The sequence below is a fragment of the Ochotona princeps genome, chromosome 12, assembly GCF_030435755.1.
Source record: "Ochotona princeps isolate mOchPri1 chromosome 12, mOchPri1.hap1, whole genome shotgun sequence".
NCBI lineage: Eukaryota > Metazoa > Chordata > Mammalia > Lagomorpha > Ochotonidae > Ochotona > Ochotona princeps.
Window position 1 is genome coordinate 29983607 of NC_080843.1, and position 72089 is coordinate 30055695.

General features: G+C 35.5%; 1 long non-coding RNA gene across 3 annotated transcripts; it reads left to right on the plus strand.

Annotated features, from left to right (window-relative positions):
- Positions 1-6628: 6628 nt before the first annotated feature.
- On the plus strand, positions 6629-53335 carry LOC131481535 (uncharacterized). Of its 3 annotated transcripts, XR_009246369.1 has the most exons (6): positions 6644-6703; positions 23277-23484; positions 40351-40870; positions 43281-43504; positions 43926-44031; positions 53260-53335. It is a non-coding gene; the product is annotated as an uncharacterized LOC131481535 (long non-coding RNA). The 3 variants fall into 3 exon arrangements; XR_009246367.1 differs by lacking the exon at positions 23277-23484 and having other exon boundaries at positions 6629-6703; XR_009246368.1 differs by lacking the exons at positions 23277-23484; positions 53260-53335 and adding an exon at positions 45630-45755 and having other exon boundaries at positions 6629-6703.
- The last annotated feature ends 18754 nt before the right edge of the window (positions 53336-72089 follow it).

Below are 72089 nucleotides of genomic sequence, written 5' to 3' on the forward strand. Positions count from 1 at the left end.
TTTGGGGTAGCCCGCCTCCGGATCATTCACATGCATTCCGAGAGGCCATAGTGATCAGTGTCCGTCTGAATCTGAATGGGAAAGTGAAGGGCACACAGGATGTGAAGGAAGCATTTCAGCAAATTTTGCTTGATTTTCGTGCAATTTCATGGTTATCCTATCCTTTGGTGAGAGTATAATGACTTAAATTTATTGCATTCTGCATGCTATCTGAAGTTTTGGAAAACACTGTTATTTCAAAAATACATGAAAAACGTTGTTCTGCAGCAAATAGGAGACTCCTTTGAATGAATATCATTAGTAAGTAGCAAATTTCCCACAAAATTACACTAAATGAAATAGTGCTTAAAGTAATAGTTAATAGAAATAGAATATTAAAATATTCAATTTAAGGAACATTCAGTGTTTCATTGTTTTCTATATCTATGCATAGTTTTATCTTTGTCTATCAGTACTAATCTTTTACAATTTGATTCTAAAGTCTTACACTGTTCTGCTTTAGGCATTGTTCCACAGTTGCAAAATTTCAAATCTTGCTGAGAAACAATGTGGCAAGGTGCTTGGAACACTATTCCCTAAAATGGCATGGAATAGTGAAGTCATCCTCTGTGGTCTCTGTCATCTACAGGGCTCTATGACGTCTCTACTTCATTGGTTTCGGTGCCATGACTACTGACTCCCGTAACAACTTGAAAATACTTCTGTTGTAGTGCTCATTCTTCATCCAGCATTCTAAAAGTTTGTGATCATTGCAGAAGTATAAACTACCAGAAAACAAGACTGTTTTCTACATTTGTATCCAGAATTATTGCAACATTGTACCCCATAAATATTTGCTGGATGTTACAAATCAAACTATAATCTGTACAAAATTTGGGATTATTTGTACTTTACCTATTGTTTGGGATAAATAATCAATCCTGCATCTCACCTACCAGTCACAAACTCCTACGCTTTTGGTAACGGCTTCATTTTGTATCTGTATAAATTAAACCTCTGGCAGATTATTATGATAATAACTCATAATTTTGATAAATACATAAACCACCCCAAAATTCATACATAGTGTTTGGAAATTAAATCTCTGAATTTCTCCAAAATATGTGACTTGGAAATAGTAAAGCTTAACCTGTCATGTGGCTTTCTTCACAGATGCATCTAAGTATCTAAATATAATATTATACACACTAATGAAAATTAATAAATTTGCCAAAAAATAAGTCTGGCTAAATGTCAATGTAAAGAGAAAGCAGCAAAAACTGCACAAGTGACAGTAATTTCAAATATTGCAAAAGGTTTTTGTATGTACATGATATGTGCTTTAAAACATTTGGCAACATTTGGTATATAATTCATAACTCTCAGATCATGAAAGTTTTCATTTTATGAAATTAATGACGTGTATGTATTTTTAAAGATCCTTTGTCAACTATTCTGTTGTTAGGAACACATACTTTCTAGATGTCAGTTTCTACTGCAATATTTTAGAAGCACACTTTTCTTTTTAAAAAATATTTATTTATTTTTATTGCAAAGTCAGATATACAGAGAGGAAGAGGGACAGAGAGGAAGAGCTTTCATGCAATGAGTCATTCTTCAAGTGGCTGCAATGGCCGGAGCTGCGCCGATCTGAAGCCAGGAGCCTCTTTCAGCTCTCCCACACAGGTTCAGGGTCCCAAGGCTTTGGTCCTTCCCGGACTGCTTTCCCAGGCCACAAGCAGGGAGCTGGATGGGAAGTGGGGCCGCCAGAATTAGAACCGATGCCCATATGGGATCCCGGAATGTTCAAGGTAAGGACTTTAGTCGTTGAGCTACAGCGCTGGGCCCAAAAACCCATTTTTGCAAATACTTAGAATTCTTTCCAGAAATATTTTCTTTCAATATATTATCTACTTCACAGTTTCTATTTACTCCTCCTTTGTTAAAATTAATTTTTGAAAAATAATTTATCTATGTATTTAAAAAGCAGAGCTACAGGGAGGGGAGTGGGGAGCAGCAAAAAAAATTTCCATCTGCTGGTGGAGCGGGTTTGAGGACTATGGGCAGAAGGAAAGGTGATGAAAGCATCAGCAAGCTCCTAAATCTATGTTGCAAAATTTTTGAAATGTGTCTATTTTATACAAAGAAAAAAGAATACACAAAAAGAGAAGTCTTCCATCTGCTGATTCATTCTGAAAATCGCTGCAGTGGTTGGTACTGGACCAGGCTGAAGCCAGGTGCTTCCTTTGACTCTCCCAGATGGATGCAGGGTCCCAAGAATTTGAACCATTTTCTGCTACTTTTTGAGGCCCATAAGCAAGGAGCTGGCTCAGAATTGGAATAGCTGAAACTAGGAATGGCATCAATATGAAATGCTGGCTTCACAGCTGGCAGCTTTACCTGCTTACCCTAAATGACCAGTCCTTGTCAGAAATATTTACAAGAATAAACTTCACCTTCTAATAATGGCATAGTTATTTTTGCCTCAGAATTGCCATATCTTTGTCTTTTAATTTTTTGTAACTTTGATGATGTTTCTTGGACTGTTCAGTTTGCTTTTAAAAATATGCATATTATATGAAGGGTTTCATATATTTTTTTAAAGTCTATCTCTCTCTGAATTAGATTCTTATGACGTATTTTTTTATTTTTTCACACTTCGTTGTTTTGTTCAACTTCACCTTTGGAGTTGAGGAGAATTTTGAGTTCAGAGATGTTCCATCATGGACAGTTTATAGTACTTTAAATAGTATATATGGTTTGCAAAAATTATGAGTACCTATTGACATGGTGACTCTAAAGCCTTATTAATATTGATCTACTTAATGACCCTAAAAAGGAAGTATTATTATTGTTACCAAAATTTCATTCATGAGAGTGTGAAGATGGAATTAGGGTGGATTTTTCCTGCACTAAACTTTGGTTAAAAAAATAATACAGTCAGCAATGGAGAGACAGAGCTTATCAGACAAACATAGGGTAAAATTTTATAGCATTCTGGCGTTCACGGTCTCATACAAAGTATTCATACAATGGAAAGTAAAATGCAACAAATTAAAATGTTTCCAGGTGTGATGACAGGTGTTCAAATTTTAATCTGAGATACATAAGTGTATATATATCTGTGTGTGTCTATATATATATGTATATATATGTAAATGATTCTTTAAGAGTTGATTAGCTTACACAACCTTATTTTTATAGCACTAAGGAGATAAAAAGCTTGTACATTAAGGATTTGGGGAGGGGCATTCCTGGTAGGAGGGGGCTGCATGGGGCTCCCGTGCTGGACCACCACTCCCACTAGTCAGCGTGAGAGTTAGAATGGGGACAGACCAGGCCGGGCAGGGCTACAACACCTGTTGGCCTCGTGTGAGCTGGATCAAGTGAAAGCCAGGCTGGGTTGAATGTTTCTACTGGTGCATACACAAGCCAGAGTGGGTGTGGGTGGGTTAGGTTTTGCCATAGCATTAGCTAACAGAGTGGTATGGAGGACAAATTTTGTCAAGTTATTCTGCAGAACCACCTGGGCAGTGCAAGATCCAGGACTAGGAGTGGTCCAGTAAGGAAATAGTGGGCACCTCCCTCTTGGGTTGCCACTCCTACTGGTGAGCATGAGACTCAAGAGTAGGGGCAGGAATGGCTAAACAGAGTGGAACCCACCAGCACATGTGTGGGTTGGATAATGAGGCTTGTTGTGCTGAACTGGGCTTCAATGCCCATTGACATGTATGAGAGCTGAATGGGATGTGAGACAGACTGGACCAGTCTGGCTATACATACTGGCAAGTTTGGGAACCAAAATAGGGGTTGGACCCAGTAGGGTTTATTGCGAATCGCTCCAACTAGGCTGCAGCTCCCACTGGTTTGCGTGAGGGCTGAATGTGCAGTGGGTGGTATCAGGTTGGACTGCAACATCTATTGTTTCGTGTAGAAGACAGTACTGGAAACAGAACTGATCCAGTAATTGTAACCGCCAGCATAAGCATAAACTGACTGGGGTGACAGGCTGTGCTGGAACCTGTATCGACAAGCACACACAAGAATCAGGTCTGGAATCACCTCAGATCAAGTTTACTTGGGGATCCCTCCAACGGAACTGCTGGACTCAGAACCCCAACCATGGAGAGAATTGCAGGCTCCATGGACTGACTGTGGAATTTTTGTGTCAGAGCTGGTCTCCTCAGTGGCTTAGATGGAGCAGTGCAGAGATGCACATGGAGGATACGGCAGTTCATTGTAGCCTGTAGAGGACACCTGGTACCATCACAGAGGATGGAGGACAGAATAGATTGATTTTCTATCACAGCCAAGGGTTGGCAGTGAACATTTGGGCAAATCGAGGCTGTAAGGTGGACTGCATCAACCAATGGATTCTGGAGAGATTTCATTGTGTGTGGCATGGCGAGTTAGGCAGTAGTTCAGAACTGTAGAACTATCAAAACCTCTTGAACAGGTCCTTCATATGGACCCAGGGATGGTGTTGGGTGACTGTCCTCCATTCCATGAGAAGAGGCATTTAGGAGGATGGGTGTCATTTTGCCCTTATCTCCCTCCTTTCCCCAGATAAAGGAAGAAAATATAGAGAATGTGGAAATAATTGTGTCACCCACCTTCATGTAGCCCTTGACCTTTATCACCCTAATCAACTGTAAAAATCATCATAAGTAAATAAATAGATCTTTTTTAAAAAGAATCTTCTTTAAAATTACTGCTATTGGAGTGTAGCTAAACAATTTTTACCATTTTATTCAGTAAGTTTTAAGAAACATATTATAAATGCAAACATTTAAAATTTAATATTTTTGTTTGCAGTAGAGGAATATTCAATGTCCATTGTTTATGTTTAAACTTCTTTAAAATGGGATCAGGACATATGAATTGATCAGAATTATATTGTAATTAATAAACCCTGTATTTTCTTCACCTGAATCACATCAGTAACTTCCTTATTTACATCAAAGTAAGTCTTTATTCAAAAATACATAATTAGCATGGTTTAATTTTATCATTTTCAGTTATCTACTAAAGTAATTAGCTTTCTTTTGTCTTCTTAGAAGATTGGTAAAGGATCAATGCACAAAGCATCATTTTCTATTCCACAGCACCAGTTGCTTTGAGCATCAGTGTAAATTTATTGATTTGTCTTGTTAGTACATTATCATCAAATACTCACAGCATGGTGTTTATTAATTAGGGAGAAAAATATAAATCCATCTGCAAATAGCTTTCCTTTTATGTTTCTCATCTAAAATATGCATAGTTAATATTATATCTGCAAAAATTGCCCAGAACAAAGTTAAAAATCAAATTTTCTTCTAACACAGAGGCTTGCATATTTGTGTCAATGAGAAGGATCATGAGCTCTAAAAAAACAAATATTACAACACTGTTGCTGTAAATCAATATATTAGAAAAAGCTCAGTCTTATGGGTATTTGCTATTAAATAAAATTGACCTTACTATTCTTATGAGCAAGGCATAAGAAGCAAATGCTTTACACAATTTCCCATTCTTTAACATTCACATTATATGGATTAATTTTCTTAAAAATTTTCAGGATCCAGCTTGATGGCCCAGTGGCCAAAATCCCTTCCTTACATGCACCAGGATCATACGTGGGCACCAGTTCATAGCCTGGCTGTTCCACTCCCCATCCTGCTCCCTGCCTGGGTCCTGAAAAAGCAGTAGGGGACCTGTATCCACAGCAGAGACCTGGAAGAAGCTCCTGGCTTAGCTTCAGCTGTTGTGGCCATTTGGGGAGTGAACCAGTGGATGGAAGATCTTTCTGTCTCTCCTCTCTGTAAATCTACCTTTCCAATGAAAATAAATATATTTTTAAATTGCATCAGAGAAGTTTTAAGTATACAAAACAAAACTAATGGGGGTAATAATCCATCATGCCCAGCTTGAATTCATTTATGCAAATATCATTTATTGCTCTCAAACCTCCAAGCATCTGGAAATCAATATTCTTTCATCTGATTGTAGTTTCTTGTTTTGTTTTATTTGTTTTAATTTTATATTCCACAAAAAGGGAAAGCATTCAGTTTTTTTTTTTCTTTCTGGTTTGAGTTGCTTTATTCAAAATGGTAATACCCAATTGCAGCAACTTTGTTGCAAGTAATGTGATTAGTTATTTAAGCAGAAGTTATAAAATAAGTATGTGAAATAAGGATTAAACTGTAAATTTTGCTATTTCGTATTTGATCTACTCAATTTATGTTTTCTGAGGAAACAGAAGGAGGATTCAATTATTTAATCAACAAAGTTATGTGTGTTGCTTTGACAAGTTTTCTCATCTAATCTGTTCATCAATAATTTTTATATGTTCATTAATTCAGCAAATACTGTATTAAAATCCCCACTCTGTTAGGAACTTTGGATTCTGAGGTACAGTGGAGAATAGTACAAGATCTACACTCCAGTGAGCCTCATGTTTTACTAGAAAAGACAATTAAGTATGACTAATTAAAGGAAAAAAGTAAGTAAAGTTCTTGTAGGAAAAGGATAATTGGGTCATGTTAATTTAAAAGTGATGATATCATGGAAATAGAAATCGGGGAAGACTTTCATATGGACATGAATGTAGAACACAGACAAAAATGATGTAATAAAGGTATTTATGTAAATATCAGAAGCAACAAAATTCTAGAATTGGTTACATAATTACAGGTGTTCTGGCTGCCAGCTGCTCAGTAGGAGGAACTACACCTCATCAGCAGTAAGTGATGTCTCCTGTTTCGTGTTTGCTTCTCCTGGCTCATTTCTACTTTCTTATTTATTTATTGTATTTTCTGTGTTTATACAATCAAATTTGTTTATACAATCAAAACACATTTTCAATGTGTTTTTCTTTTTTCAGGAATTGAGGATACTGAAAATGTGTCCCTTGATTCCAGGCTACACATATATTATATATTTCCTAAAGCATGTATAGATTCCAGTATCTATTTTCAAGCATTTCGGATTTATTACTGAGATACATCTGAAGTAGTAAGCTTTGAGATAATTATATGTATCCTAAATATCTAATTAATTAAACCTCACTCATTTTCCATTTTTAAACATTTGGTTTGCAATGCCATCTTAGCATATATCAAATTCTATGTTTTAAGCTTCTCATTTTACCATTATCCATTCTTATGTAGGAAAAGGCTTTAATCATCAGATATTCCCAATTTACTTCAGGTATTCTAGACATTCATCGTCAATTTGTGTGGGAAACGCTTAGGTTTAGACGAGGATGACTCTGACTTAATAAATAAGTATTCAAAAGTTCCCATCTCTGTATTAAATAATATTCAGAAAAGATCAGTCTTTATTGTTATTAAGATCCAGATTTGTTTTTATCACAGAGATCATAGACATTTCATTGTCAGTTTTTCCTTAGATCTTGTTTTTTCAGAATTTGGTGATAATATACATAAAATAGATTGACACAATTGTACGTTATGCAAGAATTTTCATTGTTTTTCAGTAGATTTCAAGCAATAAGAATAACAAATATCTTTACTATGAATCCTTTGTTTTCACCAAATATGAACTTTAAAAAGTAATATTAATCTTGCATTAAACAGTATAAGTGTACTTTAATATAAAAAAGTTTGTATTGCTTCAAAAAGTGGCAGAAATTGTAATTCAGCTTCACAGATTGACTTTGACATTTTGTTTTGAGGAAATTAAGTTCATGTGTTAGAAATCCTAATGTTAATATTGGGAGTGTCGATTTTGTACACTATATTTTACTTCAGCTCAAAATATCAACAAGAAAAATGTGGATATGGTGACCTAGTCCCGTCATGCATATACCCTAGCTCCATCATTCATGTGCCCAACAACCAGCAGGAGATGCTACCCAGTCCAGCCCAGGTCTCCCACAGGGGTGGACACCTTGGGCTGACCCAAATTTGCCCTCCAGCATCACCCTTCTGTTTTTTTATTTTTAAAGATTTCTTTATTTTTATTGAAAGACAGATATACAGAGAGGAGGAGAGACAGAGAGGAAGATCTTCCATAAATGGTTCACTCCCCTAGCGGCCACAATGGCTGGAGCTGAGCCAATCCGAAGCTGGGAGCCTGGAGACTCTTCCTGATCTCCCACGCAGGTGCAGGGTCCCAAGGCATTGGGCCTTCCCCAACTGCTTTCCCAGGCCACAAGCAGGGAGCTGGATGGGAAGCGGGGCTGCCAGGGTTAGAACCAGTGCCCATATGGGATCCCGGGGCAAGTTGCCTCATCTATCTGTGAGAACGATGACCCTGCCCACTGAAGCCCCAGCAGTCACTCCAGCTGTTCAACGTGCTCTCAGCAGTAGTCACTCCAACACATCCCCCAACCCCTCTGAAGCCCCACACTGTGCAGTGGACCGATGTGTGCGTGGGTCGGTGTAGCATGTCACATCCCATTGTCACCTTCCTTCTCCACATAGCTTTAAAGTAAGTATAAAGATATATGTGTGTGTGCATACATACATAAAATAATTTCAACACACATATATGTTATATGTATGTAATACAACATATAACTGATATAGTTAACACAGAGCTGGCATGAACCAGACCCAGAGAGTCGGCTAGTTATTGGCTTTTCCTCTTTCCCTTATCTAGGTACAAGGCAATCTAAGCAGTTGCCTACAGCGTAGGAAGGCAACTCTCCTCTTATCATAAAGACCTCATTTGCTTGTCAGCAAAGCATGCTTTTGTCTACTTCAATGTGTCTCATATGTGCATCTGTCCATACTTGTATGTGCCAATGGACATGAGCACACATGCATATATTCACATACTTAGGCAAAACGATATCACAAATGAGTCTTATACACATATATCATTTCACAAAATCCTTAACATGAATTAGTTTGAAAACACAACATTTACGCTGAAAATGTTCAATTATTACCCTAAGTTTCTATTATTATTGATGAGCTTTGTTTGTTAATGATATGAAGATTGACATATTTTTTAAAAATGTATTTTTATTGGAAAGGCATATATACCGAGAGGAGGAGAGACAGAGAGGAAGATCTTCCATCTGATGGTTTACTCCCCAAGCAGCCACAACAGCTGGAGCTGAGCCAATCCGAAGCCAAAGCTTCTTCTGGGTCTCCCACACCGGTTCAGGGCCCAGAGCTTTGGGCCCTCCTTGAATGCTTTCCCAGGACACTGGCAGGCAGCTGGATGGAAAGTGGGGCCGCCAGAATTAGAACCGGTGCCCATATGGGATCCCGGTGTGGGCAAGGCGAAGACTTCAACCACTATGCTGTCACGCCAGGCCTGATTGAAATATATTTTATATTTGTTGATCTTTCTTACAGTTGATTGTGAACATTGGACCCATGAAATTTTAGGACATTTAGAATTTTAAGACCCCTTCACAATTAAACTTTATGATTTTATAACCTTTAATTTTATTACTTTACTGAAAATCAGCCTTAAATTTTTAAAATCTTTATTAACATAGTGGCATTATGAAATATTAAAAACTACATGGTATTTGGCATCATACTTGAGTAAAATCTCAATCACCATGTTTGAACAGTGTATAAAGGTGTTATTCACAAATCATGTTTCCTTCTGCCTAATAGGGCACACTAATGCTTCTCTAAGAAGATCTTTTTGAGTTAATTAAAATAATGTATTTAAATCTCATGATTTTTAGTAGTTATGAAATTATATTATCTTTTTCTCCTTCACTTATTGCCAATTCAATAGAATTTTTAATATTACAAGTGGAAAGATAAATTATCTCTAAAAAGATTTGTAAAAATGTGAAGGTTTTCACATCTTGAAGCATGTTTCAATGTTGGAAGAGGTCTATATTTCCAATTTCCATTCTCTTTGTGCTCTTAATTCAAATGAGTTTAAATCTCTCATGACTAATTAGTTTGATGTTTTGAAATATTTTTAAGTTCCCCTGCTTTTCCAGAGGTACAATCTTGCTTACGTCTTATAGATGTTTATTATCTAATTTCCATCCATATAAAGGTGAATATAAACAACATAGGTGTTTTCTTGATGTGGAAACCCAGCTACTGGACAAATCCTGAGTATTGTACCTGAAAGAAAGAGGCTTTGGGTTGTTACAGAAGTTGACAGATTTTAGATGACCGAAGCTAATAATTAATAGAGCTTTACACACTGAAACTGGGGCAATGAACAATATGTCCCTCTAAATATGAAAATATTAACTACACAGAAGCCTCATTTTGACTTGCAATTTCTATTGTTTACAATTACAATATAAATTTGAACTTTAAGTTATATCTTTGTTTTCAGATACAGAAAAATCATGCTAAATTTTGTGGAGACATAATTGAGGTTTCTTGTTTATCATTCATCATACTTTAATTACAATTGATATTCACACAGTATGATCTTATTTTCAAAATTTAATATTTCTATAACCAGCTAAGTAAAGTATCATATAGATTTTGATGCAGTCAAATATTTAATAGTTATAATTTTTGCATTTTTTTTTGTTTTTGAAGACTTAATGTATTTTTATTGAAAAGTCAAATTTATAGAGAGAAACAGAGACAGATAGAAGGATCTTTCTTCTGCTGGCTCACTCCCCAAGTGGTCACGATGGCCAGAGCTGAGCCAATTTGAAGCCAGGAGCCTGGAGCTTCTTTTATGTCTCCCATGCAGGTGCAGGTGCAGGGTCCCAAGGCTTTGGGGCATCCTCTTCTGATTTCCCAGGGCACAATCAGGGAGCTGGATGAGAAATAGCACAGATGGGGCACGAACCAGTGCCCATAGGGTTGGTCGTGGTTGCAAGGCGAGGATTAAACCACTAGGCTTTTGTACCCCTGCCCCGCATTTGCTTTTTAACTTAGCATCTCATTAAAGTTTTATTTTCTTGTATACTTTAAAGGTGGGGGAGGTGTATAGAGACTCTTCATCCACTGATTCACTTTCTCATATACCTGCAAAAACTGGGATTTGTCCAGGGCTTTGAGAATAGCAAAGCATTTGAATTAGGCCTCCAATGTGGGAGCATGAAGCTAACAACTTAGTCCATTATCTGCTGCTTCCAGGTGTGGAAGCAGAGCTGGGTTGATTCCAAGGCGATGTGTCTCAAGTTAGGCACTCTGATCCGGGATATGGGTGTACTGAAATGGAAAATAAAGACACAAATTCTATGTCAATATTTCAATTTACAGTTGAAATTTTATCAGTGCTATAATCACTTCAAATTTTAAGCACTTAAATTGTGAAATAGGACTACAAGTTGAAGTTAACTGTTATTATTTAACAGTTATTGCTTAAATTATTGATTTGCACATTTGTCATGTAATGCAAGATTTAGACACAGAATAGTTAGGTTTTCTGGTCAAGAAAATCATATCACATTTTAATGGCCTATATGCATTAACTTTAATATTCGTAAGAATATTCTAAAGAAATGTAGAGGGTGAAAAGTGAGAGTGCATTTTTATGGAAAAACATATTCCCTTGATTGGTTTCCGTGTGCAATTTTTTTCCTGAAAAAATTTCTAGTAATGTAGTTATCAATGCAAATAATACATGCTAAAATATTGGATGAAAGCCAGATTCATCAAATAGAACTTCCAAAAGATAACTTCCCATGGTCCATCCCAGGTGACAGTGCCTTGAACATCTTTAACTTTTCCATCAGAAGCATTTAGCATTACTACGCTACTCTGCAGCTTAAACATCACTACCATTGTCAGAACCAGGCAAACAAATTTATGATGATGTTCCTGGGAATATGGAACTAATGCAAAAGGGATTTCTCTGTAGTTCTTCATTAACATTTCATTCATTACAACAAGGGAGTTTTAAGAGTTTCCTTTTAAGCAAATTAGGTCACTGCATAAAAAACACACAGCATGGGGACAGAGTGTATTACTACATAGAACAAAAGATCTGGTTAATAAATTATGATAATGGGATTTGTTTTCTGCTAATGTTAAAAGGCACATTTAAATATTTCGGGATTTATTTAAAGAGAATCATTTCCTCGTGTATTTATCTTTTCCTTCTTTGTACATTCTTGATTTTTGCCCCCTTTCTTCCGAGTGTATGTGGAGCTCTTTAGACATTTTGAATCTTTTACGATGAGAAAAAGCATTTCTGTAGGCAGCAGCTACATATTTTAAATCTTAATTGAGAATAATCAAAAGTTTGGAGAAAATGATGCAATAAATCAAGAAGCAGTTTTTAAGAGACTTCCTTTTATGAAAATTTTGTCTAACAGTAACATAAAAATTCATTAAAGAGTACATTTAGTAAACAACAAACATTCCAGTTTTGTGCGTGTCACCACAGGTCCAGATGTAATTTTACTTTTTTATTAGTTTTAAAAGTGGTTTGAACTGCTCAAAATCCTCAGCAAGGGCATCTAAATTTCATTTCTGCAAATGGCCTTTTACGTTTTCTGCAGCATTCTGCTTTCTATAACATTGATTTATTACTTAACAAGGAAGTTTAGAAGCTTACAAGAAAGCACAGGAGAGGTGGAAATAACTCACAGAAAGCCTGATCTTAAGTTGGGTTTCCAGCAGTGACCCGAATGAATACAAGGATTCGGGAATATGTGCTTAATTGGAGGTGTACAGCTGGGAGAAAAGGAGTGAAGGAAGCGGAATGAACAGAGCAGAAGAAGTGGAGGGAGGTTGGTGTCTTCAGGCAGGACCTCTAGCAAACATTGGAACATGAACTGCCTCTCATGCAGCCTCACCAGAGGCAAGAGGAAAGTGTATTTTGCCTGAATTTGTCCATCAGCCATTGTGTGCAAACCTGGAGATGAGAGATGGTTGCTCTTCTCCCAGGAGGACCCATTGTTTCTCAGCCTCGGGGCAAATTTGCAGACAGGGCTAAATGAAGACTGCCATGAACTGCAAGGCCTCTCACCAGCTTGGTACACTGACCATCTGGCACATGGAGATCTGGACAGGACACTGGAGGTATCATCATGGCAAACGATGAAATATTAGTCCAAAATGCATGATAACATGATAGTTTTTTAGTAGTTTATAATATAGATCTGGTGTGGTCTTATCAGGTCCTATTAAGAACATTGTGAATGGCACAGATTCTTACCATGTTTCAACACAGAGATGAAGTAGCTCATTTCAACTTACACATGACATTAAATTTCTATGAGGATTCAATCATATGTCTACATTATTAGTGTCCATATTTGCCACAGTAACAACTTCCACTGATTTTAAGTATAATTTCAACAGACTCACAAATCTTGTCCATTATTACAATAAAGCCAATGTTCCTGTTTAATTACTATTGAAATGTGTTACTTCAGTGAGTAACATTTATAAATTACTACATGTTTTATGTTTACAGAAAATAACAAAAGTCACATATTTCAGAGAGAAGTTTTAAGTAATCCCTGTGTTTCAGTAGATAACTTGTTGGTAAACCATGATGGACTGTAGAGGAAATACCAGTTTTACAAGATAAGGTTGCATATAGTACAAAGTTGTCTATGGTCCAAAAAGAATATGGTAATTGTCATTTTGGAAAGTTGGGGCAAGCGAAGAAAATTGGAAAAGCTGGTCTTGCTAAAGCAATGCTAACAAAATAAGTATTTGTTAAGAAAAATGTTGAAGGTAGCAGAAGAATAAACACACCCACTGCCTACTGTTAAGGACAAAATATGGAAGTCTTTAATATATAAGACTGCACAAAAGCCATGAAAATGTTAGTTATGAAAAACAAATGTGTGGAATCCATAATATTTTACATCTCAATAAATTTATATTTCAATTCCATTTAATATGAACTGTAACAAGTGCCCTTACATATCCTGGCCTTGCTTGGTCCCAATCCTGGTTGTTGTGCACATGTTGGGAGTGAACACATGTGAAGATATTTCCCTGTGTCTGCTTCTGTGTCTCCCTTGCTCCGTCTATAAACTAAAATCAAAATAAATTAAAATTGATTATGCATTAAACTTAAGCTATATGATGAGGAAATGCTATTAATATGAACAAATGCCTTTTTGCTAGACAAAATATCCAAACTATATTTGTTTTTTAAAAAAAGATTTATTTATTTTTATTACAAAAGCAGAGAGAAGGAGAGACACAGAGAAAGATCTTCCGTCCGATGATTCACTCCCCAAGTGACCACAACGGCCGGTGCTGCACCGATCCATAGCCAGGAGCCAGGAACCTCCTCCAGGTCTCCCACGCAGGTGCAAGACCCCAAGGCTTTGGGCCGTCCTCGAGTGCTTTCCCTGGCCACAAGCAGGGAGTTGGATGGCAAGTGGAGCTGCTGGGATTAGAACCGGCACCCATATGGGATCCTGGCAACTTTAGGGCGAGGACTTTAGCCGCTAGGCCACTGCACCAGGCCCCAAACTCTATTTTTTTGTAATCCAAAGGTTTCATACAAAAGAATTAAATCAAATGCAGATCAATTTCTCCATAACCCATATGGACACCAATTTGTGTCTTAACTATTCCACTTCCCATCCAGCTCCCTGTTTATGGCTTGGAAAAGCAATGGAAGATGCCCCCAAGGGCTTGGGACCCTGCACTTTTATGGGAGATCCCAAGAGAACTTCTAGCTCCTGGCTCTGAGTCAGCTCAGCTCTGGCCATTGTGGTTAGTTGGAGAGTGAAGCAGCAGATGGAAGATATTTCTATCTCTTCTTCTCTCTGTAAATTGGCTTTTCCAATAAATAAATAAATAAATCTTAAAATGTCAATACTCTCCATGCTTATAATAATCTTCCACTGTAGAATTCCTTCATAATAAACAGATCTCATAAAACAAATAAGACTGATAAAATTAGTTTGGCAGTGATCCAAAACTCATAATCCATTGGGGTTTTGCATTTTTCAAGATTTTCTGCTTGTTTTGCACCTCCTTGCTGTTTTTTCTTTCCAAACCAATTTTAAACAGTGACTCAAATCATAGAAAATCTTTAAAATCATGCATTGATTCAAAATAGATAACAAGAATATAGAGCTACAGCCTCTATGAATTATGTTCTTTCTGTCTCTTAAATAAATCAACTTCACTTTCAGATGAACTGACTTTTTGAAAAAAAAACCTGAATTTAGTCTATTCCTGGTAACTAGAGCAAATATAACCTAGAATATTACTAAGATAACAAAAGCTAATACCGCTTGCTTTAATCTCAATTTTCTGCTCTCATGTAAATGTGCTTCTCATCTTAATTGTCTTTTGACACAGCCAAAGACAAAAAAACCAACCTCAAAGGCCAGGCTCCTATCAGTTTTATTAGAAAATGGACTTTATTGTCCGGCATATAAAGAGAGATTTGTTGAAAGGACATGGTAAAATAAAAGTTTCCAACAAAGTAAGATAAAGTCACATATACACCAAAAAATTGTACGCAGTCTTATCACAGATTGTGCTATGTGAGACAAAGTATTTTAAACATGTATTATTTTGGGGAACCTAAACCTATGTATGTTTAATACAGAACTCCAACTGTCTTAAGCATCATATTCAATTCTAAGTCTGATTATTTCTAAAAACTTTGTATTTTTTTATGACCTGTATAGTTTAAATAAGTTCAATTCTAATAAACCATCGTCAAATAAGTTTTACATATTGTACTATTAAGAGTATTTCCATTGATGACGCATAAGCCCTTCTAAGAGGTGCAATAAAATTAAGCGTTGTGAAAGTGTCTGTTTTTCAGACAACAAGCATACCTGGGTTCGAGACCCATCTGCACTCCAGATTGCATCTTTCTGCTAAATCACAACCTGGGTGGGAGCAGGTGATTGCCCAATTCATTACACTTCTTTTATGCACCCAGTAAGTCCAGTTCTGGATCCTGGATTTGGCTTGGCTCAGTACCAGCTGTCGCTGATGTGTGTATGTGTATGTGTATTTGTGTGTGTGTATGTGTGTGTGTGTGTGTGTGTGTGGTTGGGAGTGGGGAGGGAGTGAGACCAGCAGGTTCTTCATTTCTCTGGTTTTTTTTTTTTAATAATTAAAACACAATAGGAACAAATTATGAATCCAAATCACAGAGTTAGAGTATTATTTCAAGTGTCAAAATCATGCACTTAAAAAATGTTGGGTCCAAACTGAAATGAGAATCTGCACTAATAAATAAATAACTGGGAGACTGGTTTATTCATGATCTGAAACACTAAAACACTAACTCTGGCAAAGAGATGAGAAGTGGTAAGAGTGGACAATAAAGAGGAGAGTTATGTTGCGGAAGTTAAAAGGTATTGTTGATCACAGAAATCAAAACGTCGGCATATACAGCTCTACACATGATGAGATAGAGATGTTTTTTCTTTCAAATTATTTCAGACAAACCAAAGAACTACAATTAACACTGGAATTAAACTCTAAGCTTTGAACTGTTAACACTAAATAAATAATCAGAATACTAAAACTGAATATTTATATGTGCTTTTGGTACATAGGTATTCATTCATATTACACATTTCCAGTAATCAAAAAAGTATTTAAAAATCAAGGTACCATTTACATTCAAAAATGTCTGGAGACATCTGTATTTACTCATTTAATAGACTTTTCAATTGTGTTCTGCATAATGATCAATATTAATAGATTTAAGCAGAGAAAAAGAAAAATCTTATTCAAGAACAAAAGATTAAGTAATAATATGTGTTGAAGAAAATGAATCATGCTGGTCCTCATGCTTGTCCTGTAGGGACCACAGCACCTGCTGAAATGCAGGAAAACTGGATCAGGGGGAAAATTCTCTATGGGAATTATAGGTTCTCCTTTGTGGGACTGCAGCCCCCACTTGTGTGTGTGAGAGTTGGGTGTGGTGATGGGCCAAACCAGGCTAGACTGTGGAACTCACACAACACTCAGGATAGCCATGGCTGGGTGGAGGCTGGGCTGGGCCAGGTTGTAGCACCCACTGGCACATCAAAAACCAGCATTGTATGTAGATCATGCCAAACAGGGCCACAGCACCCACCAGTAAAGGGATGGGGGCTGACACAGGAGGGGGATTTCTGAAACTCCTCTGCCAGGCCATAACCACAGATGGGGAATACAGGAGCCAGGTCTGGGAGCAGGCAAGCCAGCAAAGGTTACAACACACTTGGCCTAGTTCTAAGACTGGGTTGGACTGGACCAGTCTTTAGCACCATGCTGGCATGAATGAGAGCCAGAGGAACCTCAGGGCCACTGCTTCAACTTGTGAGTACAAGAGTTGGGACCACAAGTGGGCTGGTTCAGGACAGAGCTGTAACACTTGTTAACTGTCATGTGAGCTCAGTCTAGGAGTAGGCCAAATTGGACTACGTTGGCTAGGCAAGGCCATAGCGCCAGTTGGCACGTGCTGAAATTGGGTGCAAGTTATGTCAGACTAGACGACAGTACCCCTTGGTAAATGCAAGATGCTGGACTTGGAATGAGTTTGCTAGGGGGCTGTGGCATTCACCTGCTAAGCTATAGCTCCTGATGATGAGCATGAGAGCCAGGCTGTATACAGGTCAGGATATACTTGGTAGCAATATCTGACAGTATATGCATGGGCCAAGTCTCAGGACTGCTCAGGATGAGCTAAGCCACAGCACTAATAGGTATGCATGGGAGCTGCACGCAAAATGCACAATAGGACAAGCTAGGCTGCAGCACAGGCTAGCATGTGAAAATCAGGGCTGGAGGTGGGTCTGGTGAATTGAGCTGATAAGAAGAAATTTGATTTTTTTTTAAGAGATGTGGTCTGACTTTGGAATGTACATATCTGGGACTGAATCTTGTCAATTGCTGATGCCTGCGCAGTGGACAGCATACCCATATGCACATGGGGGATGTGACCTTCAGCAGAGAATACTGAGTGCCTCATCAGAGGATAGGAAGCAGAATGGGTTGGACCAGTCTCCTGGCCAGGCTTTCTAGCAATTATCTGGGCATGGGGATAAAACTAATGTGGGCCTTGTCAGTCAATAAACCCTGCAAAATTTTTCTCAAATCCAGTTCAGTATCTAACAATATCTCAGAAACATCAACACCGCTCAGAGAACATGCTTGGAACCTTCTTCCTCACATCAGGATTTCCAAAGAGTCAGCAAATGACAGTTCCCAGTCTCTGGGTGCTAACGTAGTTTGACAATGAGTGGTGGCCCCTTTTAAGTCCCTTCCTCTACGCTTCACACAGACAGTGAAGAAAAAGAGAAGTATGGAAACATTTATCTAAACATCGGTCCCATACCTTGACCCTCCCCACCCTGATCAGAGACCCACATGGGTATGCATCCATCTAAACTATGCAATCAACACTGAATTTTTAAAATAAATTTTAAAAAGGAAATGAGGCAGCCAAGACATGAACTGGTGGTACCAATAATGTAGGTAATGACCTAACTCTATTTACCACAATTTAAGTTCTTTTTAACTGTGTCTCTTAATGAACAGAAGCTCAAATTTTGAAGATTTCTTTATTTTTATTGGAAATCAGGTTTACATAGAGGAGAGACAGAGAGATCTTACATTTGCTGGTTCACTCCAATTTAGGCCACAATGGCTGGAGCTGAGTCTGTCTGAAGCCAAGAGCTAGGTACCTCTTCTAGGCTTTGCATGCGGGTGCAGGATCCCAAGACTTTGAAGAGTCCTTGACTACTTTCTCGGGCCACAAGGAGAGAGCAGGAAGGGAAGTGCAGTAGCCAGGATATGAACCAGCACCCATAGGGTATCCTGATGCTTGCAAGGCCACGACTTTAGCCAGTAGGCTACTGCACAGGCTCAGAAGCTCATAATTTTAATAAAACCAAATTCAAAAATTTAACGAGAGAAAGAAAGAAAAAAATCAGATAGAGACTTTTTTTTTCAGTTTTCAAAGGGTGCACGTCTCATGATGGCCACAACAGTCAAGGTTTGGCCAGTCGGAATCCAAGAACTGGGAGCTTCATCTGGGTATTTCATGTGGGGGGCAGGGGCCCAAAACATGTGTGCCAACACTTGCCTTTCATAGATCAATAACTGAGAGCTAAATCAAAAGTGGAGCAGCTGGAATACTAACTGGCCTCCATATGAGATGCTGGAATCACAGGATGAGGCTTCATTATGCAATAATGTCAGCTCAAAGAAGAGAATTTTAACAACCATCAATTATAAGTTTCTATAAAAATAAAACAATTAATACTTTGGTGAAGTTTCCATTAAATTACAATGTGTTATTTGTATTTTGCTATGGACTTCAGTATAATACATCTTAGTTGATCAAGGCCACATATTTCTTAATGTTTCTCCTAATAGCTACAAAATCTGACCATTTATTTACAAGTTTTACAGACAAATTAGAAGAATGATACATATCATGTGTCATTTCTTATTCTTGCTTTTGTAAATATTGATATGTATGCACTTTGTGCAATTGTAGTCCCAAATCCACAAAATGTATGTGTGATGAAATGATAAAAGTGCTCAGCAATGAATATATGAAGATTTGCAGAAACAACATGCAGTTCCAATTTTTGAAAGAGAATATTTGCAAATTTCTAAGCGGTTTTGAATTTTCTTCACAAAATCTTGGCAGCCTAAGAAATTGAAATTGAACCTGATCAGATAAACCATAAGGCTTCTTAAACATGTAGATGATATAATTTTGTTTTCTATACATACTTTGTTATTTCATGGCTTTTTTTGAGAGCCATCTTTTTAATGTTATCAAGGAGGTAATTGCTGCTATTAACAACATAACATCTAGCTGGACAGAAATATCTAAGCATACAGAATATGTGATATTATAAGGATGGTGAAAGGAAGAGTGATATAAATTTGATGAATTCTGCACTAAATTTATTATTGGCATATGTTATATATGTTGGCTTAGTGTATATTTAACATTTTATTATTTACAAACAGTATTTCATTTAAACTGTAATGTATTTTAAATTGCATTTGTATTTTGTATTGATTGATTTACTTATAAAAAGCATGCAGGGAAACATTTGTATTCTAAATTAAAGTTTGTTCATTTTTGCATATTAAACTTTATAATTGCTATGTAGGCTATGTTATTTCTTCAGAACTATGTGAATGGTGGTTTTTCTGAGAATGTTTTTATTATGTAAATGTATATTCAAATTAGTCTTCATAAAACAGAATGGAAACATCAGCTTAAACTGTAAAATAATTATATTTATCCTTAAAAGACCCATTTATTTGACAGGCAGGGTGAGAAACAGAGGGTGTTGGGAAGAGACAGATTCTCCATCCACTGCCTCACTCCCCAAATGCTTAGAACAGCCAGTGTTGTTCCCGGCCAAATCCAGGAGTCTGGAATTCCATCAGGGTCTCCATCTAGGATGGCAGGGGCCCAAGCACATGGTACTATTCTGCTGCTTTTTCAAGTTCAATTTAACTGACAGTTAAATTCCAAGAAATACTCTAGTATAAAATGTCAGCATTTCAATGAATTCTTTATATGCTGCACCACAACCTTGCTTTGTTTAGTATGCATTTCCATGGCACTCCGAATAAATGCTATTTTATGTATCACAACTACTAGCTCATGGAATAGCAGATAAGGAGATACCCACATACAACTTCTTTATCTACCTCAGGAGTTATTTATAACTATTGCCTGTTCTTGATGAATTTGTAAAATAAGAAATCTAAAACTTTAAGTGATCACTCTAGGATGTGCAATTCTATACACTGAAAGTTTATGTCTCTTTTTTTATTACATTGTCAAAATTATTGGTTTTATCAATTTCGCTTAATTAAAAACATGCTACTCTTTTTTTATTTTCCCTCCCTAAAAATTTCATTTGCAATATAAAAATAAATGGAAATAGCTGTTCATCAAGACATAATTCTAATTTAGAATAGTCCTGTGGAATTATTTGTATCCACTTGAAGAAAATTGATATAAATTTAAACCGTTAGTATAACCTTGATTCCAAGGCATAGCTGAAGATTAAGAGAAGAAAAGCTTGGTGAAAGAATTTTATTAATCTAGCTTTTTAAATGGATGAATAATATGTTACAACCTCTGTGACATATGGTGGGGTTTGCAGTAAGTTTGGCATAATGGTTTCACTTAATAAACACCTGATTAGCATTGTTTAACAGGTTTGGAGTGCATGAAAACAGTCAAAGAGCAATATTCTGTCTAGTTAATTCCTCATTAGCAGACTCACAGTCACTGCATTTGACAGATTGTATACCAGTCTTGACACAAGGTGACCCCTTGCGAGGACCTGTTCATCACCTTCAATCTGTCATAAATGAAGTCAGTATAAATGTCAGAGTGAATGGGAGATCACCAGAGGCTTCATCTGATGCCTTGAAGGTTATTGTTTTCCCAATATGGTTATTATAAGCACATGAGACTTTATGTAGTCACAAATAAAATGATGGTGACAAAGTAAGATAAACTTTATCTAACAAAATATTTTGATTAGTATGAGGTTATAATGAAGACTGTGGTCCTACAAAAAATGAATCCTGGCACTTCTACAATGTTTGTTTCTCTTTCCTGTCATCTAGCACTCTTTTTAAACAATGTCTAATCCAAAATGGACAAAGTTTAGAACTTTTCAATGATTTGTAAATAAAATTTATCAACAGAATTTCTCTTTGTTTACTATATAAATGCAAGCAACCTTCAGTTAGCTTGTCAAATAAATGAAGGAAAATTAAACTTTAGAAAAAGTTAAAAAACTAAGTTGGGTTAAAACTATATGTATAAGAAAATATCAACGAACACTTTCTTTAAAAAAAGTGGATCGATGACATTGCAACAATGAATATTTGCAAATACGACTTTTCAATGGGAATATTGTCCAAGTTTTAAGGAAGTTCTCATTACCATTTCCATCAATCTTGATAAATTATTTCTACCGAAGAGCGCATAGTTGAATCACAAAATCATACAATTGAACATTTTTATTCTTTTTGACAAGTGAAAATTTAAAATTGCAATTTAAATGAAAGCTTGAATAGTATATTATTATGAACGAAACACAATAGCTATAATGTATCATTATTTTTCTATATACATTTTTCACAAAGAATCCTAAAAGTCCCTAAGTCTTATACCTGAAAATAAGTAACATCTCATAATCAGAATGTATTTATTTCTTTTTAAAAAATATTTATTTATTTTTATTACAAAGTCAGATATACAGAGAGGAAGATCGTCCATCCAATGATCTACTCCCCAAGTGACTGCAACGGCCAGTGCTGCGCCGATCCGAAGCCAGGAACCAGGAAGCTCTTCCGGGTCTCCCACACAGATACAGGGTCCCAAAGCTCTGGGCCGTACTTCTCTGCTTTCCCAGGCCACAGGCAGGGAGCTGGATGGGAAGTGGAGCTGCCGGGATTAGAACCAGCAACCATATGGGATCCTGGCGCGTTCAAGGTGAGGACTTCAGCCGCTAGGCCACGCCGCCAGGCCCAGAATGTATTTATTTCAAAAAAAGATGAAGAATCATTTACTAAAGCCCAATTTTAGTGCATAGATATTAAAACAATACCATCTTGCCTGCTGAATTATATTTTTAATCATCAGTCAATTTAATTGTAAAAATATTATGTGTAGTATAAACAAAATAATGATAATTTTGAAATGTTGCTGTAGAATTATTTTTAATTATGTCATATAAAATGCCTTTTCAACCCCAATTTTTAATTCTTTTAGGTTTCACAATTTTAAATAATAGAACGATTATAGCAGCTATAATTAACTATGGTAATTAAAATAGCAGTTGTGATATCTTCTATATGTACTTTAAAATATGCATGCATAATTTAATTTAGCCTGATGAGTTTCCATATCACTTGAGTTTGAAAACTTGGAATAGGATGTTGTAATAACAGGTAGAAGATCCCAACGAAAAATGTATGACTAATATAAGAGTTAGTTAATCTAAGTGCCTTTAAACTTCAAGCGATTTTTACTTGGCAATATATTCATGAGCTAGACATTCTTAATACTTTACAATAACAACCTTTGCTACAAGATTGGCATTTTTAAGGGAGGAATAGATAAAGCCAAGGTATGGAAAAACATTGGAACTCTAACCGGCTCTAAGTGTCCAAAATTGTTCACTGCAGAATACTTAGCATCTTTTGTAGGTCCATGACACATTGTCTTGTACATTTTCCAGTTTATTTTTTGTTATATCTGCATGTGAAATGTATTTCCACTTTTTTTTTAACAATTGTCTTATTTTTAGTCATATTCCCATAATTGTTTTCCTACTTGAATGTATATTCTAATTTGGGGTTGTTTTCTCAGTATTTAACTTTATCTAATGCATTTTGTTATGATAATTATTGCTTACCATTTGAGACAGTGATACAGGAAGAGCACTTTCATACTTACAGGTTCACCTCTGAAATGCCAGAAATAGTGGCATCTGAGCAGATGCCAAAACAAGAGCAGGAAACTCAACCAGGTATGGCTGTATAGCTACTTAGGCCATCACTGTTGCCTCCAACGGTGTACGTTATCTGGGATTTGAGATTGGATGTTGATGCCAGGAGCCATATCTAGACACTCCACAATGTGATCATCTCAATGGTGTCTTGCCTGGTAGGAAAATGTCTGCCCCTCAATTATAATTTATAAACATCTTTCATTAAATCTACATCTTTCATTGTCATCATTAATTAGATAAATTCCATTTCCCTTTGCTCTAAAGTAGCTAGCAATTCAATATACTGATGCACAATTTTCTTAATAATCTATGATGTATCACACAAGGGGCAGCTGATCTATAAATGTTCATTTTTTAAGAACAATATTCCCTAATTTGCCTTTGTTGAATGCCATGCTTGAGTGCTTTTCATTATTTCTAATTGTCGAAATGTATTTTATTCATTTTTATTGTCAAAGCAGGTTTACCTGAGCAAGGAGTTAAGTATATGAATAAATTCACATTCATTAATAATTCCATGACTTGCAGGATTATTTTTATTTTCATATCTATGATTATTGTTTTAAAATCAAGGCACTTTTATAAATAAAGTTGTGAAGCTAATTTTGCAACATTCCTCCAAACCCTTGTAAAATTGAATAATGATAACTAACTGCCCTTATCTGTTTCAAGAAAATATATTTTAAAAGTTAGACTTTTCTTTGGGCAATTTATTGGTCACAAAACCTAAAATTAAAGTTAAGTGGCAAAACAGGACATTTAGGATAGATGATAATCGTAGCTGGAAATGATTTATTACACCCTTGAGTAATAAAATAATAGCCATGTGAAATAATGTATGTACTAAATAGATTTAGCCATTCCTCACTACATACACATGTGGAAACATCATGTTACATGTGATAAATATATACAACTTTGCTTCTCAGCCAAATAGTACAAAGTGCATGAATGAATATACAAATTCAAGAATCTTCTGTTAACTGCATAAATGATCATGAGAAATTTGTGGAAAAATAAATCAAGCAAATTTTTTATTACATTTTACTTAGAATTATATTCCTGTTACATTTCAACAGTACAGACTTTGTTACTTATTTTTGTTTACAGTGGAAATTTGACAAAAATGCTTCTATCAAAAATAAATGTTCATTATAAAATTGTTGATTTTCCCTTCTCTTATTTTGGAGGGAAAAGTTGAGAGGCTGCGTACAACCTGCCCTAAGGAGACAGCCAGTCCTGTTCTTAATCATTACATAAGATCAAATCATTCATTTGCATCTCATGACTTCGATATTATTCACTTCCTGCTCCAGAATTCAATGAAGCCTGTCTTGCTTTAGAATATTGGTATATTCTGTTTTAATTATCATCATTTTACTCTTGATATGCTTTGTGTATTTGATCCATTTTTGTGCAGATCAATCTGGGTAGAATTCATCAACTATCTCCATACTCTTACTCTCAAAATACAAATTGTTGTTTCATTCAATAGTTAAAGTTCATTTACGTAAATATTTTTTTCATCTAAACATATATTTCCTAATAACATTATTTGGATAAAATAGAGCTACAAAATATTTTTTTTTGGTCTGTTTATCTTCTACTGATGGACCTAATGCCAGCCACTGTGTTTCTATTTGCTAAGAACTTTTAAGGGACTTCAGCTGTTGCTTGCAAAAAGTTTTAAAACTAATTTTTGAATTTGTATGACTCTGGTATTTTAGGAATGCTAGATCTTCAAAATTTTTTGGCACAGAAGGATCTCTGAATAGAGCTAAAGCATTTCTGACCCATGATGGTCCATATAGACTGAGCCATTTATGGTAGGATGTGTATAATACATCCTAAGAATCATGAAATATTACTCATTTCTAATTCACTACAAAAATACTCTCCTAGACACTGCATATGTGATGGATGGCAAGAAACCAGGTCTTCACATCTAATTATAAAGGTTTTTCTTTGTGCTAAAATGGACTCTATTTATCTATCAGTGCAATCAATCCACGCATTTTTCTTTGTGTCTATCACTGTACTACCTAAGCACTTAGCAAAGACATTATATTAGCCAAAAAGTGTGGAGTGGGACGTTTTCCTTGTCTATACTACATTTATCTAAGCCAACCTAAAGCTAAGCAGACTGTGACTAATATTGGAAGCCTTATTCTTATCACAGACAGACTTGTTTTCATCCTTGTTATTATTAATTGGTTGCATGCCAACAATATATTCTGCACAGGACATAATTGCACAATATGTTCTTTCTCCTGAAACCTAGAAAAGGATCGACTGCTTTCATCTGTTAACATTGATGCCAAAGTGATGAATGCCCCGTCATAACCCCCCAGTCTCCTTTCTTGCCTGTCTTTATCTACTTATCTCTCTAGGTTTTTTTTCCGAAGAAGACACCTATTAATAAGTTTAACTTCATTTTATAAAAATAATTTAGGAAAACATAATTACTTTTTCAAATGCAGTCTTATTAAATGTTGAAGAATATGACATTTTATTTTTCAAATTAATGCAATGAAAATATGCTTGCAATTTCTAAGAGTGAAAAGATTTACGTGTATTTTGTTCACATAAATTATAGTATATAATTTAAATATGTTTTCACATTCAATGTAAGTGTGATTATATTATAGACTTAAATTGTCTGTTGTGCCTAATCTACTACATGAGCTGTTCAGAAACAGTTTTAATCCCATCTTCTGCCCTCAAAGACAGTAATTTTTGTTTTTACACACCATCCTAAACTTCTGCTCTAAATGTGTACTAGCATAAGAATATGATACGCATGTTGCTTTTATTTTCAGACCTTCTCTTCTAAAAACATTTTTTGTCTTATTTTTAAGTCTATATGGTTCCTTAACGACTATAATGATTATATCTAAGATGAATCTGATGTTACCTTTATTTATTAAAGTAGAAAAACTAAATAGATTAATTACTTTTGCTCGTTGCTAACCCACGGAAGTATCATGTAAAACATTTTGTGTGTTGGTTTGTTTCCTTGTTTTGGCATTTATGGTAAATGGCTATGAGCATTAGTAAATTAAAGTTGTACCTATTTTATTTATTACATTTGGCCAAGAATGTACAGATACACAGCAAGACACTGGATGACAAAGGTTGAAATTGGAATCATGAATAGCAACAAAATTTAAATTTAGCATTAGTTAGAAGGATCAAAGAACAATTAATTGATGTGGGTCACTGTAATGTTCACATGGCTTTTACATAAGTTGTCCTTTGTCACTTGACTGTCATGATGCTTTAAATATTTTAGCTAAAGTGTTTTTTTAAGATTTGCTTTCTTTTTTTAAAGATTTATTTATTTTATTACAAAGTCAGATGTACAGAGAGGAGGAGAGACAGAGAGGAAGATCTTCTGTCCGATGATTCACTCCCCAAGTGAGCCGCAACCAGGAACCTCTTCCAGGTCTCCCACATGGGTGCAGGGTCCCAATGCATTTTGCCGTCCTCGACTGCTTTCCCAGGCCACAAGCAGGGAGCTGGATGGGAAGTGGAGCTGCCGGGATTAGAACCGGCACCCATATGGGATCCAGGGTCGTTCAAGGTGAGGATGTTAGCCGCTAGGCCACGCCGCCAGGCCCAAGATTTGTTTTTATTTTTACTGGAAAGGCAGATATACAGAGAGGAGGAGAGACAGAGAGGAAGATCTTCCATCCCATGGTTCACTCCCCAAGTGACCCCTACAGCTGGAGCTGCACCAATCCAAAGCCATGAGCCAGGAGCTCTTTCAGGTCTGCCATGCGGGTGTTGGATCCCAAGGCTTAGGGCCGTCCTTGACTGCTTTCCCAGGCCACAAGCAGGGCCACCGGGATTAGAACCGACGCCCATATGGGATCCTGGCATGTGCAAGACGAGGACTTTAGCCACTATATCGTACCAGGCCCTAGCTGAAGTTTTATTCCAGTACTTGAAGAATATGAAGCAGGAATAGTAAAGGAATAAATGTATTCATTCATGCATATATTTTACTGTTCAAATAATTTTGTAACTTCAATCATAGTCTTGAAAATTTTTAAAATGCTTAAAAGCAAAGACTGAATGTTCAAAAGGATCTCTAAATGTGTATTTTAAAGATTCATTTATTTGAGAAACAGAGTTGCAGACAAAGATGGGGAACAGAGAGTTATCTTCCATCTCTTGGTTTACTTCCCAAATGATGCTAATGACCAGGGCTGGTCAAGGCTGAAGCCAGCAACTTCCGAACTTAATCTGAATCTCCTGTATGATTGTCATGGGACCTAGTGGTTGGACTAGCTTTTTACAGATTTATTAGAAGGGAACTGGATTCTTCGTTGAAAGTGGAGCAGCTGGGACTCAAACCAGAAGCCCAATGGATGCTGAGGTTACAGATGGCAGCTTAACCCAAGTGCCACAGCACTGTTCTCCAGCTTTTCTATATTTAACAACAAGTATATTCATAAAACATAGTAGAAATGATCTAGTGATTAAATGTGACGATTTCTCTTGAAAGTACAGGAGGACATTCATCTTAGCTATTTCATCATAAAACTCATCCTTTTAAACTGAGATTATAAACAGAAATTAATTTAACATGTGTTATGTTACTTTTTAAGTTAGCAATACAATCGATAATTACATGAAGTTTCTATGAAATTGAAAAGATACTAAAAAACAATCTACATTAGGAATAATAAGCTAAATGATCTAAATGAAGTAGGATTCAACTTGTCTACCAAACACTTGCTTCCTAACAATGCACAAGGAAAGGTAGAATTCTTACCTCCTAGCGGACCAAAGTGAGCACTTTACATCCGAATGGCTCATACAACTATACAAATTATTAATTTTGCTTCATGATTACTATATAAAAATGGTAACATATTCCATTGCCTTCAACATAAAACATCAAGAACCAGCAATTTGATGATAGATTACAGTAGTTTCTTCTAAGCCTATAGCACTATAGGTTTTATTACTCATTGAAATAACTACCAGTTTCTGAAATAATGCATATTTGCTTTTCTGTTTAAGTAGCAACATCAGTTTTTGAAAGTATCCATATTTTTCTATGGGGAACTATCTTTTTCTCCTCAGATTCCTTAGGGATAAGCTAAAGAAATTATTCTTTAGTGTAAACACTATTATAGGAAGAATGAGTAACTCTGATTTTTAGTTGAATAGATTTCAATTTCATTTTAGATATTAAAGGGAAATCTTCATTATAGCAATGAACTCTCATTCTGTTGGTATAAAGAATGTTCCTGAAAAGTATATCTTTTGCTCCATTAAAAATTATTCTGAAAACTTCTTGATTGGTAGGGAGTGCCATTCACTTGATATGAAATGGGCTTTTTAAAGTGCCATTTTCCTGCTTAACAAAATCAATAGTCTTTATTATATAGAATAAGCATCACTTGCTGTCATTTCCCAGATCAATATAATATCCTCTTCCTTCATGATATTCTAGTGTCTTGGAAACAATAGCCATTTGAATGCTAATTCTGTTAGTGGATTCCACTTATTTATTAATTTTTAAGTAAGCAGAGTGTATCTTAATTTTACTGTTTTTGCTTTCCATCATTTCATAAATACTAATAAAGGCTGGCATTTGGTGTACCAATTAAGAGATTGCTTGAGATGCCCGAATTCCATATTGGAATGCCCAGGTTTGCTATTCCTCTCTCCTGATTCCAGCTTCTTAAGACTTGCATGTCAATTTCACAGATGCCAACTATATAATGTGACTTGGGAAAGTATCGCAATGTAATTCTTACTCGCACTGTCCAGGATGGCTGTAATAGATATCCAAGAGTCCCATCATGAGTACTTATGGTGAGAAAAATAATGCCTGTGGCAGATTTCCATCCACATATCTTATTCTTAACAAATTAAACGGAATGAAAACAAGATACTATAAATATTAATTATCTTAATTGTATTCACCTGTTTCACACAAAGCATATCTGGAGGGTAAATTAAGATGATTGACAAGTGGTACACCCAAAATGGAAAATTTTTGTGTCTTTGAGATCTTACTGCAGGACACTTTAACAACTCTATTTTGAAAAAAAGGAAGCAACACAACAGATTTATATATATATATACAGATTTTTTGCATGGGGAATGATAATAGAAGCAATGCATTCAAGCGTACTGTGCTATTCTAGTGATACAGGTATGCGAATGCTCCTTCAGTGGAAATTGTGTCACTGGTAACACTGATTCCATCCAGTTCACAACTTTCTCTTGTTCATGAGTTTATTACTCAAAAGTGTGATGTAGAAGTAGCCACTACTCAAGAATCTTGATGAGTCTTTACAAGAAGCACCAAAAGGAAGATGGTGATCAGCTCGTCACCATGCTGTCTTTCTTAAAATCTGATATTTCTCTCACTTGGTGAACCTTTATACAGCAAAAATAAAACACGAAAAATAGCATATTTTGCTTGGTAAATGACAACTGTTTATTTCTTACTACATTCCATTTTTTTAAGCAGGAGATAATGTAGTAGTGACAAATGCTTCACATGCTTCCCCGTAGCTTAAATATTGAACACTCTTAAGTTTTGGGTAACATTCAAATTCTTTATGTGATTGCTTTATTAAGATAAGCACCTTGGAAACTTGCAGCAACTCCAGAGAGCTAATGTGCTACTTAGTTTAGGAATATTATCACCACATAGTGACATGGTGCTTTCTCTACCATTTACTTTTGAGGTAAATTTCTGTCTAGTTTGGGTTTCTGAGATCCAGGAGGTGTATAATCAAAGGGAATATTTTTGCTTTACCTATCAAAATTATTTTATTAAGGCTATCAAAGTCTAATAGATGCTGTAATTTGATACTATATCTTACTAAAAACAAAATATTAATTTAGAGCAAAGGCACTTCGAGAAAAAATATTCCTGAGAGACTTTAAGGTTATTTGACTAATTTAAAATGTCATTTTCATTGTGTTTCTTTTTTATTTTGGTTGATGGCACTTTTGTTTCTTTTTTGGGAATCTCCAAAACAGATGATCATTTTAGAATGTCTTTGCAGCCACATTGCATAATTCAAACCACATAAGTTATACAACAATTTAGCTACATTGATAAACCCAGGTATAAGCTTTAAATAATTAAGAACCTTGGGCCCAGCACAATAGCATACTGGTTAAGGTCGTCACCTTGCACTAGTCCCAGCTTCTAGTCCCAGCAGCCCTACTTTCCATACAGGCCAGAGACTGAGTACTTGATCCATGTCTGGACCCATTGCCTGCTATCTTTCAGGGCGTGCAGGTGCATGAAGATAGAGCAAAACTAACGCTCAGACGTCAGTTGGGCACCCTGATATGGTATGTACATATCCCAAGTGGAATTTCATCTTCTGCATCCACTTCCTTTGTCTTTGAATGTCTCTGACCACATCCTTTCGGTCTGAATCTCCTCTGGCTAAGCAAGTCTTTCCTCTGTCCCTCCTATACTACCTGATTCTTTCGGATCCTCTGCCTCTCAGTTCCAGTGATGTCATGAAGTGATTTTCATGGTTTCCTCCCAGAATGCTTCACAAGTCAACGTTACGGCCATTTCCACAAGGGCATGCTCCATCTACCATCTGTTACCTTACTATGCGGTTTCATTGCTTGCACAATCTAGTAAAGCTACATTATATATTGTTTATTTTACATGTCACCTGTTGGCCTCCTGAAAGTATGTAAGTTCAACTGTAGAAAATGAACACAGCATTGGAAAATACTCAAACATTATTTGATCTCATAGTAATCACAGTAAAATTTTTAAAGTTGTAGTTTAAGAACTTATTGTTTTGCTTACTTTCTCTGTAAAGGGATCTTTGGTCAGATTTCTTCATGAGATTTCTTTTCTAAGAATTGTTCCCAAATTCAGAGGCAACATTTATTTTTATATTTGATATAGTTGACATGTTGTTTCTTTTTTTGTTCATGTCTTGCATTGAAAGAAAAGTATTTACATTTATTTCAAAACCTAGAGTTCCCTTACAATTTCTTGACTAAAAATCTAGCGGCATATTTACCTTTGAGTGGGCAATGTTATGTTGCATCATTAGGAAAATGTATGATATGTTGAGAAGAACTTATTTTGTTTAAACTAACAAAATATAAAATGTATAATTATTTTGTATTTTATTTGTGTTTGTGCTACATTTACATACATTTATCAAATAAAGAAGCAGGGGTTTTTATGTCTAGACATCGTTTTTAAATAAGTTAATTGATGTGACTCTCCAAATAATTATTGTAAGAAACATGCAAAATCAAACACATCCAAAGAGTTTATAGTAGAGGTCAATGTTAATAACATATAGCTTCTCTTATTTTACTCAGTAGAAATTATGGTATAGGTTAAATGTTATGACTTCAAGTATTAATTATAGCAAAATGTTCATATTTTCATTACCTTCAGATAGAAGCTAGAAATGCAGTTTGAGCTGTATCAGCTTTTTAATGGCTATTTCTTTGTTTGAGGCAGAACTTCACCAGCATGGGAGACACTGTAAGAGACTGGGCTCCTGGCTTCGGATCAATGCAGCTCAGGCTGATGAGGACACTAGGGGAATGCATCAGCAGAGAGATATTCCTCTTTCTCTCTCCTCCTCTCTGTATATTTGACTTTCAAATAAGAAAATAAATCTCAAAAAATCATAAAACATTATATGCACTCTGTTCCATTTGCTCTTTTCTTCTATTCCACGAGAAAGCAAGGGCTTTTATTTTCATTTCCCTTGAATTCTTCATTAGCATTTTCCAAGTATTGTGTCATAACATGCTAAAATTTGTTATAAATTTTTATTGCTATTATATAGCTGGATATTTCATAAACACACAATTCAGGCATTATTTTCTAGCTACTTGTATTAATGGTGAATAATACCTATTATACAAGGTAAAGTTTTGTAGCCACCATTTTTATTGCCTAAGCAGGAAAAATTCTCTAGTTCTGGTGCTCAATTTTTTTCAGCCTGAAGAGGCCATTATGCTGAATACTTCCTGTGTCTGACAGGACTTTCAGAAGAAGGCAATTTTTTGCTTCAGTTTTAAAGGTTTGCCGAGACATAGATGCTCCAAAGCTCAAGTAATTCTAAGAACTGAAATATTCTGATAAACAGTCAAACTCCTGGGGAGAGGACCTATGAACCCTAGGCTTAGTAAACCACTCCTTGACAAAGGAGTAAGACTTTGCTTATTAGGAAGTCATAATTACTTATTGCAAGTTACCTGAGACCTATTATTATTATTACTATTATTGATAAGTCAGATACACAGAGAGGAGGAGAGACAGAGAGGAAGATCCTCCATCCATTGATTCATTCTTCACATGCCAGGAATGGCCAAACCTGAGCCAATCCGAAGCCAGGAGCCCAGAGACTCTTCCAGGTCTCCCACATGGGAGCAGGGTGCAGGGTCCCAAGGTTTTGGGCCGCCCTCTACTATGTTCCCAGGCTGCAAGCAGGGGCTGGATGGGAAGCAGGGCTGCAGGGATTAGAACAGGGATTAGATCTGTATAGGATTCTGGCATGTGAAAGGTGAACATTTTAACTGCTAGGCTAACATGCTGGGGCCACCTGAGAGAATTTTTAGTGTGTGAATATTATATTACTCTAAACTATTTTTATTGGGCTTCAATATCTCTGAATAGGTAACCCAAAATTAGAGTCACAAGAATGTTCAACAATTGCATATTAGCAAAATGACCATTACATTTAAACCAACAATCTAAAAATATAATATCTCATTCACTAACAATTGAAATCTTAGTAACAATTGAAATCTTAGTCCTAAGTGTACATAAATGAGTCAAGAAAATCATGTTTTGCTACCTAGTATTTCTTGTTCCAAATTACATAGGCAATTACTAGTACATGAACTCATCCTAAGAGAAAGAGGTAAAAAGACAAATTATCTTCTTTTTTTCCATCAAATAGAAATAAATCAGTGTTATTTTAGTAAATGTTACTCTATTTTTTATCCTCAATATGAATGGTTTTGGCATTATATTATAATTGAATGTAAGTTTTAAGCTAAAAACTTTTTCTGGAAGTTCATGATCATCCATCTTGAACTCCAAGCATGTAGGAAGACATAGGTAGAAGTATATTAAATCTGACAAATGACCTCCCATGTGCAAAGGAGGAAATAAAGATTCATTCTCTGTGTTTGTGAGATCATTTTGATGAAAGAACGGCTAATTGAGGATGACATACATTCTAAATCTAATTCAAATCAGCATTTTTACATGAAGACTCATCACATTTCCAATGGTACATGCTACCATAAAACAGCTTAGTAAAGACATTCAGAATTTGATTCTTGGAATTTTTTTAATGCTTCATCAGAACTGACATTTTTAGCGGTAATGAGTTTCCAGTCAACGAATTAGTTCATACTAGATATCTGAGGTATTTTACACCTTTCATTTAAAAAACGGCTTTTTCTTTAGCATAATTAATTCTTATGCACAAAGAACATTGCAACTAATACGTGATTATACTTAGGAAATGTGTGGGGAAAGTGCCAACACAGGGTTTCTCACCAGAAAAACAGATCACCTTGAAATAATTAAAATGTTAAATTATGAGGAGCTCATCCCGTGGCATTAAAAAATAATCATATTCCAAGACCAAGTATCACAACTGTTGTTTTTAAACTGAAATGGTGATTAGTCTTGCCTCTTGAAATGCTCAAAATCAATGTTAATATTATCTTATTAACACAGATTTAATAGTTCACTTGGGTAAAAGATCACCTCATATTTAATCTGATAGGTAGCTTTGATAATACTACAGTTTCCTAATATGAGTGCCATCTGTTAAAGGCCAAGATCACTGATATTTTGCACTTACATAAAATTATATCTCAAGTGTATTTACAAAATAAAACAGTAAATATGATAGGCAGCAGCTAACCAAGAAATTAGAAGGGAATAGCACTTATGAATAGCCTCTTTTAAAATTACTTGCTATATATCTGTCATTGTAATTACAATTGAAAATAAATACTAGTATGCAAATAAAAGAAGATAAACATGTCATGTACAAAGCTCATAACCAGGCCTGTTCATACTAAAATGTGTCTACCTACACCATGGTCATGCATAAAACAAGCATACTACTCAGCCATTAAAAATAACAAAATTCTACTATTTGCAACCAAATGGTTCCAATTAGGGACCACGATGTTCAGTGAAGTAAGTCAATCCCACAAGAATAAACATCATATGTTCTCTATGATATAATGGAACCTCCTTGCGAAACGCAAGATCAATAGCCCTTTCAATGCTGTGTTTGCTATACCTCAAGTGTTTTGATATTTTTATTTCTTCAAAAAGCTTTCTTATTAATTTCTTCATAGACTCAATAGGTTATAAATCAGCATAATTTGCTTCAAGAAGATTTTTGATTCTCATCATTTCTTTAGCAACACATTAGTCATTCAGCAGCCTGTTACTTTTTTTGATGGAGTTGTATATTTTCTATTTTTCTTCCTGTTGTGGATTTTATTTTATGGCTTTTCACTTAAGAGGATGTATTGTAACTGTGTAATGAACACTATCATATCCAGGTGTGAATAGGCAATGCACTATGCATCTGTACTTCCAAATCAAAGATGTACTCCCAAAGAAGCTGATAAGTATATCTTGACAATACGATGATGGACTTGTGATTATTTATGAAGGGCTATGCTATTGGAATAATATAGGGAGAATCAGTGGGGCAAGAGAATTGGGGGAGGGTTAAGGGAAATCCCAGAGCCTATGGAATTGTATCATAAAATAAATTTTTAAAATGAAAATTTAAAAAAAACACTTAACATCCAATTATTATTCAAGAAAATATTATTTTTCCAGATAGAATCTCTTAGTGAAAATTCACATGTCAACTGCCTTTTGCAGATTTAGATTTTAGGAATACTTGATTTTATTTAAAGCGTAAATAACAATCCGCTTTCTGTTCTGTATATATATATACATATACATGTATATATATATATATATATATATATATATATAACATCTTAGCTATTCCAATAGCTTGCTGTTAGCCACATACCTTGTTTGCTTTTAAAAATTATATTACGAATCAACTGGGACTGCAACTCATCCACATATTTCCTGAAGGGTTTCCTGGTCAGTAAACTGATGATTTTGACATATATATAGGGTAAGCAATATAATAATAAGTGATCATTATGATAGGATGATGTAAAGTTAAATTAGTTTCTCACTTATAGGTTCAAAAATACAAGTGCCATGAATCTGAATCTTAACTAAAATTTCTGTGAGGTTATCAACTGCTTCTGAAAGCACTGTGTCTGCAGCTCAAACATCTCCTCTGGGTCCTGCATGCCTATATGCTGAGGAGCTTTTTTTTCTCATTTTTCTTTCGCCTTCCAATCATCGAAAGATTGTCATGTTTCTATTAGCAACTTGATTAATCATTAAGTCACATCATTGTGTCTTTAGTTGCACAAGAAAGAAATTAATGCAACTCTGGTGATTGAACCTATCCTAAAGTAAATCTATAACTTCTTCCTCTCTCTTTCCTTCTAAATATATATTGAAGATGTTTGCCTTTCTCTCTACCTGCTACCCATAGATCCCTAGTCTAAGTTACTGTCATGGTTGGCATGAGTTACTGCAATAGCTCTTAACTTCTTTTCAATAACCACTTTGGCACAGTGCCCTCCTCTCCAATCATTTTTCTACAGTAAAATCAATTTCACCTCTTAAAACTCCAATATAAACATTTTTATCTTAGATAAAATATTTTAAGTGGCTGACATTGTAGCACAATGAGACAAACTGCTGCTTGTGACACTGACATTCCATACCAAAGTGTTGGTTTGTGACCTGGTGGCTCTGTTTCCAACTTGGCTTCTTCTTAATGCTCCTGGGAAAACAACAGACAATGTCCGATATAATAGGGCCTCTGTTAACTGTGTGGAGATGTGCAAGGAATCCTGGCTCCTGGTGTCAGTCCAGCTCAAACCATGCTGTTGTGTCCATTTGGGAAGTGAAGAGCAGAAGCAGGGCTGTTTCTTGTTCTACCTCTCTCTGTCTGCATGTCTTTAAGTCTTGTATTCAACCCTCTGTGTCAATGTAACCCACTTCTCCTCCTCTGTACTGTTTCTGCCCCTTCCCCTCAAGATACACAGAATTTATCTTTTCATTCTCATGTTCCTCTTTCTTCCAATCTTCCCAGTCAAGATAGGAATCTCACTAAAATGTCACCTGTCACTTAACCTAAATGTCACCTGTCACATGACCTAGGAAAGTCCTTATTCTTGCCTTTTTTAAAAAAATTGTGCTTCTATAGCAAAATATCTGAAATGGAAAGGTGCTGCTAAGGAAAAAAAAAAACAATTTCCCATAGTTCTGGAGGTTGAGACTTTAAAATTGAAGCATTAGCAGGTTCAGTATTCTGGCAAGAACCCAGTCTCCTGTTGTAAAATAGCATCATGTAGCTGCATCCTCAAAATTCTGGAAGGGGCAATGACCTGGTGCATTGGCCAGATGAAGTCCAAGAAATCATTTGGCCTGGGATTGCCAACTATAGGGCTTGAAATTCAAAAAGTCTAGAGGAGATTACTTTTTAAGTTGAAAATTTAGTATGGCCAACCAAATGATAACCAAATGATGTAAAAATCCAAATCTTCTTTGCAAAAAAAAAAAAAAATTTTCTCCACCTCTTCTACAAAAGGAGGAAAGCTGTTCTTTACCATGATAGAAAAGTAGAAGGACAAGAAAGCCCAATTCTCATGAAAGCTCACCTTATGGTTATACCAGATCATTCAAGAGAGTACACTCATATTCACAACCAGAAAGGGTCCAGTTCTTAGCAATGTTGCATGGAGCTTAGGTTTGCATGAATGTTGGCAAGAACAGCATCCCTGAAACAAAAGCAGGTATTTCCCTGCAAACAAAGTGCATCCAATGTCTTTTTCGAAGTGCATGTGGTGTCTCCATAGTACTTAGCCTTCTGAGGATCCTGTATGTTCTTCTGTAACACTTAAATAGGTGTATGTGTGTATTTTTATACTTACGAATCTTTCAGTATTTAATTTACAAGATTGGAAACTTTAAAGTCAAGACTACTAACAGTCATTTATGGAATATACAAGTGAATTAGTGACAGGAAATTTAGATTGTCTAACAAAGCATAATTAAATTATATTTGAGTTTGACAGGACCTGTGTAATTACAAACATGCATTAGCATGTTTGTGTAATTAGCAAGTGTGTAGGTATCCCTCCATGTCCACAGATTCCACCACATTTAATCACAGTGTGAAATTATATAACATGGAATGATATCTCTTTTATGGTATATATTAAATTATAACACACTACCAAGTGCAATGAATTTGATTGTCTCCGTAGTTTACCATTGCAACAAAAGTGTCATGCATGAAACAATGAAATTATAGCCTTCTCAGGTTAATATGTGCATATAAGTTTCCTTATGATTATTCCACCCTGCATATTTAACATGAAAATATTATATGTAAATACAATTAGTAAAACAAAAATCATAAGGTAAATCATTGATACTAAGATAAAGTCTAATGACAAAGAAATCACTTTTTAATCGCTATTTAGCATTGAAACAGGGATGTTGACCTCACATTTTTTTTTATTGATACGTTTTCGACAGGCATGCTGTAGGACTTAACTATGAATTAACTATGAGCAAATACTACTTTTGCTAGGTTTTCATTGAACAACCAGAGTGCATTTAAAATTACTCATGAATAACTCAGTGCTCAGATATCTGTTTTTGCTTCTTGAAGACGCACAATTAGTCTTTAATGTTAACCTAGAAAACACTACCAGTAAAAGGCCAATATAAAATGTATCTTAAGATGCTCCACTTGTAATGATTGCATTGTTCTTTTAAGGCTTCATTTATTCTTGACAGAAACAATTATGTGAAGTAATTATATCTAAAGTCAGGCAGTGTGCAGTGTTCAATTTGGAAGGTAAAGAGCATTGTTTGACTGTTGTTACCAGGCACATTCCTGATAGAGAACAAATGCTTACATCAATAGGAATCATGCACTTGGTAATTTATTCTTTTATTCACATATGCTGTTATCATAATAAGTGCCAGGTTAACCATCTTACACACAAGGACAAAATTACTGGAATAACATCAATGGGAGAAGCAATGCAGAAGCGGCTCATCAGTATTTCACTTGAATAGCCTGTTATTTTATAGGATTCTTTTCTTGTTTGATCAGATGTTGCGTAATTGACTAGACAGATACCTTGAGATTGAAATACCAAAATAAGGAGACGACTATCTGGAAATGAAAATGGCAAATTTAGTCAGATTCTGAAAATTAAGTGAGAGACTTCTCAGATAATACAATATATAAGTATGTTTAAGAAAAATATAATTCATTTAAAAATACCTATGATTGGATATAAAAATTGTTATCTACCTTAATATGTTGCTCCCTTCAAGTTGGAAAACATTGACAAGTTCTCAGAAGTTGTCTAAATCTACCCAAAAAAATGAAATAGTGGAATTTGCTTACATCTGTGTGATACCAAATGTACTACAAAACATGTGATAAGGGATAATAGAGATAATAAAATAATTGTCTCTAACATTGTCCTTGCTCCTTTTCACTCTTTGCACCTGACTTCATAAAGCTCTTTTTAAAATAAGGAATGAATCATTCCACCTGTAATGCTGATTCTTCTTTAAAAGATTGAAATACATTGTATTTGTGTCAAGGTATCTTATACTAATTGAAAACATGATTCTATAACAACAGAGTAAATTTCTCTATAATTATTCTCTGGAGTAGCAGAAACATCTAGATACTATCTTAAAAATGCCATTTTGCAATGACAAAAATGCAGTTGTGTTTCCATAAAATGGTTTTAAAATAAGTATATGCACCGCACATTTTTCTCTATAGAGCTACCTCATAAAGTTGTTGTAAAAATAATATTAACACCTAACACCAAAAGGAACCAAATATTGGAACGATACACACCTTTGAGGACTTTTTTATTGTTATTACTCCATAGAAACCCAATGATTTTTTTATGTTGTGGATGTATAAAATATAATGATAGCTTTTCTAAAACACCTTTCTTTTTATGCAGAATTTTTAAAAATGAAGGAGTGTTACTAGGTTAGTGTCAGAAAATTCTAGTTTTGAAGAAACGGTTCTAGACACATTATGGGCATCCAGTACATATGAGAGATATTACTTTAGACTATATATATTTCTAGAACCAAAAGATTACCTTTCATAAAATATGGACTCTTGAAATTGTGTGATTTGTTAATTCACCATTTTCTGGGACCAGGGGAGTCATTTTGATCACATACTCGAAAAATTAAGCAATCTCAGTAAAGTATTTTAGACCTTAATTTCTCAAACTGAATAAATATAAATTATAGTTTTTACAAATAAAACTAGATGTCCTTATATTATTTGTATATCCTTCAAATATTACAAGAGAGATATTTGGGAAAGACTAGAAATTGTGGTGATGAAAACATTGAACTTCATGTATGAATGAAAGAATGAAGCCAAAATTATCAAGTAGCAAAAATTGTGTACTGTTGAGAAGTCTCTTGTATCTTCTCTAGAGGAAAGACTTCATAGTTAAAAACACATATTCGTTTCAAATAACACAAATCCCACTATAATTTTTGATACAGAATTCAAAAAAAATCTTTAGAATGGTTTATTTCAAATTTTATGTAAAGGATCTTCAAAAATTTTATTAAAACTATGTATTATGAAAAACATATTTCTGGATTTCAAAAAAAGGATAGGTTTTTGCAGCAGCAATATATAGACCTTGTAATTTCATTTTCCATTTGTAAATCCTTATGTGTTTTGAGTACACTCAGATTCATCAGTATTTTGCTGACATTGAGAAGGCTTTACTGGTTTGGAGAGAATATGAAACCAATCTCAGTGTATCCCAAAGTCAATGACCATTGCAGAGTAACATTCTATCTCTCTTTAATTTTGTAGGGTTCAACAGAGTTGAAGAAGAATTAACACCATGCTTGAAACTAGCAAGGTTGAGCCATGAGGTTTAAACAAAGTTATCTCCACAACCAAAAGTGCATGGAGAAGCACTAAGTGGTGTTACAGAAGCTGCCCTCTGTTATCTAGCTAAAATCATCAAGGAAGATGACTACCACAGAGCTTCAGTGGAAATGGAACAACATGCTCTTGGAAGATGATGCCTTTTACAACTTTGATGGAACAATAGTCAATATCTAACTTAAAGGACAGGATAATTTTAGTTTCAGAAGCTAAGTAGCTGTGATTGCATATGATTTTTTGGTGGAGTTGTTTTCTTTGCTTTTTAGGCAAAGGATTTTATTAGTGGAGATAATCTGACAGATTGACCTCTGGCAAGAGATGGCCCATTCCTCACGACAGCATGATTGCTACAGAAATGGCCATGAAGGGTATAAAGCACTGGGTTTTTAAACATCTTAGGCATAGGGGATGGGAGAAGACAGCAACTCCTCAGTTACTACATGTGAGTGACCCTTAGTATGTGAGTCAGTGACTAGGGTACATAGTGGGATGAGACAAGGTCTGGATGGTTCCTGTCGGGCATTTCAGACGTTCTGAGGAGACAAGGCCTGGATGATGCATTGACTCACTCAGTATGCCTCAAGCCATTTTCCAGCTCTGCCCAGCCTAATATTCCAGCCTTTTTTGCTTTATGGTGCTTGCGGGTGTAGCACGTCTCTGGCTGTGTTAAGCTGAATGGGAGTGTCATGGGGAGGTTTAATCCATAGCAACCCTTGGCAGAGGCTTGTATTCACCTAAGAAATTTGGATAAAAGTTTGATTAGTGAGGTCTTGTGAAGCAAACAGGGTGTGAAAAGAGGAAAACAAAAACAATAATGCATGGTGTGGCCAAGAAAAATGCACCTAAGTTGTTTACTGGCTACATGTCAGTAAAGAGCTAAGAGATGCAGTAAGTCTCTCCTGCTTCTGGTCCGGGGCTGCCTCGCTCCCTGCCTCTGCTTGTGGAATCTTTGGCTGTTGCCAGAAGTTAGGGTGACTGTTTTGGCTTTTCCAAGTTGAGCAGGACCTATTGTCAAACCAGGGCTATAAATGAAAGTGAGCTCAAGAGAACTGTAGTGCCAGCCAATAGAAATTATTTTTGAGATTTCATATGCATGGGCATTTTGAATTTTACTGTTTTAAATCTAGACAAAAATAGATCTAACAAACACTGTAAATACTTCAGTTCCCAAAGGACAGAGTTATCAGAAATCCCAGGAAAGTTAACCGAAATGGGAGTTTTGCCTTTAAGAGATCAATAGAAGTTGACAGGAGAGGTTTTTTTATATATATTTTTTATTTTTTTTTATTCATTGATTACATTGTATTATGTGATACAGTTTCGTTGGAACTGACAGGAGAGGTTTTATGATCAGGTCAGGGTTAAGGCCAAGACAGGTGTGAGACCAAGATATATCTATCTTTTCATGTGGGGTACTTGACAAGGACATCAGAAGCAAGCCCATCCAAGCCCACTGAAATCTTGGCCACACCTCAAGTGGGCAGCACAAAAACTGCTGAGTCATTTCCTAAGTGGTCAAGAGGCCACCAATGGGAAACAATCAACCTATAGGTTCTCATCCGACAAGAAGGGGTCAGGGAACACTTAAAACCCAAGACCCTTCTTCAAATCTTTGGTGTCTCTCCCTCTCTTGTTTCAAGAGGTACCTCACCTCCCAGCTCTCTCCCTGGGGCAGCTTTGCTGGCTTTTGGCAAGGACTCTATGTTAAAACTAAGACCTATGAATCATTCTGAAAATCCTAGGGCTCTTAAGCATTGTACATTGTGTCTATGTCCTATAAATAGCAAAACCATACTTTGATGAAGGCTTAAATGTATTTGAGACACAGTTTTACCAAACATTTAAACCCAGTTTGGAGACATGCTTCTCAGAACATTTATTTTCTAATTATTTCTGCTCGAAGACAATGTATTTTCTCACACCAGAGCGCTGATGAAAATGTACAAAGTATGTTTCTTCTAAAGCTTGTAATACAACATCCACACCTCTCTCCACAAATTGTGTATTAATTTTGAAGTTAAAGCTTTATAACTTGAAAGATTCTGTAAGGCCATAGTTGCTATATAGAATGAGTCCCCTAATGGAAATGGGAAAAACAAATTGAAAAGTTTCTAGAAAAGATTTATAAATCCAGATTTGGTTAAGTACTTTCATGATTTGGAGAGGAGGCAAAGAAAATGTAACATTAACAAGAGTTTATAAATTTTACATATATGTATATATATATATATATATGTATATATAATTTCCATGGGTGATTTTGAACTCAAACTTGATTGAGGCAGATGTGATTCAAATAGTAAGCAAAGTAGTATTACAACTAGCCTGAAGATTCAACGAAGTCATTGAAAATTAATATGAAAGTTTTTTTTAAATTATTTACTTTGAATGTAAATGTCACAAGAAAGGAGATAGATTTTATGTCCACTGGATGGTTTATTCTCTAGATGGCCAGGAGCCAAGAGCATCAATTAGGCTTCTCATTTGGTGTCAGTGGCTCCAAACAGTTGGACCATTCTCCACTATTTTACACAACTATTTTCCTTTTCACAAAGGTGAATTAGGATTGGTGCAACTGGGATCAGAACCGGTACTCACATAGGGTGTCAATACTGCAAATTATGTTTTAAATTATTGGATAAAAGTAAGCAAAAATAAGTCTATTGTGTATTATTCCATTACTATTAAACTCTAGCAAATACTAATTAATTTATAGTGATAGAATTTAGTAGAGATGAGAAAGTGTGAGGGGAGCTCTGGTTGGAGGAAAGAAAAAGGATTTTAAAGAGACAAGGTGGAGCTTTTAGGGCTAATGAATATACATTTTTATCTTATCTTTGTTCTGTGCATAGTTTCACAGTGGCCATTATTCATCGAAACACCAAGTTTTACATTTTCAACAATGCCGTTCATTATACGGACTAGTATCTCAAGAATGCTGCTTTGAAAAAGAAATGAAAAAAGATAAAGCATGTCTTTTCCCTGAGACTTGAAGATGTCATCTGATATTTTGCTAAAATGCAGCTGCATAGCTGAGAATGTCTAGAGCCGTTCTGATTTTATGTCTTTCCTGTCGGTAAGTACATCAAAGTCCATAGTGACACCTGCCAAGTCTCTCCATTCTGTAATCTGTCAGAGCTAATGTCTGGGTCCCTTGCATCCTGATAGTAGTGTTAAATAAATTATAGTTCATGATTTGGCAATACATTGATTTTAATTTAATTCATTTTAAGTGGAAGGCAATTTTACCTCATTGATTTTCAAATCTCTTTGTACTCACCTGTTTATTAAAGATCGTTTTATCTCTCCCTGGCTCTTTTTGCTTTTCAATGAATATTAACTGTTAGTAATGAAGCCTAATGTATATCATTTCAGGAGGATAGATTTTTTAATGTAATCTTTTAAATATTATTTCCAATATGGAAACATCCAATGTTCATTTTACAAATCAGGAAATGTAGATATTAAATGATTTTTCCTGTTCATCATTTTTCCAGTAAAGCCAGGAGTTTGTAATACACTGAAGATCCTGAAATATCAGTCTATATTCTCAACCTTCTTCACATGTAACTTGCCATCAGGAATCTTCACTCTTAATGGCAGGTATATTTTAAAATATTGTTTAAATATATAATGAAAAACTGCATAGAATTAAAATGTATAACCCAATGATGTTTCTACAGTGACATTTGTCTAAAAACTTGTACTTTTTAAAAAATTTTCTTGTTATGTAAATATGTACTCAGATGATACAGAAAATATGAAGGAGGACTTTTTGTTTGTAAAAGATTTTTTAACATTACATTGTATCGGACCTTTCGGTGTGGCCTAGCGGCTAAAGTCCTCACCTTGAACGACCCTGGATCCCATATGGGCGCCGGTTCTAATCCCGGCAGCTCCACTTCCCATCCAGCTCCCTGCTTGTGACCTGGGAAAGCAGTCGAGGACGGCCCAAAGCTTTGGGACCCTGCACCTGTGTGGGAGACCCGGAAGAGGTTCCGGGTTCCCGGCTTCGGATCGACGCAGCACTGGCTGATAAGGTCACTTAGGGAATGAGTCATGGGACAGAAGATCTTCCTCTCTGTCTCTCCTCCTCTCTGTATATCTGACTTTGCAAAATAAATAAATAAATAAATAAATCTTTAAAAAAAAAAAACCAAAACATTACATTGTATCCATGAGAATGACCCGGACACTGTCATGCTGTCTCTTTTAATCTTCTCAACCAAAAAAAACAATCTCTCTCTCTCTCTCGATCCCATCTTTTTTTCTGCCTCTGTCTCTCTTCCTCCATTCTCTATTTTATCAATTTCCTCATCCGTTCACTCAACATATCCTAAACTTTGACAAAATCTTGTTGCTCATGCCACATAAAAATGTCTTCCTCTGCATTAGAAGTCAGTTCTTTCCTTCTCTGGGATTGTGAATGCACCGACCGCTCCATTTTCCCTTTGGTACTTTGATGTCTCTACTGTTTTCATTGGTGCAAAGCACTTTTCATCTAGATTTGTCCCTGATCACCATCTCACTGACCAACATATTACACTTGTATCCTTATTATAGTTGAGTTCTAGCAACATTACATGTTACTCACCAGTGTCTTCTTGTTGAACCTGTTCTCTCTCTCATAACCACAAAAGCAGAACTGCCTGACTTTCTTCTCTTCATCTGGCAGCTGCTGCCTAGTCACTCTTTTCCAGAGCTCACTTTATTTTCCACCTTATCATGTGTTAAATTCCACAAGATTATTTTCTGGGAACACTTTCCTCTTCAGTCTACAAATGTCACTGTATGAATTCCATGGTTTTCTGGTATCTGTTACCACATTCAGTTCTTTTTTTTTTTTAATGAGTCATTTTATTATTTTAGTAATATAAAGAGAACAAATTTTATGTCATTCCTAAATGCATATCTAAGATTAATCATTCTTCCCTCTTCTTCTTTCTTTCTCCCTTCTTCCTTTGTTTTTTTCTTTACCTTTTTTATAGACATAAGTCTGAGGAGTGGTGTGCACTCAATTTCTCTCAAATCTCTATCATTTTTCTATCTCCAGAGCTAATGATTGGCTTTCTATTTCATATACCTTTAATCTGTTTCAGCCATACTATTGCAGAAGCATAACTTTCTTATCTTACCTATTTGCCATTTTCTTCCCCATAATGAGGGGGCAGGAGAACCAATTCTAAAATTGACTATTCCAGGACTGAACCACACCCATGTAATTCACCAACCTGTGTGACAGAAATGTAATCAGGTTTAAATAGATTGGTGCATTTTTTTTACCTGTAAAATTGCCAACAGTGATGTTCGTGTGTGTGAAGTTATTTGGAAGTTCTAGATGAATTTCTGAATTCTGAATTTTGTAGTAACAACCTGAAAATGCTTTCACTTATAAGTATCATTATTATAATGATGCAGAAATTTATACCTGCTATTTCTATGCTTGAGCATAACCACAAGGGTTTCCACTATCTTTAGCAAAGAGCCTCAGCTTTATGAGGGGAAGGTAAATCCATCAGTTCTGCTATCCCCTGTAAGCTCTTCAGTTTCATGTCTGAGACCTGTGCCTTCATGGTGTGTGTGTTGATTACAGTTCATGCAAGTTCATTTCAGGCAGCAGTAATGCCTAGTGCTCTTCAGATGGGAAACTGTGTGAGAACATAACAAACCAAAATAGAGACGATAGTGATTCAAATTAGTGAGTGAGGGAAATAACCTGTGAATACATGTTAAATTGATATTAAGTTCTAAATCAGGGAAGCCTTCATAGAACAGGGATTTTCAACCTCAGAGCAATTGATAGGTTGAACAAACTACGTATTTGTTTTAGGGAAGAGGGTTACTCTGGGTATTTTGGAACTTCACAGCATCACTAGCTTCTGCTCACTGGAAGGTAACATCATACTTTTAAGTATAACAGTCAAGAGTATGCCAGGTATTATTTTAAAAAAATGCTCACTGAGTGAACAAAGTTATCCTCTCTTAAGAAGAACTGCTATTTGCGAAAGAAAATCATTTTTCTTCTGTCTGGAGAGATTTTAAAAGGGTTTTAAAAGAGTCTAAGGATTCATATAGTATCATGTGATTTATGTTTCATAAAGATCACTGTGATAATGAGGTTGAGGAAGTTGTCCACATAAACACTGAATCCTTCAAGACTGGTAATAAGGTTTGATGATTTACTGTCAAACAGGTGCCATATGCTCAATTAATAAGGAAGATGTCAAGGAAGTTATCTCAAAGTTAATAGACAACAATATGGAGATAAAGTACAGGGCATTGTGGCTGTTTCCAAATGACTTATAGAAAGAAATAAGAGGGTTTTAAACACAGAGCAATAGGAGTAATTTTCCAGAAGCAGCTGTGTGGAGGTTGAATAATATTCTCGCTGCTCTTTATAGAGGAGTGGAGGTTTACCAAAGTACTCTACTAAAGCATACTAAAGAGCGTTTCTTGTCTAAAAGGGAAGAGTGACATATAATCTCCTGATAAGCAAATGCAGCTTATTTACATTAAACTAAAATTACCATGTGTACAGTGTAAAAACAAAATATTTTGAAAATGGGCAGAATGGGTGCCAATGAGAAATTTAAAGAAATACATAGATAGTTGTGAGGATGAGTAGGCAGCTGAAGATCAATTTTGCATTTTCAGAGAAACACAAATATATCATTCTCTCAAAAGAATACACCCTGACTTACTTTACCCCTAGGCAAATATGAACTGTCTCATATGGCTAATAAAACTTCAGCATACTTAACCCTTAACTTATCCTTCCTTCTCCTGCTTGCATCATTCATTCCATTGATAGCTGAAAATGTCTGCACTTTCTTCAACTTTCTCAGAGTTTGGTTATCTATTGCATCATTCTAGAGATAAAACAGAACCTGTAAGAAAACGGTTGATTACCTGTATCCAATGAAATAAGATAATGCGATATAACCTATAAACCAACAATTAATGTCAGAATACTTAAGATCTACATCGAAAAACTGTAAAGCCTACTATACCCTCAATATGCTATGTTTTTTTATTAAATTTATTCATTAATTACATTGTGTTGTAATTACATAGGCTATGTTAATCCATAATGGGGAGGGAGTGCAGGGAAGTCTTTCAGGACCATAAAAAGAGTGAGGAAAAAGTACAATATAGCCTATCAAGATCAAATTTGGTAATTCATAGACAACAGACTCAAAGCGGCACTAAACAATAGTAAAACTACTATACCAATGCTTGAGGGGGGAATCGGGTGTGATCCTGACAACCTCTTATCAGGAGGTCATGTGCGTGGAGCAGGAGGGCACTCCAGAGTGGAGCAGGTGGTAAGGAAGAAGCTTGGATCCCAACCATGAAGACTCCCAGACCTTCACCACAAACTATTAATACGAGCAACAAGGACTATATCCCAACTGCCAAGGAGGCCACAGGGAATTGGATGCCATCGGAGGCCGAGTACTCTGAGGTCACCCACCCCCAACTGGAGCTTCCGCAGGGAATGGAAGAAGTCCAAACACTACCGTGCAGAAACCAACGTCATCAGAAAGACAACCAGAAGCGCTGAGCGGTCCGCAAAAACAGAAGAACAATAAACGTCCTTCCGGACCAGGGAGGAGAGCTTTCTCTGGTCCTAGCCTGGCTCCGGCTCTGGACCCCCACTCTCCCTCGCAATGACCATCGGGATCACTCGCTCCGAAAACCCCTCATAGCAAGCAAACAATCATACAAACTAAAAAAAACTAAAATAAATAGACAAACAACAAAAAGTAGAGCTTGGAATCTGACAGGAAAGAGCTGGCATGGATTGGCTCATGCCCCGCTGGGTGGGACACAAAGATTGGTCACTCCTCACCATGGTGTTGAGGATTTTCCTGCACACCCGCCCCCCAAAAAATGTTCTGCACCTTAATTGTTGACAAATATCTTGTTAGAGTTACAAGCCAGTCTAGATTATCCTAAAATCTGCCAAGATCAGCAAAATTATACTTCAACACAACAAATGGCTAAATACGAAAATGAAATAGACACGAGACAGCTGAATGGTACCTTGTAGCCATTTTAAGATATATAGCAGCCGGTCCTGTATATAAACTAAAATTGAAATGTCAATGAGCTAATCAGAGGTTGTGGTTAAGAACTTGCATTTTTTTTTTAACATACTGGTTACTCAAAACCATGTCAATTCCATAATATTGCAAATTGCTGTTGATGTTATATTGGGACTATTAATTGACTGGGACGATATTCTACCAGCTCTAACTTCGGACCAGAAATGGTCTCCCCAAGAAACTGTTCAGCCCATCTGGACAATAAGTAGCTGGACTCTATGCTTGGTATACGTTTGCAAGGAAAGAATCTTGATTGAATTTGAACTGTAATACTGCATCAAGGTGGAGGAATCCACCGGGGGGGAGGGGGAGGGGGGGGAGGGGGAGGGGTGGGGGGGAATTCCCAGAGCCTATGAAACTGTCACATAATGCAAAATAATTAATAAAAAAAAAGGTTGATTGGTCGAAACAGTTTTGTGTTTAAAATGGAAATTGTACCATAACATTCAAAATCAACAAAAGCTCAGCTGTGCATTTGTTCTTCCAAGTCCTTTAATAGAGTTGGAAAGCACATAATTGCTGTGTTACGAGATACTGTGATCTTTGTTGGTGTGGTTTTATGTTTGACTCTCCAATTGAAACCTGGCCCTATTAGATGTATCTTTTATCTGACTTTTTCCTTCCTCATACTCAGTAGAATTGCTAGAACTAAGTCAATACTTTACAAATGTGTCTTATTGACTAGTGGTGTGTAAAGCACCAGAAATGTCTATAATCAAGATAGACTAAATGTTTAAAAGCCACAAGTAATAGAGCATGTATTAAAATTTAAATGTTTCACAGGTAATGCCTGCAATACTCATGAAAACTGAATGAAGTATGTTATCATTCCTTCATATTAACAAAGACACTGAAATTAAAGAAAGATAACCAGATGGTTTACAATAATATCTAGAGTGTTAGTTGACCCCAAATGTAACTCATATCATCAAATTTCAAAATCTATCTTTATGCCAGTATATGTAGTAGTAGTTCCTCAATGTAGAGAACAATTTGTTTTCACAAACCCTCAGGGAAATTTCACATGGTACTGCTTGTGCTCATTTAATGTATTTTCTCTCAATAATTCTCTAGTTTGTTTGGGAGTTTCAGCACCATGGGTTTGATGAAAATCAAGTTGAGAATTTAAGCAAAAATCCTTGCTCTTCATAGAATAAATATTTACATATTTGAGTAGGGTTTTGAGAATATCTAGTAAGAAGCTTTTTTGGAACTCATTGGTACAATTGTCCATACATACAACTTTTCTATATTTTACTTACTAGAGTGGGTGTGTTTGTTCCTTTGACAATTCTATAGGGATTATGACACCTTTCATAATTCTCACCTGAAAATTCATCTTTATTCTTTATTCAATTGCCTCTAGACTTAACGTTCCCTTTCTGAATATCTGTTCCATTATTTTAATAAGTATCATTTTTCCAAAATTATTTGAGATTGTTCTTTCTAACTGTTAAAAACAGATTCCAAGCTTTTCAAACATCTTTTTAAGAGGCTTAGTAAGTAGGTTAGCTAATACTTTTTAAAAACCTAGACTAGAATGCATCCATCACTCACTTTGCTATGCATGACACCCTTCATGCAAACAACTCAGAATGTTCTCCTGTTATGATTCATTTGGAAAATATACAGTTAAATGACAAGTTTAAATCAATAAGTCTAGACTTGTTTTAAACTTAGCCAACTTTTTTTTATCAGTAAATATAAAAAAGCAAGCAATAGCAAAAAGTAAAAGCAGGGCTAAGCACGTGATTCTCTGCCAAAACCATAGAAACCTAAGACTTAGATCCTTCACAAGTATGCATTGTGTGTTGCTTTTTGCAACCATATTGAAAAGTTTGAGAGTTTTTTGCTTTTTTGTATGAATGATTTATTAAGCATAATGAAATTATTTAATTTTATATGTTTAATAGAAAAATCTTTAAAGCATCCATATTTTTTTTTATCTTCTTGTGTTGCCCCAAATCTTAAAGACTTTGCATCATGTGAATGGGAAGGAATAATTTTTTATATCCTAGACATTATTTTTGGGAGATTTTCAATGGTTCTTCTGTAACTAATCATAGGATTGTTTCAGCTTCAAAGATCTTAGAATGAAAGCTTTCAGAGAATCGGAAGATAGTTACTAAGTTCAAGCTAATGAATTGTTACTCATGTCATTTATGAGAAAGGGAAAAGAAATTCTAGAGTAAAACACATGTATTTTTTTTCTCTCTCAACTTGATTTACTATGGTTTCTTATCTGTCAACAGTGAACAGATTCAAAATAAAAATTATTTCCTAAAAAAATTATATGAAATTTAACATTTCATATATTGTTCTGTCTTCAAAGTGAATAATGCCAAATCCTTTTGTTCCTTTAAAACACACAATTTTAAAAGATCATTTATTAAGTGTAGTAGCCCAGGCATCAACAAGAACAACAACTTAAAATCAATCTATCATTGACCTCAAATGCAAGTGGACTATGTACATAGGGGAAGAACTTGAAAAACTGCATTTTGACATGGAATCCAATTTAGGGCTGTGTGATGTTGAATAATTAATTTAACAGTGTTCAGTGATATGTAATATGCTCTGATAAGAAAGAATAGCATAGGTTTTCATTATTTGCTCTGAAAACTTCTTTCCTACTTAAGTGTTTTTTCCCTCTCCCTTTGTTTCAAGGTGTTTGTGTGTGTGTGTGTGTGTGTGTGTGTGTGTGTGTGTGTGTGTGTGTGTGTAGTTGTTTGCTGGTTTGTTTGCTTTTGAACTCCTAGCGATAAATTTATCTTAAGCTTTAAAACTGATGGGGACACCGACATTTTTTACGTCCTAAATGTAGCCATTTTTTTTCTCTTAATCTCATGACACTGCACTCTTCAGTACACTTTCAACAGGTGTAAAATGAATGAATGTGTAATATTTTTAGAATCATATAGCCAGCTTAGTAAAATGATCATGACTTTCTTGTTTTTCTTTCTATATCTGAGAGCTAGAATATTGATGTGTACATAATAGTCCATCAAGAAATATTTGACATAATTACCTGTCACTTAAGCACCAGAATTACTTTCAAAATATCTCTAGCGATGGATATGCTTCAGAGAATCAAAATTTTACTATTTTTAAACTTTGTGTTTCAGTTATCTAACTTGTCTACAAAAATATACTGAAGTGGGAGTTGCATGCAATGGACTAAGCTACTTTTTGGGAGACCTTCATTCCCTAACAGTGTGTGAAGTTATGCTTCCACATTCAAGATAGCTTCCTGCTAATGCACCTGGGAAGGCAATACATGAAACCCAAGTGGAGTTCCTTGCTCCTGTTGGCATTTGAAGGCTGAGCCCCAAAATCTAAGCACTCTCTCTATTTCTCCCCATCTCTGCTTTTCAAACATAAGGATTAATCAATCTAAATTGTTTAAAAATTAGATGTCATCCCAGACTTTTAAAGAAAATACATGATGCATATTAAGTTGGAATCATACAGAAAGACATTGTTGCCACTGTCTGTTTGTAGGAGAGAACATACAGGGTGGAGAAGAATATATCACACTGGCACGACCATTGGATAAAATGACTGTTGGGTTAACACGCTGATGAAATAAGCACAAATAACAAACTTTTATAATATTTATTATTTACATGGAAGAAATACATACAAATTACCAAATTCAGCAAAAAAATAATTGTTGAAATACATGAAAACATTTATGTTTTTATATTATATTGTAGTAAAATTGGAGCACGATTTTATCTATTTGTTACACACTGTGTACATGCACATGTCCATGAATATATAAATACATATATAAACACAAACATACACACGAGGCCTGTATTACTCCTTTGCACTTTTGTACTAACCATTCCTTGTTACTAACAGATTTTACTCCCAATACCATTTAATTTTCCTTCTCTTTCCTCCAAGTTTTATTTGTGCCTATGAAACTTTCTTATAACATTATTCAAACTAAATCTGAACCTATTCTAAATAATAGTCAATAGAAAAATGACACAAAATAGGAAAGAGGCCTCTTAATCTGCTCGTGAGAACTTGTTACTTGAATATTATCATTTCACTTTGAGTAAAATTTAATTATAACTTAGGAGAACAACAAAGGAATGTAAGAACTTATTAGTGAATGTAAATAATGTAATGTGTCACACAATGACAGGGATATACTCTAACAAATACAGCATCAGATTACTTTTTCATTGTTTGAACATCACTAAGTATACTTGTGTCAATCTAAATAGTACCCTTTCCCTCACACCTAGGTTGTGTGATTACCTCTTGCTTTTGAACAAGTTTATGTAGCAATTTGTACTATTTAGTACTTTAAGCCATTGTGGCATAGTGGTTAAGTATTTTTTGTTCATAATCATAGAAAATATGCAGTGATACTGGAATAAGGAACTAATCATGAATGGAGGTGGTGAGACTGTCCATCACTCTTCATGAGTCAGTAGGTGGTGAATGAATGTGAAAGTCTGGGGCATTACTGCATCTTTTTCTATGCTTGCTCAATTCTAAACATATGCACTGGTATTTGAAAAATAGTGCCTTCCCCTGGAATAAACCTGTTGTAACAATGAAAGGCTGTTTTATAAGTAATTTTTATAAGAACCAGAACAATGTAAAATAATGATACAAGTGTATTATAGGAAATACCAGGAACATAGTAATTTATTATATTTAGCAATATTATACACTGATTTTATGAATTGTGTATTTCTAGAGTACTGGCAGTGTGATATCTTTATTTACATCACGATCATCATAAGCCTGTGAGCAGTGTGATCTCAATGATGTTATGTGAGCTATGAAGTAACTAGGACATAGGAATTTTCCAGCAGGATTAAAATCTTATGATACTATCCTTGCATGGGGAAGCCATAGACATTCTCCCCAGATAAAGGCATTGACAAATCAAATGTAAGTAATCTTTTCTTGTATACAACATTGATTTAATCATTTCTTGGTACAATAAAGAAAACAAGGTTATTATATCTAGTTTGTAACATTTTTAATATGCAATTGACTTTACACTGCTGTGGTATGCGTTTGATGTTTTAAAATGATGCAATTGAGATTATTTCTAAATTCACTTTCACAGTTATTTATGATCACGTTCGTTTTTCTTCCTTTTATCATCGTGACATGATCTGTTTTGTCATCATTTTTATGCCATCCAGATAATATTAGTCTGCATAATATCAAGAGTTATGCAACTAACACTTAAGAAATACAACGATGGCTTGACACATATAATTTGGCAATGTAGTTAAACATTAACATTACCACCATTTTGTTTCCAGAACTACATTAATGTATGCTTTATTACTTAGTCATGTGCTTTCTATCAGAAAGCTGGACTAATTACCTTTGAACTAGTACTATTGAGGGGAAAAATTAGAATCAAAACATATTCTTCTTCAAAAATAGCACATTGCTCCTGATTCTGACAATATGAATTTGACTTTTATTTTTTCTATTAGTTAATTTCTTTATATGCATTTGCCTATGCTTCTGAAAATCCTAACAGGGCAACACTGTAGTTCAAAACTAGCTGCAGGGAAAAGAACATGTAATATTATGTTTTGAATTAACTTTATGTAATAGGACATTGTGACATTTGTTTAAAAGTTCAAAGAGAAATGCAGGCAATGACTTCACTGAAAATTTATTTTAAAGACTGTTAGATAGTTTAACAGAGAATACAGACCTGAAATTCAAAGGGGCAGAACATGACCTGTTAAGTAATTCGGTCCATTGTATAAAGCCAAAGAGAAAGTGTATGAGCTGTAATCACTCATTCTTTAAAAGCTAAGATGTAGGAATCAACTTAAAGATGACTGGAGTATTAGAAGCAAATAGAAAGATTCAGTGGCTGCCTGAAGTTGACAGCAATTGTCTGGCTTCAACAATGTACCCAGGTTGCTAAATAAAATTATGCTTACTTGGCAGAAATCATACCAACACCAATGAAGCTAAAACCTACAAGATGTTCTTTGTATTAGGCTAACATAACACAAAGAACTCTGTAGTACATTATTTTCTTGTCATTTACTTCCACTCATAAGTTAATTCAAGTTGATAATGATCTCCACTATATCATTGTCTTAGCCAGCAATAGAAAATGACAAAACCTCTAGGAGTTAATGGATATCCAACACCTAATTTTACATGTATACATGATAGCATACAGACCTATAAAATTGTACAAGTCAGAATTACATATTTTGGAAATTATGCTGAGAAATAATGCTGAAGATTGGATTCCTGTTTCTTCATTGTTCATGCTGTAACCATAATATAATTTAGAAATAATATTTTGTGTCTGGCCTGATAACCTAGTGACTAAATCCTTGCTTTACATCTGCTGGGATCCCATATAGGGGCTGATTCATATTCTGGCTGCTCCATATCCCTTCCAGCTCCCTGCTAGTATTCTAGGAAAAATAGTAAAGAATGGCCCAAAGCCTTGGGACGCTGCATCAGTGTGGCAGATCCAGAAGAAGCTGCTGGCTCCTGGCTTTGGATTGTCCTAGTTCTGGCCCTTCTGGTCACTTGGGGCATGAACCAGTGGATGGAAGATCTTTCAGTTTGTTTCCTCTTCTTCTCTCTGTATATCTGTCGTTTCAATACAAAAAAAAATAAATCTTTAAAAAAAGAAATATTGTCTTCCTATCCAATTAAATTTTCCATCTACTCCTTGAGTTTTATTCAACTATGGAACTATAATAAGCTATTTAAGGATGATTTAAAAGTTTTAACCTTTATATTAATACTCATTTATATTTCCTTATATATCCTGTAATAGATGTAAGTATGTACTAATATATATATATACATATTTATACTACATATATAGACACATATCTATTTACATATATACCTGAATACATGTATTTATGAAATTAAAAACTGAAAATACATGAATTTAAAGATTGCATAACAAACAGTTTTGCACCGCCTTCACATTCAAGGAACACGCACAATCATTGACATCACCGACCTTGGCTATGAAGTGCTTCCCATTAACACACAGTATGAGGGGATGAAAGACTGCATCAACACCATAAGGCAGGAAAGAGGAGTACTTGGTTTTTATAAAGGATTTGGTGCTGTTATAATACAGTGTACACTGCATGCAGCTGTCCTACAGATTACCAAAATTATTTACTCCACACTTCTTCAAAATAGTGTTTGAGATTTAGATTTCATCACCGGCTAGTCCAGAAGGACAAAATCTGGACAATGTGCTATGAAATTGTGAGGCATAAAATGAAAGATTGGGGAGGCAGGCTGGAGTGAAAAGTGAAGCTGGCAGAAAAAGTGCTTTCTCATTATGTGGACTCTTCATTTGCCTTTAAATGACATGTATGTTCTTTTTCTTCTTTTGGATCAAGCCTATTTGGAAGCTCAATAAAAGTTAAACCTGTATGATTTGCATTTTTAGCTAGCATAGCACTTAATGCTGAAGTAAAAATGATAGCAGAAGCAAAAATTTATCATCAGTGTAAACCAAATGTCATAGCATAGAATGTATTTCTGACCGTAATATTTGCTATGTGTTTATTTTACCTTCTAGATTGTTATTGTAGTATCATTTTTGACCTTTAAGAAAATCAGTCATGGCATCATTGAAAAAGACTAAGAGTATTAGGTTTAGCAATCTATAAGGATTCAAGGGTTCCAATTTGTATTTATATGTAACCATTTTCATGGCTATACATACGTATCATATAAAACCATTATGTACCAAAAAAAAAAGATTGCATAACATTCTACATTATTGTATCTGGGGATAATAAGAAACTTCAATAGTCAATTGTAAATTTATTTCTATCAGTGGAGCAGGCAGGACATGAACCAATGCCTACATGGGATCCTGATTTTGCATGAGGCTCTGCCTATCTATGTATTGATTTTGTATTTTGTGTAAAGGTTTCCTTACATCAGAGAAAACAAATGATATTTGTCCTTTTGGGCTTGGCTTATATACTGAGCATAATGGTATCTAACTGGAACCATTTTGTTGCAAATGGTAGGGGTTTGTTCTTTTTTAATGGCTGAGTAGTATTCCATGGAGTAGGTACCAGTTTCTTCATCCAGTTATCTTTCAATAGGCATCTGTGTTGTTTACACATCTTCGTTACTGTGCAGTGTGTTGCTATAAATATAGGGTTGTAGATCACTTTCTCACATGCGATTTTTACTTCCTTTGGATATATTCCCAGGAACAGGCTAGTTGGGCCATATAGTAGATGCAAACAAAAGAGACGAAAAATTGCCAAAGCTAACTTGAAAAACAAAAATAAAGCTGGGGGAATCACATTAAGCTATAGCAAAAATATCACACAGTATTATCGCTCATAAACCTAACATGTTAACCCATTTTACCTAAAATAAGCAAATATGGCAATTGAAATCTGTTTTAGCACCCTGAATTTAACTAATGACAATATAGTAACTTTGCCCTGGCCACCTGATCATCTAGAAAGCCTAGACAAAAATGTGTCCATAACATCAAATAACCATTCATGAAAAAGCTTTTAATAAGTTAACGATAAGTGTGAATATTCTTAATTTCTTTGTTGCTTTGCATGGAAAACAGGGCATTATTTTAAACAAGGAAGTGAATGACTCACTCCTATGATCTGAAACATGCAATTAGTCTACTTTCTTTAAGTGTAAGGATATATTATTGATGCACAAAAATAAATTATATCTCTCTGTCTCCAACCATCAATCAAAATGAAAGGTAAAAGCAAGACCCAGACTGGGAGAAAACATTTACTAATCGCATATTTGAGAAAAGACTGATATCCAGAATATAGCTCTATTTTATGATAGAACCACAAGATCTTCATTATAGATTTACAATGAGCTCTAAAATAAAGTATTCTAATTTCTTCACACTTAAAAATTCTTAAAGTGCATTACTTACCCTTGATCCATTGAATTTCCATATAAATTTGAGAATTTATTTACTGAATTGTATAAAAATTCTGATATTTACATTCAATTTATACATATGTTTGGTAGACAACTGTCCCAATAATAAAGAGTTCTAACACATGAACGCACTTGGTGTATTCATTCCTATGGACGTTATTTGCCTTCTCTCAGCATTATTTTATCACATTTAAATTATTACATTTATTAAGCTTCTTTTCAACTATTTTATTCCTTTTACTATTGTAAATTGACTACTTTCTCAATTTCATATTTGGATTATGAGTGTTAAATATAGGAATATTTCATAAGAAATCTTTGAAAAATAACTTTGCTAGCTATTAAGAAATGTAAAATATAACTGCAATGAAATATTGTATACCTTTAGTATAATGAAGGAGATTTAGGTACCTGGTCTTGGCAATGCCGGAGAAACAGTTGGGCATGTAAAAATGTACATTTTAATGTAAAAGTACGCTTTAAGTAATTTTGTCCTTTAAGAGAAATGCTGTGTTGTGGAGTAGCCAACAATACAGGAATTCTTCTCCCATGCACATTTTCATGAAAAAGGAAAGTGTACATGTCCACAATTCTTCAGCATAAATACACATTTTTACATTTCTGATAATAACAAACATTTTTTATATTTTTTATAACAGCAGGAACTTACTTCTTACAATACTGGAGTGCAGGAAGCCTAAGATCAAAGTACCGGTGCCTAGTGAGACCCTTTTTGTACATTATATGCCAAGACTTCATATACCAAGTAGAAAGAAGTACATGACAGTTGCCATGTTCTCACGTGGCAGGAGGGAAATGAGTGAATCCACTCCTACATAGCACCTTTTATAGTGATATTGATCAATTCATTAAAGTAGAGCCCCTGTAATCTAAATATCTCCCATTTTAGGTCCCCCCTCAACACTGTTGCATTGGGCATTAAGTGTCAACATGTCAACACAGGAACTTAATGGATATATTCAGACCATGCCTATAACACTAGCAACCTATATGGGAGCTGATACCTGGTGCAGGTGCTCAATTTTCACATCAGCTTCTTGCTTACAGCTTGGCAAAGACAGCGTAACATGAATCAAATGTTTAGGTCCCTGCCACTAATGAGAGAGACCCAGACAAAGCTCCTGAAACCTGGCTTCTGCCTGGAACAGCTCCAACCATTGAACAGGTCTGGACATTGAACTGCTGAATAGAAAACCTTTCTGACTTCTGCAACTCTCTCTCTCTCTCTCCCTCTCTTTCTCTCTCTCTCTCTCTGTGTGTGTGTGTGTGTGTGTGTGTACTTTTATCTCTCTCTTTCAAGCTTGTAAATAAATCTTGAAAAATAGGTGAACCCACACATGTGCAGCCAGCTGCTCTTTGAGAAGAGGGCTGAAGACAATCTTGGGAAAAGGTTTAGTGTCTTCAGTGAATGCTCTTGGGTCAATTGCATGTCAACATGCAGAGGCTAATGAGAGGCAATATCCCCTCCTGTCACCTTGTACAACAATCAGCTCTAGATGGATCAGGAACCTAGGCCATTATCCAAAAGCCATAGAACTACTGGTAGAGGACATGGGAAGCACTCTACAAGATGTAGGTGTTGGTGAGGACTTACAGAGGAGTTATCAAACACACAGGCAGTTGAAGTCAAGGTGAGCAAATGGGAGGGCATCAAACTGGGCAGCTTCTGCATAGCACAGGAAATGATCAACAAAGCAAGGAAGCAGTCAGCAGAATGGGAGGTGTTTGCACACTGTACAATGGATGAGGGACTAATATCCAGGATTCACAAAGAGCTTCGGAAACTACAGCAGCAAAACAAAAGCCTTATGAAGAAATGAGCAAAGGAAATGAGCATGCATTTTTCAAAAAGGACATATTTAGAGGGCTAATAAACATATGAAAAAAATTTCCACATTTCCTAGCTATTAGAAAACTACAGAAAGAAACCACATTGGGGTTCCACCTAATGCCAGTGAGATTGGTCTACATTCAGAAATCTACTAAGAACATCTGCTGATGTGGATGCAGGGAAAAGGGTACCCTACTTCACTGTTGGTGCAAGCATATGCTAGTATAGCCACTATGGAAGTCAGTGTAGAAAGTGCTCAGACAAAATGAATACCGTATGACCCAGCTATCCCACTCCCGGGAACATATCCAAAGAAGGGGAAGTCTGCATAGGAGAGTTGCCTGCAACTCTTTATTTATGGCAGCACAATCCACAATGGTGAAGATATAGAAAAACCCAAAATGTCCATCGAAAGAATAATGGATGGAAAGATTATACTACATCTACTCCATGGACCACAACTCAGCCTTTGAAAAGAATGGAATTTTGTCATTTGCAGTGAAATGGTCTCAACTGTACACTACTATTCTCAGTGATGTAGGTCAGTCCAAAGGAAAAAAAATATTATGTCTTGTCTCTGATGAAGAGTAGCATTAATACAAAATGAAGGACAGATAGATGTGGGTAGACATTAATAGACATATATTCTCATGGATGAATTGTGTAATGGAGGCTAGGATGGCATGAGGTGAAGGTGTGTTAAAGTGTGCATCTCTGCTCCTGAATAGAGGGGCATTCCCAGTGAGATTGTTAAATATAGCCTGACAGTATGATGCCGTATTTCCTATGATGGCCTATACCTACACTGCCATGACGCACTTGGATAACAGAATGTTAAGCATGTGTCTATTGTTGAAGCGCTTCCTTTTTTGAAATAGAGGAGGATAGCAGAGAAGGATGATTGGGGAGGGAGGACTGGGAGATGAAGGAAGGGACCATATGATGGTAAACAATAGTACCTACAGCAATAAGTAAGATAAAACTAAGTTGCAAGTCCCATACTATTCAATTTCGTATTCCCAATACACAGAGTAATTCCTGATTCAACGCAAGTAAATATTGACTGATTTGACATCCTTAAACAGAAGCTCTAAAAATGCATGAAAAAGGCTGTTATTACTAAAATTTAAATTGATAGAATAATTCCTGATTTTCTTTGTATTTCATGTTAATATGATTAAACAATATCAATAATGAGCATATTTTGTCATTATAAAGTTTCTTTACTTAATTTTCAAAGTTTTAGCAATTGAAAAGAAAACTAGCATTCTAAATTGACTGGAAAAGAATATGAACTGAGGCATGTCTATAACAGATGGCAAAAATAAACTCATCATTGTTAGCATTTTATCATTTCTCATCAACTTCATTATTGATTCTAATTCTTGTTTTTGCTTCGTATTTCACAAAGTAGAGGGAAAATGCTTTGTTTCTTACTCTAGTGATGAGAGAAAACACTTGATCTTTAACTGTAAATAATGGAATGTGATTATATATATATATATATAGAGAGAGAGAGACTATCTTATGATGTATGTGCAGACTAACAGCGAATGTAAATTCTGAAAAACAATATGAAAATATGAGGGAATCATAGTGAAGACAATTGATCTAACCAGACTCACACTCTTCTCTTAAAAGTAACAGGTTTTTACAGAAAAGAATGAACTATTCTGTTACCCTTTAATGAATTCAGAGCAAAGGTCGTAAATTTAGATCTTCCTTCATTAAAATATTTTTCTGTTAATAAAAAACAAAAGCTATTTTAATACTTTAAAAATTAGGGGATTTCTAATATGAGTCCCATAAGGAAGCTGCTATCTAATTTCTGAAGCACTGTTACAAGGGACAAGCACAGCATAAATTGGAGAACTTCCCTTTGACTTCTGTTTTAACTTAATTCATTTTGTTGATAGACATCTTCCAAGTTATTCTCTGTCCTCATTGATGGAGAGTTACATGTTTGGCATATCAGCTGAACCTAACCAAATGTGAATGTCCCTTCACGGCTCGGGGGAACCCTCACCAATAACCTGCCAGCTCTACAGTAAGGGAATGTAGGGCTTATCACAATAAATCATGCAGTATATATAGCACACAGTTCTCAACAGCAGTGTACACATTCTCTACAAGTGAACATGGGATATTTTCAATGATGGACCATATGTTAGGCACAAGTTATTTCTCTAAAGGCCAAAAAGATAACCATTCAAAGAAAGGATCTGTTAGGCCACGATGGAATGAATTCAAAAATTAATAACAGAATTAGTAGAAATTTAAAGCTTTGTAGAAATTAAATGACATGCTCTTAGCAATTGATGAATCAAAAAGGCATCACCAAGGTAATAAGAAAATTCTTACATATTAATGAATACACAGTACACTGAAAGACAGAATACATATAACCATAAATGCGTATATTCAAAAATGACAACCCCTAATTTTACAACTTTAGGAATTGTCCTAACATGTGGTTGCTGCTATAAAAAAAATGTCCAGGCCTGGGTAATTCACAAATCAGTTCTCAGGTCTAGAAGATGAAGATTAAGATCAAGTCGAAAGTGAGTAGGGTGTGTAGTAGGGGTTGCTTTCTGCGTGCAGAAGGAAGTTGGTTGGATGCACTTCTGGAGGGAATGTGTGCTATGTCCTCATACAGTGAATGCATAAAAAGAAACATCAGACTATGTCAAGTTGATTTCATAAATTACTTACAAGGCCAATCTTAAGTTGCACAATCACCTGAGTAATTACACTAAAAGTGGTAAGCATATATTAGATTCATTTAGTCATCAATGACATCTGCATATTTTAAAATCACATGTTATACATTACAAATACATGCATTTTTATAGATCAATACAAAAAAAGGTTGGTCACACCATTGGTAGGTGACAGTGTGGAATAAGTGGCACTCTCAATATTTTCTGGCATGTAAAATGGTGTGAATGTTTCAAAAACCAGTTTGACAGTTTCCTAAAAAGTTAAACCTATGTAGTTGCATGATCTAGCTATTTCCCTTTTAAGTATTGACTCAAGAGAAGTAAAATTAAAAATGACATATTACTACTCAATAACGCAAAATAATAAACTATTGCTACAGATGGTACTTCAAATAAGCAGTCAAAAGAAAACACACTGAGTCCACTTATACAAAATTCCAGAAAACACAAATATAATTTAGGACTGGAGATGGCCCATGGCCCTTCCCAATACCCCCCTAAGCATGGAGAGTGAGAAGCGCCCTATCTGACACTGAATTCCTGAGATATTTTCAGAGCCCCTCAATCCCCTGGATTGCATCTTCGGGGTTTATTGAAAGCCACTCTGGTAAGGAATTATTGCCACACAAAAGCCAGGGTTCCCACAGGTCTCCAAAGAACTATGAGTATGGGCAGGAAAAGCACTTGCAAAAGGAATACCCATATACTATCACCACAGAAATTCCCATGGCCCTGTCATGTTGAATTGAAGATCCACTTTTCCCAAGACACAGAAAATTTTCATTACCTAGTTTAATCACATCAAGAAAAACCTTGACACTATTATTTAAAGTTGTTAAATACATCACAGAAGAAAGTGATGAAGAATCAGGATATGTTGTTGTTAAGAACTGAAGAAAAAACATGGAAAAAATATAAACTACAGAGAAAGAAGAAAAAACTGTTATGGTTGAACAGGGATAATGAATTAGGGCCTCTCTCTTGCTGTTTTAGGTGGGAAAAACCTGTCTAGTCAATTATGCCTTAGTGCATCATGCCATAAGGCAACTCCCTCTTCTTTCCTAATTGAAACTGGATGAGGAAGATAGCAAATAGGTTGGAGAAACCGAGGCATAAGGATTTTAGTTTAAAAACTTTAATTCACAGTTCAGTTGAGTCTCACACGTTATCTGAATTTCTGTGAAAGGAAATTGAGGCAGAATAAGATCAACACTCCCAGCATCCGAAAGTCTGGAGAGGAATTAAGTGTCCCTGAAAGACTTGCTCATGAATTTTCAGAAACGGCATTTTTCTAACCTGGTTGACAAAACCCTGGTACTTTTAACTAATAGTGAAATGTGAAGAACAAAGACCTCCAAAAAAAGAAACCTGGACACTGCACCTTTACCCAGCCTTTCAATAGTCTCAACAAACCCAGAAGAAATGATACTGGAGTCTGTACTTCTGAGCACTTGAGTTTGTGTGTCATTCCCAAAGTTTGCTAAACTTTTTAAAATGTTACAGCTCTTTCAGTTTATAATTCCATTTCTGTGCCAGATATTTGTGTCATGCCCAAAAATATAGAGGGGAATACACAGGAAATAGGAATAAAAGTGAACAAAGTTTCCATTGGTTGGGAGGGATCCCTGCGGCAGGGAGCCATTGATAGCTGATTACGCAGATGTTTTGTAAGCTGTGAATAGGGAAATTTTCCTGTTTGATCTGGAAGAGGCATGAAGACGCAGCAATTTTGATTAACCAGTTGGCTGAAAGTGAAGTCTCCCATCTCAGAAGTCTTTTCACAGAAATCTTTTGCTTTCTTTTTCTGAGTTCCTTTTTTCGAGTTAGATAGAGGTGGTGGGAATGGGGGTGCCCGAGACCCTGGCTGTCTGGCTGGCAATCTACCAATGTGAACTACTTTAGCATATAACCATGGATCAAAAGCTTTTCAAAGTGTAAACTTCAAATATGTGTTACTTATTGCATGTAAAAGCTCTGTAAAGTGTCTTAGTTTTACAAAATGTGAATGTAAGATGGTTATTTAAGAACAGAACCAACTTTTTTCTTACTAATTCCTGGCCCAGTGTACAATTTTGAAGTGAATTGATTATCTAAAAATATACCTAGAGACCTTTTTCTACCCAAAGTGCATCATTGGCAAGTTATTTCATAAGCCCTACATCTAAAACATGGAAATATTTCATATTTAGTAATTTAATTGTCTTAGATTTTGGACACATATAAAATAAGTAGCTTTATTCCATGAATAAACACACATTCACATATATAATTGTAAGTATGTAATTATGTTTATTGCTTACCTCATGAAATTATTTGTCTTGCATTTCATTATCAAGTAAAAGTAGTTCTGAAGAATGAAGTTTGAGCTTATATCTGACTAACTCCAATATTAAGCAACTTCTTACTATGCCTTACATTAAGAAAATCCTAAAATAATGCTTGAGTATCAAGTTAGCTGTCATTCTCATGTGCAAAAATACTGCAAATACTGCTTCATCAGGAAATGGACTTCCTTTCCATCAGGGTTTACTTTTTTATATGAAACTCAGCAGTTAGATGTTCTGCAATGATTTTTTTATGAAGAGCTTACACATTTTTCATTAGAAATTGATCTCTTGGCAACTTGTATGTTGCATTGGTGTCTACAGAGGTGACAGCATACTTACTCTCCTGACTGTGACAGGCACGGAGCCAAGGGTTCTGAATCCAGATATATAATCTTCTGTAAAGCTTTGAAAACAGAATTCTAGTATTACTAACTTATTTATGTAATGAAATGATTTCCATAAAATTCAAATATTAAAATAACAAATATGAAATGTCAGTATGAGTTAAATGAAACAATGGCTAAGGTTTCTTTAACCACACCTTGATGCTGTCAACTAAAGAAGATCACATGTCAGAAAATTTGGATTTATGTAACAGCTCTTTACTAACTGAAGATTAGCAAATACAATGCAGAATGAATTCAACATATCTTTTGTCTTGCTATTTTGGATACTCACCTTCTGAACAGCCTCTTAGTAAAGCACAGAGTTTATTTGCAGGGATTCCTCTAAAGCTTTTATTGAGATCTCAGATCAAACCTAGAACCAACTGTAAGAAACATATGTTAGACAACCCTTGAGAGTCAAGTCTAGCTGTTGTCTTGCTACAGTTGCTTTGAGAAAATCTGACACGAACCACCTACTAAAGTCAGTTTGACCAATGGCACCCACAAAATTATAATTTAAAGGAATTGAATATATCATATTTTGCCTTGATGTGTGGTAACGAATGCACATAGTTAAAAATGTAATATCTATGAATGAGAGTGATAGTTTGTAACTTAATCAAATCACAGTTTTTGTTTTGTTTTTCTACTTACTTTGTATTTGTGTATTCAAATATTTGCCTAATGGAGAGATAAGCTGGTAATAACAAGGTAAAATGAATGTCTGCTATTGTAAAATATTTAACTAAAAGGAAATAAGGAAGGAGTTGAGTGGCTGGGAAGTGTGAAACACAAACAGAAAGGAACCCTGGGTTAGAAATATTAATAGCTCCTAAATCTATATTGTGAAATATTAAGATCAGTCATAAAAATTAAGATTTTGAAGGCCTCAGGAAAAGAAAAATATTATTATTTCTATGTAATAATGGATTGGAAAGGAACAGTAGTAACTTAGACTTCATCACAGAAAAGGATGGAGGATATGGAAGTCAAGGGCAGTGAAATGCAATCCATTCTATCTGAATTGAGTAAACAAAAAATAACAATCAAAATTTCCTGCAGGTGATATTAAGTGTCATATTGCAAAACTTATCATCGAAATCCTAAAAAGGGAGAAGGTGATAATGGTCAAACCAGTTTTGCTTAAAATACTAAATTTTAAAAAGGATTTATTTTTCTATTTCATTTCAAATACAGAATTAGAAAAAGAGACCTGAGAGAGAGAGAGAATCTTCCAACTGTTGGTTCACTTGCCAAATGGCCACAACAGACAGAGCTGAACTGATCGTAAGCCAGCAGCCAGGAGCTTCTTCAAGGTGTCCCAGATGGACTGAGAAGCCCAAAGACTTGAGCTGTTCTATAATGCTTTCCCAGACCATAAAAAAGGAAGTGGATCAGAAGTGGAACAGCTGGGACACAAACTGGAGCTCATATGGCATGAGAAACAGTACATGACACCAGCAAACTAGCACCAAAATTTTAAATTTATACACCAAGAAGCTAAAAAAAAATTGAAGGCATGATTAATTAGCTAACTTAAAACACTCCAAGATCATAATTAATTGCTGGCAAACCAGTGATGAAGAAGCAAAAGACATAGTAAAAGGTCATAATGCTCAAAGGTATAAGAATAATTATTATAACATATCAGGAATTAATGCTTTATATTTGTATTTTTTGTCATGAAGAAATAACTGACTGAAAGCATTCCATATTAAGATGACATTATCACCCTGTTAAACTTGTGCTACAATAATCTACTGGTAGACTCTAGTGTATTTTACAGTAATTGGAAATGAAACTAGAGTGTAAAGCTTCCCCTACAACCCTCACCAAGAGATATATTTATCTATTTAGTTAGTCTTGATTTAAAATTCACAGTTGAAAAATGAGACTAGATGTAACACAGACATCATTTTACATAACCAAGTTTCTATTTCAACTTGAAATTTTCTGTGATATAGTTTGAAAAAAAACATGGTATTGAAATTTCAACGATGAATCATTATTTTCAATAATGTTCTTAAGTTGTGTATTTTAAATAGTACAGGTTCAATTAGTGTTTAAGGCAGATGGTCATTTGGCAGCACACCAGAGTTATCATTTAAATAGAAACTATGCTTGAAAATCCTGGTTTATCCTTTTTTGTTTTCTGTGGCACATGCTTCCTCTGTTGGGAGATCAGAACACATGATGAAATGAATAACAAATAAGGACATATGGTATATATGTGTCCACTTTTAATGAAGTCCAATAGGTTAAAGATTGTATTTGAACGCTTCAGTTCGTCTTAAACATAGCAACATAATTCAGCCCTCAGTAGTTTTCCATTATTTCATAATTATGAAATGATTTTAGGAACCATTCTTTTTGGTTAATTTCGAATAAAACTGTTCTACACGTTCTAGAGTGAAGAAATAAAATCTTTTCTCTTGTGGACAGTAAATTTATGTTGTTCAGTTCATAAATTTTGTCAACAAATTGTTACCTGTTTGATCATAGATTATCTTTTGAGGCCCATTTCACAAGAACTCCTAGCATTGTGTTATGATTAAACAAAATAACTGAATCCATTTTGAACTTTACTGATTGTTGTTTTCCCATTGTGGATCAATACTATCAACATTACACTGACATATAGATGTCAGTTGTTTTTAAGCACTCATTTGATTTTCAATTGTATAATGTATTTGTATTTACTTATTGACATATACATAAATATAAATATACCTACTGTATTTAACAAGTTATTTTGAAATATGCATATTCCAAAATGGCTAAATTGAGATGATTAACATATATATTACCTCACATATTTACCTATTCTTTTGTGGCTACAGTGCTTGAAATGTAATCGTTATCTCTTTGCAATCAGTAAAAATGCATTGCATTGTTACTCATTAGTATCACCATGGAGTACTAATAGATCTCTGGTGTTTCCATCTCACTGAAGTTTCTTGTTTGCTTGCTTGTTTTGTTTTTCTGACCAAACTCGCCCAATCCATTGTACACACCTCCTGCACTTGCTGACAATCATTCTACTCTCTTCGAGCATTAGCTTTATATACATGTTTTGCTGGTGTAAATTTTTGACAACAGTTAACACACTGCTTGTCCTTGCATTCCATGTCTCAGTGCCTAAATTCATATCTCAACTCATCTCCTAATATCTTTTTGTCTGTCCTGAAAGATGGACATCATGCCACTAGGCAGAAGATGATGATACAAGAATTTGAATCCCTACCCAAAAGAAGTACCTTTATTAGATTCCAGCATCTCAGCCTTGACCTGGCCTGGTCCAAGGTGTTGTGGACCAGCAGCGAAGAGAGCCTTAATGTTCTCTGTCTCTAACTCATTAGACATTATAAATCAATACATACCATATATCATGTATTATGTCTATAAAATGTGATTTTGTTCAGTAAATAGCCAGCCAATGATGATTAGAGAAGCTTCCAATTGATTTTGTCAAACCTGCTTATTTTTAGCCCTTATATGGACAACATGATGAAAGGGCTTCATGTATTTTATTCCTTACATAGCCAATCTAATGGAGACGAGCATAGTACCAACCATTTGTATTGACAGAGAATGACACAAAACCCAGGGGGATCAGATGACTGGTGTCATGAAGATAGGTTAGTCGGTAACTGACAAGCCAACTAAGACTAAAATGGGCTTGTTTTCTCAACTGAAACTCTAAATAAGTCAAGTCCTGTGTCTCACCAGTACCAGAAAGAATGATGAGAAACTACCTCACAGGACTTTCTTAGAGTTTCTTACAAGACCAAATAGATGAGGTGTTTCTGTGAACACCTTACTAAACTATCTTGATGTGCTCCCGGGAGAATCAGAGGGCGACTATTAAATCTTGGAAGATCTTGTAGCCGTTTTTGCCATATGGTTAACAGCCTAACGCTTCTTCAGTCCATTCTTCAGTTCATAGGAACTACATGGTTATTTCTCCCTTTCCTATTTCAGGAAGAATAGAAACAGCGTAATTTAAGTTATTCTTTTTTGCTTCCATTATCATTGCTTCTGAGAAATTTTACCTAACCTTTATAGCCCTTATTAAAATTCTATGAAAATCTTTGTTATAACTATAAACGCTATTGTTAATTATGTTATCCTTCCATCTTCACTTTAATATGCAACTTATTTTGCACTTTCTCGAACTACTAGTTTCATTCTCTTTCTGGTTTTTGTAACTAATTTATTTCAGTTTTACCCTAACACATCTTGAGAAAATTCATTCTCTGTATTGATACAAATTTTAAATATTATCTTAGTTACTAATAAGTGTGTTGGTCTAAACAGGAACAAAGAAATACTTAAAGATTTATTTATTTTTATTGCAAAGTCAGATACACAGAAAGCCAAGAGAGACAGAAAGAAAGATCTTCCACCGATCCAAAGCCAGGAACGAAGAACTTCTTCCAGGTCTCCCACGTGGGTGCAGGGTCCCAAGGCTTTGGGCCGTCCTCGACTGCTTTCCCAGGCCACAAGCAGGGAATTAGAAGGGAAGTGCGGCTGCTGGGACATGAACTGGCGCCCACATGAGATCCTAGCAAGTACAAAGCAAGGACTCCAGCCACTAGACCACCATGCTGGGGCCTCAAGGAGGAAAATCTAACATAGGCTATTTTTCCTGCATGGTTCTTAAATTTTATTTGGTAAAACTTAAATCTCTCGGGCCCAGCGGCATGGCCTAGCGGCCAAAGTCCTCACCTTGAATGCCCCGGGATCCCATATGGATGCCGGTTCTAATTCCGGCAGCTCCACTTCCCATCCAGCTCCCTGTTTGTGGCCTGGGAAAGCAGTCGAGGACGGCCCAAAGCTTTGGGACCCTGCACCCACATGGGAGACCCGGAAGGGGTTCCAGGTTCCTGGCTTTGGATTGGCGCAGCACCGGCCATTGCGGCTCACTTGGGGAGTGAATCATCGGATGGAAGATCTTCCTCTCTGTCTCTCTTCCTCTCTGTATATCCGGCTTTCCAATAATAATAATAATAAAAAAACACAAACCTTAAATCTCTCTCTTTATTGGAATGACAGATTTTACAGATAAGAGGAGAGACAGAGAAGAAGATCTTCTCTCCATTGATTCACTCCCCAAGTGTCTCCAACAGCTGGAACTGCACCGATCCGAAGCCAAGAGCCCGGAGCCTGTTCCGGGTATCCCATGCATGTGCAGTGTACCAAGTGGGCCATCCTTGACTGCTTTCCCAGCTCACAAGCAGGAGCTGGATAGGAAGGGGGCTGCCCGGACTAGAACTGGCATCTATATGGGATCCAGGTGCATTCAAGGCGAGGACTGTAGCCACTAGGCTACAGCGGCAGACCCTAAAACTTGAATCTCTTAAAGATGTGTATAATGTGCATCAAAAATAGACATTTGCTTGAACAGATGAAATTTCATCCTCAGTGCCAGGCCCAATAGTTAAGAAACTGATTTCATTCACCACATTTTTCTCTAACCTTATTTAATCTACTAAAATACATAGCCTAAAGTTATGATTACATAAACATGCATAAAAACTTCAGAAAAATACCACTTGTCAATTTTCATTTTTCTTTCCTCTGAATTTCTCAAGTATTTCAAGTGCAGCAGTATGTGTTTACATATCTAAATTAATAAAAGACAGTACAATACATTTTGACCTGTTAATTATGCTTTAGTTACAAACCATTCTTATTTGCTATTATATGTAATCACTCAGGAACTTACCATAATGCAGTCATAGTAAACATGTAATTTTATTTAGCGTAGAGTTTTATTTTGGGAATATATTGAAATTTGTTTAATTTTAGAGTTTGTGTGAATTGCCACTGAGCTTCACTGAGAAAAACTATTTTTCTCCAAATTATTATTTTTTTTAGATTGTAATAAGATTCTAAAACAAATGTACGTTATTAGGGCAATTGAATTGCCTTAAACATTTTCAACTCATACCACAAGTTCACAAAATCAGCCTCAGGCACTGAAAAACTTAAAAGCCAGCCTGATGGTGTTTCTTACGAATATTCTTTGAATTTTATGACTTGTGTCCCACATGAGGCGTAATAGTTTCAATGTTCTAATTAGTACTTGTGTATATGGCTATTACTTTGTCTCTTTAATCACATTATTAAGACTGTTATGGAGAAGTCTTATAGAATCACACTTTATAATAGTGTTTCTAATTTGAATATGTCCTTTTTTATGTTGTCTGATTCTGAAACATCATAAACTCTTTTTATGGGTCCTTTGATAATAGTCACTTTCCTTCTTTATGCTTGATTAGAACATACAGTGCTAAGTAATAAAGAAATTTCCTGAAGCTTTAGAGTTTTAGCGTCAAGAAAAAAATTAACTTCCTCTCCTTCATGTTGCTATGTTGGGACAGACCAAAATGTTTTTAAAGCGGTGTTGGTTTCTGAATTCTTATATAATGAAGCTTCCAAGTTGTTGTTGTTGTTGTTTTTATAACTGGAGTGTATACAAGGAGTTGTATAGAGTTGACATTTGGCTCTGTTTATTTTTTAACTTACAGTTAATCATCACAAAGTGTGATGATCCCTAGGATATTCTTGGTAAACAGACTTTTGTAAGCCAACAAGTATCACTTTAAAATATTACCTTAATACTCCCATCTATTTAAAAATTTTACCATTAAAATATTACCATCTATTTGCTGCTTACAGGAGATACATCTCACCAACAAAGATCAGTGGAAACTATCTATGTCTCATAGATTTTGATGTTTTTAGCTTCATTTCTTCCAAACACATTTTTTCTCATTAAATTCTTTAATGACTCAGATCTTACAGCAGCAGCATTTTCTTCAAGAAGGTTTTTGATTTCCTTTTTCATTTCTTCAGCGACACATTAGTCATTCAACAGCATGTTACTTAACTTCATGATATAAGTTCTCAGTTTTTCTTCCTGTTGTTAAATTTGTTTTGTAGCTTTTGATTTAAGGGGATGTATAGTAACTGTGTAATGGAGACCATCATAATCAGTGGCATGTTGTTTAACTTCATAGATTGTAAATGTCTGTTTTTTTGCTGTTGTTGATTTTGTTTTGTGGCTTTTCACTTGGGGGGATTTATAGTGACTGTGTAGTGGAGACTGACATGTCCATATGTGAGGATGCAGTGCAGGGTGCCTCTGTACTTCCGGATTGAGGATGGACTGTTGCGTGTATCTTAACAATGGGATGCTGGATTCTCTGCCATCGTCTATGCCCGCAATGATGGGCTTTTGACTGTCTATGAGGATCTGTGCTGTCGTAATAATGTGGGAGAACTCAGGGGGCGGAGGGAATTTGGACATGGAGTAG